The sequence below is a fragment of the Tyto alba genome, unplaced genomic scaffold (genome assembly GCF_018691265.1).
Source record: "Tyto alba isolate M040663 unplaced genomic scaffold, T.alba_DEE_v4.0 Super-Scaffold_16, whole genome shotgun sequence".
Lineage (NCBI taxonomy): Eukaryota > Metazoa > Chordata > Aves > Strigiformes > Tytonidae > Tyto > Tyto alba.
In genome coordinates this window covers 14,231,485-14,303,573 of record NW_024881278.1, presented here as the reverse complement: position 1 = coordinate 14,303,573, position 72,089 = coordinate 14,231,485, and the positions used below count along the sequence as shown (strand labels likewise).

Here is a 72,089-nt window from a genome sequence, read left to right as displayed (position 1 = left end):
AGCTCTGGGGAACACACTGAGGAATCCAAAGGACACGCACAGCAGTAGTAGAGCAGCTATACAACCCTCCCTATGCCCCTGGCATGCCCGACCCAACAGGGCCAGAGAAAGTCTCATCTTTCTTATAGAAGATTAGGAGGCTTCTCTCCTGACAATATGTCAAACCATCATTCATTTGAAATGGCAATTTCTCAAGTCAACTAAACTCTACACTTAAGCAGCAACCACTAGCAGACCAAACTCAAGTAGTGAGTATGGTTACACGAACAAGTCAAGCTATGGACCTACGGTGCTTTAGGCATTCTGCAGTAAAGGCCCACACATACACAGATATACACATGTACTTCACTCATGGCACAAAGTAGTTCACCCAGAACACAGAGGAAGTCCGGCTCCCACTTACTGCAAGCTCAGGCCTCACTGCTGCATGCCATGAAACCACAACACACTGCCAGTGTTCTGTCAGCCCGGAAAGGGAAACCCCCGCACGCCTAATGTCAGCTCTCCTTGACAGAGCCTACTTTGTTTAGATGCCCACAAAGCTGAGATCCATTGAGGGAAATTCAGTTGAATACTCCAGAAAACCAGTACTTAAAACACTAATGACTCTCCCTGTGCTACAGGTAATTAACTGTACGCTTGAAGACCACCGTTTGCGTCAGCATGCAAACACAATGGAAAGATAAAACTATAACTGGTAATGAAAAGCAGGTAACAGAGGCTTATGTCGCTATGTGGCACTGTACCACTGACATGAATTGATATAAAACTGCAAATTTGGACTCAAGGGAGTTGAAGAAATAGACTTAAGAGACTGTTTCATGCAAGATACTATTACTCCTATGTAACTTCAGATTTTTTTCCACCAAAAGAAACATGGCACAACATGCTGCAGCTTCCACTCCAACTTCACCTACTGCACTCGCTCTAAACACCTAATTCCCATGGGATAGCATTCAGTAGTCATCCAAAAGCCAGAAAACGGTTAGCGAAGTGTGAATTTTCATCTCATAGCTTTTAAAAGCTGAAGTCACATATGTTAATGCTATTCATTTGCAAAGTTTTAATGAGCGAGACCAAAACTGCAAAGTGCGATAACTGAACCACTGCCTGCAGATCCCTGTACACTCTTACGCTCCTAATCCTTCTCTCCTGAAGACGTTCGGCACCAACAGAAGAGTTACCAACTGGCCCTTCCAATTAAACATGATCAAAGCTCAACTTCACATCAAACGTAGATACGTTGTAGGGGTTTTCATGTTCTTGAAAACAACCACCTCCTTACGTTAGGAATCACAATCATGCCATCAAATAGCCCTCAAAAAAAAAAAAAAAAAAAAAGACGAGGTCAAACAATTAATTTAGAACGACGTATTGCTGAGGTTGAAGGCACATTCCTGTTAGGATAATATGAAATAACTTGGAGCAGTCAAACAAAATGAGAGTACTTAACATACCAGGAGAGCTTTTAGATACCAAAATTATATGGTCTGTATACTATCCACTCAGATGTGATGCACTGCAAATCACTTTAGACAGTGCATGAACCCTTTGGGGACTGTCATATACCGAAGGTTGGGTGCAATGCTACTTCAGTGACAGGATGTGGAAAACCATAAAGGCAGGTTGATACTGGAAGAGATATGCAAGCTACCCCCTCCTACCGCAGGACACTGCTTACAACTTAAACAAGTTACGTTCGCTGGCATCGCCTGTACCAGCTCGACAAGCAGAATAAGTCCTCAGACACACTTCTCTGCCAGCTGCCCCAGGGCACACAATTACTGACAGTCCAAGAAACAAAGAAACATACCCATTTCAGTAACATGACTGTGTTCTCCACCGTACACCAGATCCAGCACACCAGAGCAGCTTCGAAGGCTCTTGCTTCTCACAGAAAAATGGACTGGAACACTGTTAACCATCTATTTGCTATGCCTCTGCTATTCTGAAAAGCTTTCTTCACAAGCCATTATGGATGCTAAAAAAAGCTAGCACACATCTCCTGCACAGCCCAAGGCCTGACAGTTGGAGTGACCCAGGGTCAAGCATTTTAGATCTGCTTCTGTCTTTATCGGAGACAGAATAAAGTAGCTTTTGAGTCTCTTTAATATCCTAGCCTAGTTTCAGTTATGTTTTTCACATTGTTTATATGCACTCCCGCCCTGTCTTGTCTTTGAGCAATTCTGTTACATGCAATATGCCACCACAGACAAGTGTCAGCAGTCATTGTAATACGCAAATATGAAGTATTTTGATCAGAGGTGACTTTTCCACGAAGAAAGTACATCATGAGTTACAACCAGACAACTCAGTCTGCGCACTGAAGCAGAAAAGGAAGCTGCTTAACTAGCGGTTGCTGCTCACCCTTTGACCTTGCACAGGGACCCCCCTTTGGCATCCTGACCTGAGCGCCTTCCCTCCCAGTCAGCACAGCTAGTGCAGATACCATCGTACTCCCAAGCAAGCACTGCCCCGAGTCACTTGTTTGTTCCATGGTAGCTGTGAGTAGGCAATATCAGACACTGAGGCACGGCTATCAACTAGCTTTAAGAAAACCAAAGTTTTTCAAAGACATCCCTCCCAGTCTCCAAATCAGTATAGTTTTTAGAAGAATGATCAGAAACAAGATCTCAGCATTGACCTATTAACATGGGTTAACCTGCAGATCCCTCATACATTGCTTCTTGAAGTAAAGGAGGAACCTGTATTTGTTCTTTAGCATCCACAAGGCTGCTAAACAAGGATGCCCGCTCCCACAGTTGTTTTGACAGTGGATGCAAGAAAATCATTTGGAATTGAGACCAATTATTTTTGGAGCCACACAGATATAGAACAAACTGGCAGAATCAGTAACCCAAGTATTACAAGCTCCTGTAACTCACTATCACATCTATAAATAAAAATCCTTGTGTTATGCCACTTTCAGCAAAAAAACCTACAGATACAGGCAATAACTTCATGTGACTTAATCCAGCCGTAAGGATAGAGGAACAAGGCCTTCATTTGGAACGTCTGACAGCTCCATACAATGCGGAAAATTTTCCTCTTATGAGCAAAACCATGCATTACATGAAATTGCAGAATGTTTTAAAAAGAGCAGCAGTAAGTTGAAACATGCTGAAATCAAGCTTTTAATAAAAGGAAGGCAACAAAACCCCCACTGTTGAGACAACACAACACACGGAACTGGAACCTAGACACAAGTAATGCTCCCTTGACTTTTCACCATGCAAGAAATAAAGAGAGAACATAAATTATGTTAAAATGAGATATAATAGACATAGATTAGCAATAATACAGATACGCTCATTCACAGTGTGTAATTTTTACACTGTAAATACAGGCTCCAGAACATTAAACCCAACACAAAATAAGACCACAGTTGACTGAGACAAGGAATTTGCTACTGAAGAGACATTTCTTTCTGCATCATACTTCAAGAACAGACACTCATCAAGCCAAAAGAGAACTCTTTCAAGCAGCTTGTTTTACAAAAAGGAGGAAAAGACAGAAGTTACAACACTTCCACAACCCGATACTCGGCTGCAGCAGCTTCTGACACAGAGGAAAAAAGAAAAAAAAGAAAAATGAAAAAAAAAAAAAATCAGACCCTTATGATTCTCACAGCCTATAAAAAAATATGTCTTAGCATGCTAACAAAAAAATTGCCTTGTGGAAGGGAATCAGAACAGGACCAAAGAACAAGGGCTCAAGAAAACTGCTTAGAGACTTACATGCTCCTAACAACTCTGAGGGTGCAGGTCAGCCAAAGTGAAGAAAACAGACAACTCTGTCCTTCCAGCACAGCTCCCACCTGCCGGCACGCCTGCCCTCTGACGAGGCAGCTTCCCTGCAGCGTCACCCAACAACTGCCCACCACAAGACAGACCTTTCCTAGCACAGAGCTGTTTTTTCCCTAGCACAGGCACGTCGCTGGACTCCCCGCTCCGTGTCCCACGCCTGGCAGCCGCCGGCGCAGCGAGGTGCTCAAACGCTGTAGCGCGACGTAACGCTACAGCGAGCGCGGCCCTTCCTCCAAACCCAGGCAGCCCATTTCCTCCTCGTGAGGAAAGCAACCGTGGCAAGGGACCGCCGGCTTCCTGCAGACCCAAACCTGGCTGGAGGGGTTCCCAAAACGAATGCCCCGGGTATTTCGTGGCTCCCTCGCACAGCTGCCAGCTGGAGCCCGGACCGCACACCAGGCTGGAAGTTTACATCCTGCCGAGACGGGGCATCTCGCACCAGCAGCCGGGCTGTCAGCAGGCTCGATGACACTCAGAGAGCGCGCTCTTCGCCGACGTTTTTCTTCGTATAACGCAAACGAGGTTTTGTGGTTTTTTGTTTTTTTTTTTTGTGCTCCGTTTTACGGTGCAAACCCTCGGAAACGCCTTCCCGTCCCCGCCGAGCGGGCACACCGCGGCCCGGGGCACCCGCCCGGCTCTCCTCCCGGCCCCCCCCCGCCTCGGCTCACCGCCCGCAGCGGGCAAAGCGCACCCGCACCCTCCGGGACGCGGCCCTCGGCCCCGAAGGACCGGCGCCCCGGCCTCCGGGGGCTGCGGGGCTCCGCCTGCGCCCCGGTCCCGCCGCGGGGGCCACGTCACCGGGCGGGCTCACCTTTGAAGAAGCGCAGCGCCAGACCATATAGCTCCTCCAGCGCGAAGCCCCAGCGCCGCTCCGGGCTCAGCGCCGCCGCCGCCGCCGCCGCCTCCTCCGCCTCGCCGCCGGCCTCCGCCTGGCCCGGGTAACCGGGGCCCGCTCGGCTCCGCCCCGCCGCGGGCTCCCCCTGCCCCGGCCGCGCTTCGCAGGGCGGCACCTCGGCGTTGGGGCTCAGCGTCAGCCCGTCTACCGAGACCTCGAGCCGGTCCGAGCTCAGCACCGCCGCCATCCTCCCTCCTCCTGCTCCGCGGCTGCGGCGGCCACGTCCCGACTTCCGCTCCCCTCCGACCCGGAACTTCCGGCCCCGCCCGCAACGGCCGCCCGCCCCCTGCCCGCCCCGGCGCGGGGCCTGCGGGTGGGCTCGCCCGGAGCGAGGGGAGCGCGGCCCCGGGGGCTGCCCGCCCCCTCCTCGGGCAGCATCGCTGCCTCCGCCGGCACCGCTTGGGCTGCCCGGCCCTGCCGCCGCCCCCGAGGGGTTCCGTTAGGGTTTACAGCTCTGTAGCTGCTTTGTTGGTTGTTTTGTAAAAGGGAATAATGACGTTTCAGTGTCACACCTTGGAAGCCGTTTGCCCCCGCTGGAAGGTAGTGTGGGGTCTGCCGCTGACCTGGCTTGCTCTGCTCTTGGGCAGCGTGCTTCAGGCCTCACGCAGGAAAGGGGAAAAATGAGCCAAATTAAAAAAAAAAAAAATCAATTACTTCATTCCCTTGTGACCACGAAACCCCGTTCACGATAATACTACCGCCATGCGCTGTGCAAGGTGGGAGAGTCACACACGGCTAAGCAGGTTTATTCCCCGTGCAAGTGATCCTTCCCGCCGGATTTCGGGAAAGGCCGCGCTGGTGTGAGGTGCTTTTGGCCGTGTTTCTCACCCAAACCGAGACGGGGGCTGCAGGCCTGGGCAGCAGCAGGTCCCTCTGTGGTGGTTGATGAAGCCGGTGCAAAGGAAGAGAACCGCCCAGCTCTGCAACCTCCCGAAGCTTTGAATTAAAGTACTTACAGTTAGTATTTCTGGAGAGAGTGAATGCTACGCAGGGCTCTGTTCACTACAAGCGGGGCAGAATTTGGTTCAGATGATGAGTCAACTAAGCTTCAAAAGAAATTTTACAGCCAATTGGAAATCCTTTGTACCTTTTTCACAAGCGCTTTGGTTTTGTTTTGGTTTTTGGTTTTTTTTTTTTTTTGATTGAGGATCATAACGCCATATTGTTTGCTTTTTCCTGCCAAAGACTGCAGAACAAGGGCATACCATCCTCTTTTGACAGTTGGAGCTCTCCAGGGCATGCAGTTCTCCATACTGACTACTTGGTGCTATCTCATGGGCCAGACTAACAGCAGAACAGAAGATTTTATCTCCTCATGCAAGCCTGCACCCTGCTTTACAAGTCTCACTTCAGAATCAGATCCAACTTCACTTTAAGATTTGTTAGTTCATTTATAAACCCACTCAAAACATCTGCTTTCAAAGTTTTGATCTGACACATTTCCTGCTTGACCTGAGGAGTTTGTGCTTCATAAATATTTTCTTATGGCATCAGTTCTACAGCTTGATCCATACTGATATTAATCTTAAAGTTCCTGCTTTAAGAAATGCTAAATTCTTTATCCTGAAATGCATTCTTAGAGTAAAAGAAACTGAAGTTCTGACTGATCCCTACTGGATTTGGTAAGTTTCACGTAAATGAAAGGAAATACTTCATTTTATGTACTAGCAAAACTAGAGATGTTTCTGCTTTATGGTAGGAGACTGGCCTGAAACCAGACGCCCCTTCATTTGCCTATATGTTTGGAGGCCAAACTAAACCCGAGATGCTCCACAAGCATCTTGCTTGACAAGCTGATTTTGGGAATAATTCCAGAAAAGTGCTTTGTCTCCTGACAGGCTCTTTCCCGTAGCAAACGTTTGGTCCGTTTAGCAAATGTGAGACTATTCCTCTCTTCTCATGCCAGCTTTGCTTTGCCATGCAACAGGCATGCGAGCTGGCGCCAGCGGAGCAGGTTTCTCCGTGAAGTGCAGCGTAGTCTCCTGGAGAGGTCCCAGCTGGGGAGTCGAAGCAAGACGTCGCTGGTAGTGCCGTGCCCAGCCGAGGCAGTGCCACAGCCTGGTTTGCCTCCCTTCAAGGCTCCCTTAGTGGCTCTCTGCCCCTAGCACTGCTGTCTGGTGAGCATGGAATGGGCATGTTACATCGACATCCCTCTGTTTCATGGTGCTTCCAAGTTGGATTCATAAATACAAATTTATTTATAAGTAATAAATAGCTTGCTGTTACACTGCGGTGTCAGTAAATGTTGTGATGTGCAACCGGTGGGCAAGCTGAGTGCATGATCAGGTATAGGAAGGGGAATAGCTGTGGGAGCTGCTTCAGCTGAGGGTCTTGTCCTTGACCCTGCCTGAACTTATGGCCATGGGCCCCCAGATCCTCACCTGCACCCCAACCCGCCGGCTGGCACTCCCAGCCCCCTTGGCTCCCCAGCCCTCGGGGAGCAGCCAGCCCTGGCTGTCCCTTGGCATGCAGCCACTGTGACTTCTGACACCTTCAGTGAATTGCTCATAAATCCTGTAAATGAAGACACATTTCCCGAATTATTATGACAAAGAGTTCCCGATAGTTTATGTATTTGAGAAAATCCTTAGCTTAATTCACAGATAAGATGCAAATGCTAAGTTCAGCCAGTAAATTATTCATTTATTTCTTGCAGCAGCTGGTTCTGCATGGGAAAAGAAAGAAGAAATACAAGTCTCGGAGAGATAGTTTAGTCCAGCAACAGTGCCCTCCACTAAGCAGTGTTGACCTAAAAACTTTATATTGAATAAAGCAATTGTTTAATTCAAGCTGGTGAATGTTTAACAGTTTAAAATACCAACCTACTCCTGGCAGTTATACAGTGAAGCATTAAAACGTTCACGGAGCACAGGTCTCACTTAAACAAATAGCTCTTCTACTCTTCCTGGTGTTCGCAGGTACCAGACCGTTGGCCCTTCCTCCCAGGCACCCATGGGTGAAAGCCGTGTGCTTCCTGCGGAGGGGGCTGTCCTTTGGAGGAGTTCCACTTGTGCAGTGGTGGCTAACAGGGGAAGGAGCCCCGCTTTGTAAGATGTGGCCTGATATGGTGTTTGCTAGAGCAACAGCTGCTAAATATTTGATTATCTCAAATGAACATCTTGGAGCAGCTGGGTCTGGCACTGTGCTGTGGGCTCAGAAATGCAAATCACTCACTACGAAAATACTGTTATCAGATTCTCAGGATTGGCTATGTTAAATAAACTGGGTGTGGACATCACTCCCAGCCCTAGTGTTACCGTGCCAGAGCTCCTGTAGCTGGGAGAGAGGAGGGCGAACTGCCTGGAAGGAAAGGCTACGTGTATCTCCAAGAGGGTGACCGGGTTAATGGAAGAATTAAAGTCCCCAAGGTTTGGCAATTGAATTGCATTTGCGAGTAGTCACGGGATTTACCTTCTTCCAGAACATGACAGTTCTTTTCCTCTTTTTACTGTCCTAATTTTGCATTCATGAGAGTTGTCCTAGCTGGAACAGACCAGGACCAGAAGGAAGAACATGTTTAAATTCTTTTAAATTACAAGCTTTCTCTTTGACTGACTGTCTTTCCTTAAAGGATGGATACAAGTTGTTTGGTTAGGAGCCGATCTTGCACTGTAAAGCCACCCATGGAGGCACTATTACAGGGTAGTAGACTCCCAACTCCACTACCAACATGAAGAAAGACAAATTTGGTTTGTGCTTATGTCTCTACATTGGTCTGTCTGATATAATCTAGACTAAAAAGTAGATGTAAATATTTTTGTTTTCCTCTTATAGTTCTCTTGACCACAGTCATTTTATAGAAATTGATTTTTATTTCTTTTGTAAGCCTGTCGGAAAATAACTTTGTCTCAGGAGCTACAGTGAAGCTGCCAGTGTTGCCTGTTTTGGTGACCACTCAACCTCATCTACCACCAAGCTGCTTTTTTGTGGCTACTTACTGTTTTTCCTGAAGTTTAGGAGCCCAGGGTGACCCTGCTATACATGTGACAGACAGCAGATCTTCTCAGTAACTCTTCAGACGTTCAGGACACATTAAACCCAAGGATCACACTCCAACCACTTGTGCATGCGCAGTGGATTGGGCTTGGACCTACTGGGATTGGCAGATCTGGGACAACGAAACGTGTAACAGCACCACAGGAGTCGTTGAGAGAAAATTCTCTTAAGTCATTTAAGTCTGTCCTTTTTCATTACTACTTGTTCATTCAAATGTCATATGTCTGTGGAGAAAAATAAGCCAACTCAAGATTTTGTGTTTCTGCTTTTCAGTTAAGCAAAAGAGTACTTTGAATCTACTTCTGCAAGACTTCCACCATGGTCTCCTATGGATTGAATAGTTTCAGTTTTTCTAAGAACTAATGAAAGCTCCAAAAACAGAGAGAGAGGAAAAAAAAAAAAAATTAGAGAATGGTAATTTTCCAAGTAGAAATGTGTACACAATTTCCTAGTAGAAAGCTGTATGCAATTAGGGTCGATGCTTGAAAATAACTACAATTCCATTTTCTTTTTCCTTTAAGAGGTCTCTTTTAAAGCATGGTCTAATCTTGCCTGGCACCCAAGAGCAAACAGTGCCATGTGCTTCACGTCCCGTCGGACAACTCTGCAAGACGGCAGTACAGTTGCAATTTTGAAAATGCCTGGCGGTCCCTTCTGGGACCTCCCCACAGCAGGGTGGATAATAGTTGTCTCTGCTTTGAAGCTAACACTGTTCATGGCACTGCTGCCTTGCATTTATGTAGTAATTTATGGTGACATTCACACTGACTTCTCTAAATTATTACACATGGTGCAGAATAACAGTTAATGGGATGTAGGGTCTGGCAATGTCTTTTTAGCCATGTCAGCAAACACTGCTGAAATCAGGCTTGTTGACAGAGTGCTAGAGTGACTCCTGATGAAACATACACGTGCTAAAGTCCATCTTCACTAAATATTCCCATTTTGACAGACAGCAAACATCCCACAGCGTGGATGCGGTTATACCAGCCACACGTAATCATAAAAGAACCGTTCAGCCTAATAAAATAACTGATACCAGTTTAATTATCTTATGCTGATACGATTGCATCTACACCAGCGTAACTGTGTAAACAATCACACCTTTTGCAGACACACGAGCTGAGAAGAGTAGTACAGCGCTGTTACCAAGAAGTCTTTGCTAAACAAGATATGGCTGGGAATTTGAGCACTTCCTGAATTTAACCAACTCCTCTAACAAAGTGATTTTACGGAAGAGAGAACATGGAAATTGATGCAATTAGCAATTGCATTCTTGGCTATCTGCCCAGAAAAAAACTGTGAATCAACAGCCAGATGAATGATTTCCATCCACGTAAATTCAGAGCACCTACAGCTGGTCTTTTAAAACACCTCCAGAAGGGAGTGGTGTCTCTGGGTCAGGGTCTGGCCCCAACTAGCACGTGTCCCCAAAGGGGACAGGGCTGGCACACCTCTGCCCCTGACCTCTGATGTTCCAGACACATCCTCCTCCGTGCTGTGCTACATACCAGCTTCTTCCCTCCTGCATCCTTGCCTTTGGCTTTATGTTCAAATGAACCTTTGGGCCTCCAAGCTGCCCAATGGCACGGGAACCGATAGGCAACGAGGGGATTTCTTTGCCAAACAGTTTGCTGACCCTCCTGCCTGTCTTGTGGGAAGAGCAGGGCTACGTCTGCAATACGTGGCACTCTTCATGTCACTCCTTCCATTCAGCAAACGGAAGGATAACATACCTCCCTAAAGCATGTGTTAAACCTGTCCCTCATCATCCAATTATCAGATGCACTCTTTTTAATGGAGAGCGTGCAGCTGGCTCCCATCTGCTCAGCTGTGGCTCACTTTTTTATGTTGTTGTTTGGGTTTTTTTCTCCTGCTTTGGGTTAAGTTGAGAATGAGGTTTCATGAAATGGCTGCTGTCAGAAAGAGCCACCCTCATCCGCTCCCAGCCACACACCACACACTCCCATCAGTGCCCTTGTTTGCCAGCTCCTACTGGCTCATCAGACCTCTCAGCAATCCCCTTCACCTTATCAAGCAGGCAGAAAACTTACTCGCTTTCCTGGATGCGTTCTCTGCTGGCTCAGAGAGCAGGCCTGGTTCGCCCAGCGGCCAGGAAAGCACTGGCGGCAGCAGGAACGCGCTGCCGGGAGCAGGGAAGGGAGGATGGCAGCAGGTTGTCCTTTCTCGGGCAGATTGCAGTTAGAGCCATGAGCTAGTGCCAAATTGCAGTGGTTGCGCTCCACTGCTGCTCCCAGCTGTGCTCTCCTGCCCTTTCCCTTGCACCGAGTCTAGCGATGGAGTGGCTTCAGGGCGAGTTGATTCAGCTGGCTGATCTGGCTGAAAACTACTCGGTTTTATGGCACGGTTAGTTTGCCATTGTTATCAGCCAGATGAACAGATTTGCCCTGTGGCCACACAGCCATTAGATGCAATATAAGGAAAGCAACGCAAACAGGAAACGTGGACAGCAACTAGCGTGTAGGCCAGCTCAGCTGCAATACCAAACTGCACCCTAAGAAGTAGCTACACCAATCCAGCCACCCCGCTGTTACCGGAATAGTCAGATCACTAGACAGTTTGCTTCCCTACCTGCACTCTTCTGCTCTAATGAACATCTCAGTGCAGGAGGTGTATTTTTATCTCCCTTATTCCATGTGAGTAGAATTGCACTCCAGCAGGCAATTTCAACCTCCTCTGATTTGTGGACTGCTAGTGGAGAGGCAGATCCTGCACAGCAGGCCTAAATCTATTGACTTCCATTCCTTTGTGGCTTCTGTGGACCCTGGAAGTTGTTCACAGTGGCAACAACTGTAGACTGAAATCTACTCCACAGCAGAACTACTGAGAATCACACAGGTTCCATCAGACCGTCAATAGTGTTTTGACATAACTGTCTTCTCTTGTTTGTTTGTTTGTTTGTTTGTTTTTTCTCATCAAGGATAATAAAATCAGAGCAGATTACGGTGTGCGAGGATGGTGAACAAAGATGGAAACTTTGAGCTAAACCCTCCTCACTCCAGTTTCCTAATGGACAGCATAGGACAAATTACTGAGATGGGACTTCCCGTTCTCTTTATCTGTGAGTAGGCTGCCTTCAGAGGAGATAGGTAGCAACATCCTTTCTTACAGAAGTAATGCCAGATCCTTTGGTGCAAGACAGAGTCACAAATCTAAGTTTGTGTATGGGCTGCACTAGTAACTGTGCCTTTTCCTGGCATGCAGATGTTCCTCTTGGACAGACTGTGGCTCCTCTCCCCATTGCTGTAGAAGGCTGTGTTTTGGGATGATGGGGTTTCAGTGGTAATACTAGCTCGTAGTGAAATGCAGCCTCTTTCCTTTTATCGCACGCCCTCTGTCTCTCTTTTTAAACTGGCTTTATTCCCAGATCTGGTTCACAGCCCAGCCCCATAAACAATTGAGTCAGTACAATTGTCAGGGTGAAGGGCTGCAAGGAGAGGAGTGTGAATGAGGGCGATGGCAAAGGGAGTGGCAGGCAGGATCTCCTTTAGATGCCAAACCCTCATTTTTCACCAAGCCAGAGTTCAAGACTGGCACATTTAGTACATCCATAATCTGACCCAGCACCTCTGGTTTAAAATGTCTACAGTTTATTTACACACCTTCTGGTCCATGTCTTGCTGACGCTTGAGAGGAATTGCTGCTGAACAGGTCATATGTTTTTCTTCTTTAATACAGGGAGATGTGAATCCTCTTCCTTTCACATGCTTTGTTGCAAGATAGTGAAATCTTTGCATGAGAAGGGGAATAACATACTAGCATATAATTTAAAGTAGTCATGGAGTCATCCACTGGGGACCTCATCATGTATCTCATGTAAAACTGGGTCCAGGCATGCAAGAGAGTTTCATCAGGGAAAAAGAGGGCAAGAAGTAGAAAAGAAGTTCTCAAAGGAAATGCTTAACTGAGGTGATTACATCTCACCAGCCAGATTTCTGAACCATATTCCCAGGAGACAAATATCTGAATGCCTGATTCAGTGGCGATGCGCTCCTGCACACCAGTCCTAAAATAGCAGAGGTTAACAACACTCAAAATGTCAGCACTAGGCTCCTGAGATAAAACACTATTATGATGAAAGGAGCAATTCTCTCATTTCCTTCCGTCTGCAGAATCTGTATAAGCTGGCCTCCACTTAAGGAGCCTCACCAGTGCAATTATGTGAGTTAAGAGCTGGGTCTTTTGCTGACATAGTTATGCTGATAAAAGCCCTCGTTTAGATGTAGCTATAGAGACATAGGCGGGAAGAGTGTGTCTTTAACCTCACTGAGACACTCACAGCAAAAAAAAGTCTCTCTAGTACAGAGAAGCCCTTAGGCTCAAAAATATGTGAATATAATATCCCCTTTTGTGTGTTACTGTTATTACAGGCCTCGATAGAGTGCCCATCATTGCAATTGTTGAGTAGCCTCAACAATTATAGAACAGCAAAAGAACAATATTTTCCAGCTAGAGAATAGGTTCTGATATCAGCTGACATTTCTTTCAAATCAAAACCTGAGGATTCAGATCAAAACCTGGGGAAGAATATTCCTTGCCAGATGGAGTCCCAAACATCACTGGTAGTGTGCCCAACACCTCCCAGTAACCTGTTAGCCACGGCAGACAGCTGGTTCTTGCTAATCCTCTCTATTCAAAAAGAGGGCAGTAGCAATCTTTGCTGGTTGAACCTTACTGCTGTGGTGGTCAGAGGGTGTTCGTTCTGACCCCCTCACTACATTTTGCATGCAAAATGTAATTATCTCACTGTTGATTGCTTTAGGAGAATAATACAGTCCCCAGGCTTTAGTGGTCATGTCAGGAAGGGGCTGGTCCTCATTAGGACTCCCAAATCCCACAAAAATAAGTAAGAGCATCCAGTATGACTGGTTTGATGAAAATAATACTTACTTGAGGCAAGTCATTTAAGGCACTACAAAATATTCTAATAATTTTTATCTTTTTAAGGGTCACCTATGAATCAGGAGAAAAATCCTTCAGAAAGACTGGAAAGTCCTGGAGATCCAAAGAACAAAATTTCTCTAACCACAAGTGAAAGAAACAAGATGTCAGCTTTAGCATCATGTTTGTTACAAAAGGATCCAAGCTTTCAATTAATTTTCTTTTTTGAAAGAGCTTATTTTCATCAAGTGGTAAAATATATTAGAGGGAAACATCTGTTTTGAAAGAAAAATTCTTTTTTTTTGTTTTTTCCCCCAGTGACACATTGCAAGATCTTGCCTTCTAATGCCTTGCAGGAGTTAGTTTGATGATTCCTTCTGACACCCTAAAGCTCCAAGACTCTACAAAGAGCTAGTGAAAGGATTAAATAAATTACTTGGTCACTGTGGAAAATCATAGACAGGGAGTCAGAACACCGGGAGCCTCAGGTTTCTATGGCTATTGTACAAGTCAGACAGTTTCATCTTGTCACCCATGTAGGATTGCAGTACTATTTTCTTTTCTTCTTTGAACAAATGGGCTCATGGCCAATGATTTACCGGTCTCACTTCTAGAAGTGTGGAAGGCACTTAGTTGTCGCAAAGCTTCAGACAAAGGTAGACAAAAGCTTTGCAAAAAGCCTCAGCTGTCCCTATTTAGAACGGAGGCTGCTCAGTGTCTAAAGAACAGAGCTCTTAGTTATCGAGGGATATAGTAAAATCCTAAATAATCTGCAGACTATTAAAGGACAAATAAAGGCTCTGGCTGGGAAGTTATTGAATGTTCAATGTATTCCAGTATCCTGTTTCTTAGGTGCCATTAAAAACCCCTAAATTCCACAGCAACTCAGCTCCCCCTGTGATACCATTATGTACACATGGCTGGACACAAAAAATGTGCCAGCTCTTACCTGACAGCATACTGCTACACGCTGTAGCATGTAAATCCATCTCTGTCTCTTGGCAGAAGTCACCCTTCCTCAGCATCACTTTATTTAAACAACCACACGGTGCGCGTCTCCGTGTGTGTTTGTGCACAGAAGCTCCCCCAGCCAGCTCCTCGCCTTGCCCACTCTGGGCAAGGAGCCCACCGCACGGCGCCCGGCCGAAGCCGGGGAGCCCCAGGGGTTCCCGGGGAGCCCCAGGGTTTTCCAGGGAGCCAGCACGGAAGGATGAGCCTGCACCCGCGGATCCGTGCCCCGGCACCCAGGCTGCTTCCTGGCTCCTTCCCGAGCTTCCCCCGTGGCCAAAGGCCACTTGCTTTCATTTCTGGGTGCCGCCGGTGCCCCCAGGGGTGACACATCCCTGCCTGGGAGCCGGGTGCAGCCGCTGCTCGGGCACACGCGGCCCGGCCCAGCCCGCGGCGGGCGCGTTTCCATCCCAGCGGCTTTGTCTGACGCCGAATCGTTCCTCACGTCGCCTGACTGTCCCGACACCTTTGGTAACAGCCGTGTTTGGCAGCCGACCGTTTCCTCGCAGACCGGCGAGCTCACCGCTGCTCCAAACCTGTGTCAGAGAAGTTTACGCGTCCCGTAGGAACAGACTGTTCTTCACCCGCACTGCAAAGGCCCCATGAGCACCACAGCCCAAACAAGATCAGCCCGTGACACTGCAGCCGCCTCACCCTGCTCAGCCTCGTCGAGGCTGTGACCTGGAGCTTGGGCTGAGGCGCTTGGCTCCGCGGGGCGGGAGGCTGCTGTCCCCCAGCCTGGCCGGTCCCCACGACAGACCCCACCGAGTCAGGGCTCAGCTCAGCGGGACTTCGAGCAACCACTGCAACAAAGTGGGCACTCCTGAGATTTTTTCTGAAACTTTTCCTTGTCCTTTTTACGTAGCTGTTGCTTCCCAGACTCATATTGCTCGAGCTGTCTCATTTGGTTGCAAAAAATGTAATTGGATGGACCCCTGGTAATGTCAGCTCACTGGACAGCAGGCCCAGTGACTAAAGGGAAGGGACGGGAAGGGGGAAAGCAGAACCAGAACATCCAGGCTCCCCTTCTTGCTCTGCCACTCGCTGGCTTTCCTATAACTGTGGGCAGGTCGCTCAACCTTCCCGTTTCAGTAAAACAGAGATACATCCCTGGAAAATGTATCGAGGCCCCCAGCAGAAAGAAGTCCAAAAAGTGAAATGTGGGGATCACTCCTAAATGTCTATTGTTCAGATTTTAGAAAATAATTGGCCTTACTACAGCATCCACAGTTTCAGGGCTGTCCTTAGCAGAGACCCAGCTGTTAGTATTATTAATTATTATTAGCTACGCCTATCTCCAGTAGTGTGACAGTGTGTACAGCTAGCACAATTCCACAGTCATTCACTTCTCTCTGTTCACTCTAGATTAATACATCACTTTTTCTTAAACAGTCCTGCTTTTATGGGAGATTTTGGCCTGGTTAGTGTGTTTTCAAATATATGTTGCCACATGCAGTTAAGGATAAAAGTAGGTTTCATATGTTGGATAATATATTGCTGGACTTGCCCCATTGCAAGAGCTCAGATTATGACTGTATGTGAAAAGCATCCAGCAAAACTGCCCAAAGGAAAGGTTTGCTCTGGTGTCACTATGTAGGGACCGCTGGTAGCACATAGTCAAGTGGTAGGTAAGAGTCAGGCTACATTGCAAAGCCGGATAAAATTACCTTTCTGTTAACAAACTGTGTAAAATTACCCGGTTTGTCTAACCTTGAATTCCTCCAGGTTTCTGGGGAGTTTATGTCCCAGATTCCTTGAACTATATAACAAGATGATTGCTATAATATTTTATTTTGGTGTGTGCACATGAAGTAGGGCGGACTGGTAATACACCAGAGACCATGTAGAGCAGCAGCTGTTACACTTTCAAAGAGCATTACTGAGCTTTTTATAGTTGGCTGCAGTTGACATCATGGCTAAATAGAGTCTCGTTCTAAAATGTATTCCACCCAGCCTCTGCAACCTTAAAGCCATGACTTGCTGGGAGGAGAGATGGTCACAGGAAGCAACGCAATACCAGCACGAAGTAAAAGCCTGGGGATGTGTCGTCTGCTTTTTCCTGCATCCATTTAGAAATGCTCTTGAAAGACTTCTTGAGGAGGAGCAGCTACCTCTGGAGAAGAATGACAGGGTGAAACCTCTCATCTCAGGACCTAGCTTTCAAAAATGGCCCAGGTCAGAGGTGACTGACAGCTGTTGTGACCCAGCGAGTAGGTAGCTCTTGTAGGTCCTCACAGATGACTGTCCAGGCCAGAGGCTAAGAGCTTTTACACTGTTACCACTGGTGCCACCGTGATGCTGCTGGAACCTGCATTTACAGCTGTGCAGTAAAAACCACTGGTGAGGAGCATCACACTCCCAAACCCCTTTATGGACCAGACCAGCATCTTCCAGAGCTTCTAGGAGAGTGCTCTGCACCATACTCACTATTCAGAAAATAATGAAGCTGAATTTCAGGGAAGCTTATCCAGAACTTGAGGGTATTGAGGATAATGGTCCCTGAGAATGACATCTGCTGAAGCACAGACTTCCTGAACAAAACCTCTGCAGTGCTTTACATCCTTGCAGCATGGCACACCACTGCCCTGAGGATCTTCTGCAGTAGCACGAGGGGAGAAAGAACAGTTTGGGAACAAGTCCCGTAAACCTGAGGATGGGGACTCACCACACCGATTCAGAGCAACTCCTGCCCATACTCTGCAATCTCTGTAGCTAGCACAAGGGGATTAGGGACTAAGGAAAAAGTTTGGGCTATGACAGCCTCCATACTGTTCCGTGGACTCACCTGGGCTGCTATAGCACTTTGAAAGCCACATACTTCCCCTGCCTGCTACAGAGCTACGGGATGAGCTACATGATGTGCTTCTTCCCTATGCCTGCCTGGCATTTCCGTCCAGCTAGCAATGATGCCAGCCTGTGGAGCTGAAATCACACATACTAATCAAGTATTTTCCCCCAAAATATCCAAATGGTTGTCCAGGTTTCTCCCAGGCTCCCTTTTCTCTTTCCATCATCACATCTGTCAGCTGACAACAGACATGATGATACAAGAATCGGAGCAGCCGCTGTTACTGCTGTATGTAACTGGTTCTCTTCCATGTGAGATATTCAGAAGACACTTTTGGTTCAATTTCTTTCAAGGGTGCTGCTCAGGGGACTGCCCGTGTGATACAAGACATGCAAACCAGGGTACAATAAAATAGGGGAGGCTGAAACCCTGCTGAATAAAGGTTTAGTGCACAGGTTTCACTAGTGCTGACTGTATGAGGTCTAGTCCCAAAACCTTCTAAATTCACCCTGTGCTTGCGTGTGTCTGAATACCGCTATATTGCTGAACATACTCCATGGGAATGGCCTGGGTCTCCTGAGGTACCTTTCACAGCTTTAAATGCACTGCACCTCTCCTCTGAGTCTGTGAATGAAGATCATTTGTTTTTCAGCTACGGTTTCTTCTGAGATCCTAAAAGACCTCGTGGGGAAATGTCAACGATGTCTTACTCTTTCCCTGACCTGCTTTGTTTCATCTTGCAAGGACCAGGGACCCACCACTGTGGCAAGAAGTCCATTTAAAAGGCCAAGCCAGGGACATCTAGCCCTCCTTCACCAGGAAAGGCTGCAAGATGTGAGGAGAAGGTGCATCACCAGTCTGAGAGCCTTCCCCGGGGGTTGGTTAGATGGCGTGCCAAAAAAGTTATGAGTTACCAGTACAGCCCCTTTCACAATCTGTCACTGTTTACTGTCTCAAGGGTGTGATGGCACACAATTTGGCCCTAAAACTGCATGGACACAAGTCTCCTCTGTGCTGGAAAATGCATCATCCTCATAGCCAAGTGCATCGGCACGTACCCAGCACAGCATCCAGGAAGGATCAACACTGCCTTCCCCCTTCCAAAATGCCAAATGAGTTTCTGCTTAAACATGTGACACCGGCAACCACGGGAGTCCTCTCCAGCCTCACCCCAAGGTTGTTGCTGCCCTCCTTACGCTGTGCTCCCCCCTGGCACTACAGGAGTAGTGCGACACACCGTCTCCTCACCAAGGCACGCGTAGTCCGTGTACTTCACGCAGGGCAACTGAGAGCGATGCCACAGCATTCCCACAACGCTGCCAGTGCTGCCCTCTGCTCTTCTGCACTGTAATAAAACCACAGTTCTAACAGCAAAATCTCTGTTTTAACAAGCACTGCTTATTTTCTTCAAGAAGGAGGTGGAAAACAACACTTTGCTATATAGCAACAGCCATGCTAGGAGTATTTTGCTAATGTAGTCCACCAATAAATAGGCCTAACGGAGGCATTTCCTCACCAAACAAGTGCCAGCCAAAGCAGGTACATCCCTTGCTTACTTCTGCTGCACCTTACAGAGACGCTGCTAGCAAAGATATTTTCCACTTAGCTTTCCCTTTCCTAGCCATACCATGCTCAATGGTCAATTCCCAAATGGCCCAAACTTCATCCAGCAAAAAAAAATCTGCAAATATCTAAACTATGACTATTCTGCAAGTGTTCCAGAAAGCACTTTATGACTCCTTTTTTTCATGATTCATGATTTCTACATGCCTACATGGAGAAAGGCAGCAACCCGGACCCACAGATGCAGAGAGGATTTCACAGGTGTGGCTCTCCTTTTGGTGTGAAGAAAAAGTAAATCAGACTTTCCTACTGTGTGATGTGGTCCATGGGTTCTGTATCTGCTGAAAACACTGGCAAGAGTTTGAGAAATGACCCAGGGAAATGTAGACAGAGAAAAGACGTCAGGCAGGCCTTCTGCAGCTCTTCTTGCACATGCATTTTACATTGTCCTAAGTAAAATTCCCATCTGAAACCGGCTTTTCTGCTTTGGTCAGCCAAAGGAGTCTGGCAAAGCTGCATTGCTGCGAGATTAGATAAAGGTCTGGGGAGGAGGAAGCAGGCACCCATCCTGCTCTGGAACAGGGATCTTCTAGGAACAGCCTTGTGTGTGTCTGCCAGCGTGCTGTGCACCTTCCCGTCAGCAACGGGGCTGCAGGCAAGTTACAGCGGCATTTGATGTATGTGTTTGGACAGCCCAGGCTGGGCTATGCACCGTCAATGGCAACTTGCTGCTGTGGAAAGCTGAAATGCAAAGACCTGTTTGGGATGGAGGTCAGTGCTCACACACACTCTGGATACTTTGTTGGGATGAGGAAAGAGCGTAACATACCGGGGGTTTGCTTGTGTGGGCACCTGTGTGGCTCTTCGCATCTCACAGCTTGAAATTATCCTGGTCCCTCGAGCAGGAGCCTGCTCCACGCAGTCAGTGGAAAGATCACCATTTGTCTGAAGAGATGCAAAATGAAGCTCTGTGGGCAGGGAGGATCAGCCTTCAGTCTGTCAGGATTTTCAGTGTCAGCAGGTTTCTTGTTTCCCCTGGACTGCTCTGTACATGCCAGGACTCCTGTTGCCTTACCTGATAAGAAATACAAAACACTGAGGAAGGACAGTTCAACCAAGAGAGATTAATCAAAGGAAACTCCTCATCTTCTCACTCCTGTCCTTTGAAGACCCCAAATTTTTTTATCCTGGCAAGATCAGAGAGAAATAGAGCCTTTTTCAAATGACAGAAAACCATGAATGCTGCTATGCTGGCACTGACCAAGACACACATGATGTAAACCACCCAGGTGATGTTGTGATCGACGTGATATTGTGCTCACTTTTGCAATTTCCAGCCATGGTCCTGAAGACTTTGTCTACAGTCATGCTTCAGGCATTGACACTGAGCCTGAGGGTGGTGACAGAAGAGGATAGCAGCAGTGGAACTGCAAATAGAAACCTACACTATGACGCTGCTGCACCCTTTTTTGATCACTCAGCCTTGCAGGAAACTCTCGTCACTCCTTTATCCCTTCTCTTGCCTCAGAGACCTTAAGACAGCCTCCCAGATGTGAAGATATGACAGCAAAAGAGGAAAAACATGGTCTCATAAAGATAAGGGGGATGGCCAAGATGGCAGTAGAGAGCTGCTGCAATCACTGCCGCCTGGAGTCACTCTCGGTCTGGGATTGCAGTTGTCTCATTTGGAGTAATAAATGTATTTGCTCTTTGGCATGTGTCCAGCAGCATGGAGAAACTTCCAGGGGGTGGGGAAGAAAAGCTGTCAAGGAGAAAAGTCTTAAATCCCCCAAGTAATATGTGTAAGACAAGCTTGGTCAAATGCAAAAGAGAGGGGAAGGAATCAAGGGGACTAAAAGATAATGGAGGAAGAGATAAAAGTACCAATAAAAGGAAAGAGAGGAAGACTTTAGACAACAAAGGAGAGGATTAGACTAAGGAGGTGACAAGGGTGTGCCCTTGACAAACGGGGGCCAAAGTCAAATAGAAAAATAACCCAGCCAGAAATAAAAGCAGGGGAGCTAAGCTTGAATAATGGGGGAAGAAAACCAGCTGTCACATAAAATGGGGCGCAAGAACAAGAGGCATTTTGAAGGTTTGGGGCAAGGGCCGCCTGATCAGGGCAGCCCGGGGTGGGGGGGGGGGCACCAGTCCTGGGTGGAGGGCAGGGACACGTGCCCCAGGGAGTGTGTTTGCAGAGAGGAGTGAGGCAACATGCGGGATGGTATCAGACAGCTTATCTGGGATGGCTGAGGCAGGAGGATGGGATGGTGGGGGAGGAAGATGGAGACACTCTTCTATGCAAATGCATGGAGCTTCTGTGTGAGTCAGACACCAAAAAACTCTGCTGTGGGCTTACAAAAATCAGGATAACCCACAGAAATATTGCCTACTGGGTTCATTGCGTGGTATTTTCTTTCTTTTTCTTTTCTTCAGTGTGATTTTAAATAGCAAAGAAATATGAGTCAATTCGTGCATGGAAGAGAAATACTTCATCAAATGGCAGAATAACTGCTGCACTCCCCATCTATGAGCACCCAAAACTGCTGATTTAATGATCAACTGCAAATCCCCAACTCAGGTGGAATTTCCCACCTTCCAGCTACATGTTAAAGCTGAAAATCTTCCAAACTGCACAGAAGCCTGAATATCATCTTTGAAATGAAACATCCCAGTAAAAAATGCTAGAGCAAACCAAAATGGTTTTGTTACAAATGCCATGATACATGAGAGACCAATAGTCCCTTGTCTCCAAAACTAAGCAGAAAAGATGGGAAACATTTAGAATGAATGGTAAGTCTGAAGCTAGAACACTGGCCTTGGCATGTGCCTGAGCAGCAGCAGGGAAGCACAGGGAAGTCAGCTGAAGAAATCTCCAGTCAGTACCACTCAGAGAGGGAAGGCTTGCGGGGTTTAATAACACCAGGGGCAGAAAAAGATAGTGGATCCGTGTTCATATTGTAACAGGCATCCAACTTTACTGGCAAAGTTCTGGTTCTATGTATTGCTTTCTGGTTTTGAGCCACTGGAGCAAAATTTGCTTCACATTTGGATCCTTTTCTCAATAACCGTGACACATAAGCTTCAATACATAAAAAGAAAAGTTAAATTCTCATAAAAATCTATTCATTTTAGCAGCTCATGCAATCAGACAGATACCAAACACTGCAAGACAGAAACAGAGAATCTTGTGACTGTTATTTGCTAAGTCAGGATAGAAGAAAGGCCTCACCACGTGCAGGGGATGATGATAAGGGTTTAGGAGTCTGCCAAGAAAATGTACAAAACAATGCCTTAACACTGCTTGCTAAGGCCAAGGAGCCTGAAAAAGGATGAGGGGACTGTCTGGAGCTTTTCTTTCTGTTGTGCACTGCTTTGAAAAGAGGATGTGGCCTCTCTGCTATATATCACCCTGCCTTCCCCTGCCAGCCCTGCTGTGTATGTGTATTCTGGCTGCACCCTGGAAGGCTGCCTCCCCTCAGTAGGTGCTGTATAAGAAGGAGGTAAATAGGGTCCTGTCTTTTTCCTTAGCTCTTCTGTTCTTATCTTTTTCTTTGTGGGTTTATTTTGTGTGTGTGTGTGTGTGTGTGTGTTCATCTGTAGAGATAGAGGTGTTTTCCTTTGCTTGTACAGTGAATTAACTAAACATTACTGCAAGTTCAGATAACCCAGTAATTTTATATATACAACCACATGCACCAACAGTTGTTATAAAATTCTTCATTAAGGAAAACATCTCTAAGAATGGGGTATGACCTTGTTCAGTGCATGCAAGTAAGCAAAGCAACACAATGAGCTCTATTAAATAGAGGCTTTAGGTTCTTTCACAGTACCACGTGCTATAAAATCAGAGAGGGCACAGAGATAAATTGCAATAAGGAATTGTCTAAGCCTAGGCCTTGCTGCCACAGCAATCTCTGTGGCACTGCCTACTCGCTGCAGAAGCTACAGTGAGGGTCACGTACACACATGCTGCCATTCTCAGGGTATCTCAAAACTCAAAGGTGGGCTGAGGTTTAACAGCACCTAAATTCAACACTAAATAGCCCTGCCCTTTCAACCAGCCTCTCCTACCTCGAGGTAGCTTCCTCCCTATTGCCCTCTTTCCCTCTTTCCCCACCACCATTTGCTCGTATCTCCCTCCTGCTCCCAAATCCTCGATCTTCCTCTCCCCCCAAAGGTAGGGAGCCAGCTGCCAGCCATCAGACACACTCTGCTCTTGCCCTGTTGCTATGTCTGGGTCCCCTCTGAACCTGGGCATCTCGCCCCAAATCTGTTCCTGTTGGCATTTAGCAACTGCAGCCCCTTGATCTTTTCATATGCATTTGTTAGGTTCTTACGCCTCCCCCACGGCCGCTTTCTTCAAGGCTTACTGTGTGTCTGAAGCTCTTATCAACTCCTCAGAACAGAATACACGAATGCCACCACCAGGTCTTGAAGTCATGTCTCACACCTCTCAGGAAATGGCTTACCCCACCAAGTCACATCCCCCTCCTAAGCACAGGGCTGAAGTCACAAGATACTATTAGTTCCTTGTTGCCAAAACCAAAGAGAGACAGCAGTTTAATTTTCAAAGGAAAATAGATCATGCATATATAGATGTAATCCTAGCCAAGGAAGATGGTCATCTTTCAGGGTGAACACAACCGCTTGTCACATCGCTTTTGTTTTAACCCCGTGGAAGACCTGTGCATGCAGCTGTTGGGCAAGACCAGCCCTTACTTTGTGATCTGAATTAGTTGGTGGCACTGCAGCTGGGCTGGGCTGCACGAGCAGTGCCCTGCGTTGGGCACTGATGTCCCCGGGCTCTGACATCGTTCTGGTTCTCCACTGCGATGGGCTGCATCACGTTTTTGTTACCTGCAGGTACAAAAGCCCTGCAAGGGGTTCAGCCCAGCCCCCCTGGTCACTGTTTGGGACGCTGCAGCCGCACCGCTGTGGGTCACACTGTCAGCCACACGTCAGGGACAGCACCGCTCCTCTCCCTTTCACTCTCCAGCCCCAGTGCTCAGGCGCCCACTGCCAACTGGGACAGCCTGGGGACAGCCTGGAGCGCGGCCGAGTCACGCTTCTGACCTTGTAGTAAGACACTGGATTCACCTCACTGTCTCACAGGTGGAGGCGAGCCCGCAGGTCAGAGACATATACAGCCATTTCCCATTTTACAGATGGGGAAGCTGAGGCACAGGACTCAGCATTTTGCCTAGGACCACACAAGACACCAGAGAAGAAGCTGTGATTGCGACAGCAGCATCCTCGACCTGCGGCGCTTTTCAAACGAGTCACGGCACTGATCACACCCACCATGGGTGTGCGGTGGGAACGGCACAGCCCGCAGCGTGAGCGTGGCACCGTCCATCCTTCCCAGAGGCAGAAGGAACCCTCTGCACCCAATACGCTTCCTGGGCTGACCAGGAAGGCAAAACCCCTTTTCTGTGTAGAGTGCTGGTCCCTGTCCTCGGGGAGGCTGGGATCTGTTCTGGGACTCCCCTGGGAGCAGAGGATGATGTGCAGGGTGAGGCGGTGAGGAGCTGCCCAGCACCCTGCTGGGGCTCTGGCGAGAAGGAGCTCTCAGCGTCACACCTGAACATCCACGATGGACAGGCAGCTCAGGTCTCTCAAGAACATGCTTCAAGACACCTGCAAACTATGCCAAAGTGAGGACCTTCTCAAGCTCTTCCTTGTTATAGCCTCATGGGCTAAAACCACAAACAGTATGAAATGACAACTTTAAATTAAAAACATGCCGTCACCGTGAGATCTCAGAACTCCACCTAAAAGCCTGGATGTGCCTCAATAAATAGAGCTTGGTGTATGTACACTGGGAAGACCTGATAAACCTCTAAAAGCATTCGGAGGCTGAAAAGAGCGTTGTCACAGTGACTAGAATCAATCAGAAGGAAATTAAGCATTCATCTAAAGATTTCCTCCTAGGCAGAATTAAAAAAAACCCTCAGAACCTAAGCCTAGTGTGCATTAATGATTTTTGCTATTGGGGCCCTGCTAGAGGAACTGGAAATTATATGGCATTTTCTTGATAGCAGAAGCTCTGGAACAAATGTAGTTATATATGCAACCATAAAAATGTGTCTGGCCTACAATTAATTTTATTTGTGAGATAGTTATACAGGCATTGCTTCTTCATTATAATTTAAACTTAAGCTAAGTCTTAACAGCAAAAATGTGTTTGTTTTTTCTTAAAGTTTAAGTTAATTATGTCAGGTTTGTGTGACCTCTCAGTTGCTTTTTTTGCTCAGTCTCCTAATATAAGCGTTTGAACCCATTGGCCAGTTTCAGTTAAAACGGATATAGAAATTAAGATCTCCAAGATACCAAGTCTTTGCAAGTTTAGTCAGGGAGACAAGAGACTGCTAAATTTGCACTACTAAAAGCTTCGATCTTGGGTTTAGACACCAGAGAATTCATGTCAAAGGCAGCCACCAAAAAGAAAAAAAAAATAATGAGCTTTGCTGGAAAGCAAAAATCCTGTGCAAGAGCTGTCTCCCTGCAGAGTCCTCGAAGGAACAAAGTGATGTGACAAGCCAGAGGGGTTTGAACACAGCAAATCCTGTGCTAGTGGTTACAAACCACTGCATGGCAAACCCCACTGTGTCTCATTCCCTCCAGGACGGAGCAGCAGCACTGCTCCTGTGTGTTAGTTATCTACAGGGGCGTGTTTGTTTTGGCAGCAAAGGCACGACTGAATGTCACACTGCCGCCTACTCTTGCCGTGCGTTCTGGGATGCCTCCCAAGCTCCAGCTCCTCAAGTCACGTAAGGCTGGATCTTAATCTGCATGTTTAAAAGATGACTTTGTGGCCCTCAACAGCCTGAGAGAGACGCCACAGCTTGATGTGCAAAAGGCTGAAGAGCCAACGGGCCAGCAAACCTGGTGCACGCACCTCAGTGTGCTTTTTGTCCAGTGTGCTTTTGTCCCGGCACGGACAAAAGCATAAGGAGTTTCTCTTTTGATAAATACGGTGAAGAACAACGTAATCAGCCTCTGAAGCAGGCTCTCATCTCTGCTATCTACACAAGATAGTCTGTTCTTCCCTTAGATATAGTGATCTCCATTTTAGCCATCCTAATTTCAAAAAGCAAGCCGCTTCTGGACACACAGTCATAGCTTCTGCGTCTTGAGGGAAGAAGTAAAAATCCCCCTCTGTGCCTAGACAGGACACAAATAAAAGCAAGTATACAGAACAGGAAGGGATGAAAGTAGGAATGTCTTCCTAAATGCTGCCAGCGTCTGCCCAGGTATCACTCCATGCAGATGCTGGCACCTACAAGGCACTGGAAACCTCCTCATCAGACTGCAAGGGGCACAGCAGGATGCAAAACTTCTTGTCAGGAAAAGGAAACTGCCGAATCCAGACACAGTGCTTTTTTTTTTTTTTTTTTTTCCCTTGCTGCAGGAGGCACGCTGCAGTTCCTCACAGGCATCGCTTTTAGCACATCGGTGGGATGACACTCTGTGGGAGCTGCGGAGAGGTGTGCCAACGTTGGGAGGGGAGAGAACTGGCAGAAGAAAGCAAAGAGCTGTCTTTCATGCCATCCTGCTTGCTTGGGAGGAGGCAAAAGCCTCCTACGCTGATCTCCACCTAACAGCACACTCCTTTACAATTAGAGCGCTGTCCCCCTTGCCTTTCTTCAATCTCAGATCCCTTTCAAACCAAGCCAACAGAGGAGGGTGGCCACCAGGTTCCCACAGAGGAAATTAGTGTGTAATGCTTTGAGCCACGGGAAAGGGAATATATGATTCCTGGGCTCCGGTCTTGCTCCAGAATTGCTCTGCTTTCACCCCCAGCACGTACCACTGGTACACACAGGAGGACTCATCCCCAGGTAGATCAACGTGCTGGTGTGAGCCAGCCAGCCCAGGAAAGGAAACTGAGGCAGAGAGAGTGGAAGGAAGCTGAGGTCAGCACCAAAGGCGTGCAGGCAGGCAGCGCAGCCTACGGCTGCCTCAGCCTCTCGTGGGCAAACTGCAGGAACGTCTGCCAGCAGATGCAATCCTCTGCAGACGGGCAATCCGGCGACTGAGCGCGAGCCCCGTAGCCTGGGGCCGGTGCGTGGAATTCTGGGCTGCACTGAGGGCACTGACCATTTTGCCCACACGATTCGGTGCCGGCGGCACAGGTGTACCTAGCCTGTTTTACAGAGCTGCAAAACACGGGCTTCCCATTCCGTATCGCTGAACTAGCGGTCGAACTGCACTCATGCACAAGATCTACTGCAGCAAAGTTTAGTACGTAGAAGTAATTTTTCTTCCCCTGGAACGAAGTGGACTTTTCTTTTTTATGGTCTATAAATGTTATATCTGTGTCACTCAATGAAAACTTTCAGGCCCGGGGAAGGTCTCCATTCATTTCCTCCACAGGGGAAGCATGTTAGCTGCTGTTACAAGAGAGCTATTGGAACACCTCTTGCACCATAAAGTGCAAGGGAACTGAGAGGTCTTTTAGCCCGAAGGATGTCACAGCAGTCAGAGATCAAAGAGCCAGCCCATTTCCAGATTTATGAGTTGGGAATAGGTCTATTAGCTCCCAGCACTCGATCTTTCCTGAGTATGTATTCAATATACATTGATAAAAGTAGTCATCTTAATGGGAAGTCTGACACTGAAAACCACCACGCTCCTGGGCCGTCTGCCTCAGTTTTGTCCTCTTCTAGCTCAGCATCAGACCCAGGAGGCGGCAGTCCTAGAAACACCCCCAGATGGGATCCCCTCAATCCCCTCCTGCTCCACCTGGCAGTGCCCCCTCGCTGGTACAGCTGTCCCAGGGGCTGCTGGTGACCCACGGGCGGGGAATCCTGGAGCTGGGTAAAAAAACCCCAACAAACCTGCTGCTACAGTACAGTTAATTTAACTTGGATTAGTTCCCTGATCACACTGTGGACTCACACACGGCTTAGCAACCCACTCAGCTGAAGGGAAAGCAGCAGGATGGGGGGGAACAGTGAGGGGCCTAGGATGCCAGCAGCTACTTGGGCCTGGGCTGCTGAAAGAAAACCACATGTACATGGGTGAAAAAACACATTTCCCTGAAAAAGCTGCTCGCTCTGTCTGGCGTACTTAATGCATCTTAACCAAAACCTGGAAACTGAAGTCAGTATCTCTATAAGGGCATAATTCAAAGCAGGATTAAATCTTTCAGAAACCTAAAGGATGTCACATCTCCACTCTGCATTACACAGGAAAGAAACTTCTGCTTGTGCTTTTCAGCAAGTGTTATTTGATGTAAAATATTCATCATGTAAACGTAATATGGAGTAACCCCCTTTTGGTGCCCCCTGTGGTATTTTCTAAATCTGCAGAGTAACTCAACTCTCCCCAAGTCTTTTGTTAAAAACCTAAAATAATGCTGTCCATGCTTTCAGGATCACCACTCACCTGTGCCCTTCCTTACCACCATTACCCAGCTAATTGAGAATGCTCTACAAGTCTCATGTTTCTGACCGCCGTCAGCAGACTACACGCCACAATTTCGGGAACAAATGACCTAGAAACTTCATTAACAGAAGCACCCGGATCACTGCACGTGTAAAAGCACAAAGGTACAAACGCTTTAGGAATAAACCTTTAAAAAATGGGCTTTTAACCACTGAAACTCTGCTCTTTCGGACAAAGTCACTTTTCATAGGAGACAGCCCTGTGGCGGCCGGGCGCAGCCCGTTGCACGGGCAAGGCCTCAGCAGGAATCTCTCTCCGGTTATCGCAGAAGCGCCTGGGCTGGGCGAGCGGGAGCACGGAGGCGTTAGCGAGTGGGTGGAAAAGGCGAGGACACCAGCCTCTGCCTCTGCCCGGTCTGAGCTCTCCAGGTGCGTTTAACTTTCATCTTAAAAAAGAAGAGAGATGTCTCTGCAGCAGCAGGCACAGCGGGCGGCGGAACGCCGGGCGCGCAGCTCGCAATGTGCTGCGCACGGAGCAGCCGCCGCCACGGGAAGGGAGAACTTTTGTTTACGTTGAGTCTCGCGCCACGCGGGAATCCTTCGCGCCAAAGCAGGCAGCTGCTGGAAAACACCCACCCCCGCACCCAACCCCTGTAACCACCGCACCAGCCCAGATGTTGTATCAGAAATCACCCAGCTGTGGGAACGGGCCCTACCCGGGGTGCCGACCCCCCAGCACCCTGCTGTTTTGCCCACAGAAGGCGGACGCAAAGCCCGCTCTGTGTTTGGGGCAGGGGGGCGAGGGCCGCCACCCACCCCCTCGGACACGCGTGGGGTTACGGTGCCCCGGCCGCCGCTGAGCCACCCCCGGGGGGCTGAGGCCGCTCAGGGCGGGCACCCCACCCGCAAACCCGGGGTGCGGGGCCAGGCGGCTCGGCGGGAGGGGGGCCCGGAGCCCCGCGCCCCCGCCTCCCTCCGAACCCCCGCCCCCGCCGAGCCCCCTCCCCGGCTATAAAGGGCGTTGGGACGGCCGGGGCCCCCCTCCTGGCCCGCTGCCATGGCCGCGCTGCGCTTCGGGGAGCCCCCGGCCGAGCCGCCCGCCTTCCCCGCGGGCAGGTGGGCGGGGGGCGGCGGGCCCGGCCCGGCCTCGCCCGCCCTCAGGGCGCTTCCCCCGGCGGCGGGCCGGGCCGGGGGGGCGGCGGAGCCGGCGGAGGGGGCGCCGGCCGCCTCGCAGCGTCGGAAGCGGACCAGCTTCACGGCGGCGCAGCTGGAAACGCTGGAGCTGGTCTTCCAGGACACCATGTACCCCGACATCTACCTGCGGGAGAAGCTGGCCGACGCCACGCAGATCCCCGAGTCCCGCATCCAGGTGAGGGGCGCCGGCAGCGCCGCCCCAACCCCGGGGTCGCCCCCCCCCCCCCCCCCCCCCCCCCAACCGCCCTCTCTCGTCCCCAGGTCTGGTTCCAGAACCGGCGCGCCAAGTCCCGCCGCCAGCGGGGACCTCCCCGCCCCGGCCCCGCCGCCGAGCCGCCGCCGGGCTACCCGCGGCCCCCCCGCTTCGCCGCCCTGCGCGCCCCGGAGCCGCCCCGCTACGCCCTCCCCGGCGTGGCCCAGCTCGTCCAGACCGAGGAGGAGGGGTCGGCGCCCTACGAGTGGCCGCCGGTCGCCGCCTTTCCCCCCGGACCCGGCTTCGAGGGTTTCCCGCCCAGCCAGCCCGGGGGGGCGGCGGCCGCACCCTTGGCGGGGCCGCCCCCGGTTCCCTGCCCGCCGGGTCGCGGTTTCTGCGGGCAGTACTCGCCCGTCTCGGACGCCGAGGACACCAGCGGCTACTCGGAGTCGGGCTCGGAGTGGGAGGAGAACGCCCTCGGCGCCTTGCGGGCCCTCTGAGCGCCGCCCGGGGGGGGTTAAAACTGGAACCCCCCGGCCTTGGGGCCAAAAGTCCTCCCCCGCCAGACCGGGTCCGGGGGGGGACGCGGCTCAGAGGGGGAGAGGCCCCCTACCCCAAACCTCACCCCTGCTCCGCGACTGTTGCACTTTATCCGGTAGTAACTGATTTTACCTATTTATTTAAGAAAGGTAGGGGATACTCCATCAGCTGAGGGCATTTTTTTTACACTGTATTTAAAGATTGCCATTAACGTTTTGTATGTCTATTTAACCTTCTTTAGCCAAAAAGCTAACCAAATCCACTGTGTTTTGGGGGTGGGGGCTGGTCTTAGAAGAGTGGGATGGTCTGTCAGGATTTTTTGACTGAGGGAAAGAGAAAAAAAAAAAAAATAAAAGTTTACATTTTTGCTCTACTTGTGCTTTTACGTGGGGCAGGGACAGGGTTTCTTACCTTGACCTCCATGGGACAGAGAGCAGAGGTGGTAGAAATGCCGGCTGCAGGTTCTCTTCCCAGGGCCGAGAGCCTCGGCTGCAGTTCAGGTGAAAGAGACCTGAGGGGGCTGAAGCACAGGTCACAAAAACTGCCTTAAAGCATCTTGGTCAGATTTGCTTTAGAGCTGCTCTAAACCACCACCCACATCCCTGAACGACAATGCAAATTTATGGCCCAAGTAATGCAAAACACTAACCCTCAAATCATTGCCTTGCTCAGACAAAAGCCTCAACTCTGCCACTTAAGCCAAGGTTATTGTTAAACTACAGAAAAGGAGTAGTATTTTGTGAAGACTGTAAAGGTGCTTTAGCCTTGATTTTGAATACTAGGGACTACGCTGAAGCTGTTTACATGATGGGTAGTGGGCTGGATGGCTCTGCACTAACAACACTAGGAGTAACAGAAGCCTCTCCTGTAATTCAGCCAATTTATTAAGGAAGTATATATTACTATGTATGTATTTTGAGGATAAGGCCAATTCTTCCTGCCTATAAAGCTGTACTTCAGAGCCTTGCAGAGCATGTTTTAAGAGTCCAGTTGTGGAAGAGCACCAGAATGCTGTGAGGCTCTAACGGTTTGGAAGCACAGGAAAAGTGACCCTTGTACTGATGGCAGAAATACCCTATATTGGGAATCATGCCCCACAGAATAAGTTTACCAATGAACTAAATCCTTCAGTGTCACCTCATAATGTACCTGTGCCTGCAAAATCTGGAACAGCTGAACTGTGGTTGAACTGCAAGCTTGTAAGGCTATGTGGCATCGCGGGAGTGCCTATCAATGTTCTCCCTCCAAAAAAAAAAACCAGAGCTGGCCTTGAAACAAACATGAAGCAAAACCCAACCAAACAGAACAAGACACCATCTGTCCCAAGTGGACTTGGGTGCCTGAGGAGCTGTTACGTTAGGGGTCAGGAAGACTCCAGAACAGGAGACAGAATGAGACGATCATTTCTTGGGGACACAGGATGAATTCAAGGTTTTTTTGACTGCAAGAAACCAAGCTTAAATTTTTCTGCTCTTGCAGACGTAATTTACAGTAGTTGTAGTGAGTTCTTGAGATTCCTACTGTGCTTAGGCCACATTCAGCAGAAACAGTCATATTTATTACTGTATTTCACCAAAACTCAGCAACATAACTCCGACCCAACACACCAGTAACGGAGGGGAAAAGCAGCCTCTTGAAGAGAAGCAGTGTGTATATTCACATTGCCTAGGGGTGTTGGCCAAATGACATGTGAAAGTACATGGATACTTCTATAACAGATTATGTATCTTCCTATTACATGGCAATGATTAAAAAACCCACTTCAACACAGAACATGTTGGAAAGAGCACATTTAGGAATCCACATGAAAACCCATGCTACCTACGGAACCAGAGTTAAGATTGGAGTGTGGTGGCTAGTGCCATGTATTCTGCGTCCAGCAAGCAATGAGTCTGTCATGAAAAGCAGGTTCCCAAATCCTCTTTGCTGAATACCATTCCTGGAAGCAGTATCTACCAGCGTCTACAACTTCTCCCTCCCTCAGTTTGGGGCACTTGCTATCAACAGGGCACCCTCAGCCTCCGTCACTGCCCAATGTTTCGTGTTATCAGCAAGTCCTGTTCCACAACAGCGTTGACACATACACTGAATGTGTGTGCCCGGGAGCAAGCAGAGCCCTGGCAGGGCAGTAATGGGTAACGTAGTTGCAAAGCAATTGCAGGGACTATTACAATGTTCTATTGCATTATGAGAGGTTAATTTTACTGAGTTACCCACAGAAATTTGTGCTTAGCATTATTTTGTAATATCCCTTGTAAAATTCCCAAATACCTTTTAAAACAGTTACTCACCTTGTCCTCATAAACATTTCATTTTCAGCGATTAAATTAACTTCTCTTAAAAAAATGACCCGAGACCATCTGCAAAGAAGTTTGCATTTTTGTGAAATATATCAACTCTCATAGGTCAATTTATTCAGAGTTACAAATTTCAGAATAAAAGATTTATGCATTTCTCTTAATTAACAGAACAAGTTTAGCTAAATATAAACTCTGCACTAAAGTTTTGCAGTGGCACAATACCAACACAGAATACAGAAGCATCTTTAAACTATACAAAATTTTAAAATTGAAAATAATCCTGTTTACATATTCTTTATACATTAACATATAAAAGACCTCATTTAATGAGGCATCTAAAAGAATCAAAAACATCTCTACAAGCTATCTCTGAAAATTCATATCTGGAAACCATTACACAGAAGCTTTACAAGACTATTTAAACAAACCAATACACACTTTTTACAAGATTAACATTCCAAAAGGTACTCATTAGGCAGGTTTTCACTTTTTATTTTTGCAGTTTACCTCACTGGTTATCTTCAGTTATAAAAATCTTCATATTTATATATGTTGGGTATTGTTGGATAACCAGTAATCTAATTTAAAAGTTGTGCAAAACAAACAAAAATTTGGAAAAACAGTATGTTTAACCAGTCATTTATATAAAATACCAACTAAAGCACTTCTTTTGCCCCATGCGAAGGGAAAAAGCCATAACTACCAATCTCTTTCTGGAAAGTTACCAGTTACATTTTACATATTCCTTCATCAGACTCCTTCTATAAGTTATGATAAATTAACAGTTCCAACAAGACACTGACTGATCGATAGACCTGCCCAACATCCTCAAGTTTACAGCTTCTGTTTGTTGTCCGTATCCTGCTGCTGCTTCTTTAGATGAGGAACACGCAGCCTGCGGTGCCACCACGCTACCCGAAGGCTGAAGTGGCAGCTCTCAGTACCTACAGAGCAGCGGAGCTTTACATAACAAAGACCTGACATGTGGCTACTCATTCGAGCCACTTCCTCTTCATCACTTCTAACATACCAGGAGAGCCAACAGCAAAAGGTGTGCAGAATGAATCTGAACTTTTAAAAACTAAGTTCAAATTATATGAAAGTATGTTTTCAAGTTTATTATAATAAATGCAATTACTAAGAGATTACCAGTTAGCAAAACTACCGTATGTGAATAACAAATGGAGAAATCTAATGTAACGCTGGCCAGTAATGCTGGTTTTCTTAAGAAGCAGATACAACATATTTAAGAGTCCTTTCTGAGAGGTTTTCTTTTCCCTTATCTTCTGGCAGTTAGGGTATTTGGTGAAGCCTATAGAAAGGAAGAGGATTTTCCAGAACTACTTGCTGTACACTTGAAAGAAAATTTTCAGTCTCTGTTGGTGTTATTAGCTGCAAAAGCATGTAAATTTCCCATCTGGCTCAGACCACTCTGAATATGTGCAACATGGATCTCAACATTATTCTGAAAACAACTGTAGGAAGAAAAGAAGAAGAATAAGAAAAAAAATAAAGCGTTAATCCCCATATATAAGAGTTGTGTCTGAATATTTCTATAGTGAAAGCCAAGGTACGAACACAGTCAATACAAAAATTCAGATGAATCACAATAGTACACGGTAATGCACCTTGATAGAGACATATGTGAAAATAGCATTTGCATAAAAAGCTGCATGAAATCAGGAGTAACAGACTTGGGTACTTTAAAGAAGACTTTAACTTGAGCGGAATTAATGAAATAAAAATATTATGAAGGGATGCTAAATTGCTCCAAAAAAGTATGGTGAAATGGAAACATCACCTTCTTCTCAGTATCAACCTTTAGTTGAAACCATTCCAATGTGGAATTTGCAATGTTGATTATAGAGAAGTTTCACTAATGTTTGGTTTTATTTTTGTTTTTACTAATGAAAAATGTTTTAAAACAGCATTTCTCAATAATTATTTTTAAAATCAAAAGGCCATCCTACTATCTTTGCAAATTAAAAAAAAAATATTCTTGTTGCAGCCTCCCATTGTTATGTAGCAATACGAGTATGGAGAATATAAGGAAACACTGAGCATTTAGGCATATTTTCTAAATGATATAATTTAGCAGCATTATAATGATAAAAAAATCCTAGTCAAATTACTGGAGGCTGCAGTATACTCCAGACAAGTATCACCACTTCTTGCTATTTTTATAATGCTCCCTCAGGCACCTGCTTGTGACAACTGTTGAAAAATGGCCCATCTAGACTGGATGGGCCTTTGATCTGGTGCAATATGGCTGTTCTTCTGTTTCTTGGTTTAAAATATTGCTAATGGAAGCTGGTTAGAAGCTATAATTGTCTCATATGCCAGCTTTTGATATTTACAGAAAAGAGGTTGAGTAACTGTGCAAAAAGAATACTGAAATACTGTTCTGTGGCTTAAAGAACTTATATTTACTAGTGGGTTTTCAAAGTCTGAAAATGTTCTAAAATAAATGCATTGTCATAAATGACTGAAGAGCAAGAAAGTCTAGTTGTTGCTGCATCAATTTAGCACTTTTTTTTCCTCCCCCCCCCCTTTTTTTTTTTAAATCAGGTTACTTCACTGATAGGTTCAAACAGAAAACTGCTAATTTTACGCTCCCTTTAAGAAGACCCCTTTTAAATGGGACCATTCATATAAGTAAAAGTCACCAGATTAAAACCCTTAATTATAATCAATGTTCACCTCTAAAATACAGTAAGAATGGCTTGCTGGCACAAAATGTGTAATTAAGAATTAAATATTCAAAAAGTAATACCTGATATTTGAGGAGTCTATTGAATTCTTAATGTCATTTAATGAATCTGTTAGTGATTTAAATTCAAAGGAATTCAGATCACCTCCTTCTGCTAGACACTGTAGGAGAAGAAAACAAAGAATGTTCTCACAGTTCAGCACAAAAACTGACAGAGCTTTAATACTACGTATTTTATAGGAGAAATTATTTTTTGCAAACATATTACCTTAATTTGCAGTAATATTGCTGTCAGTCTAGATATAAGATCAGTTAAATTTTCACTCTCAACACAAAGCTGTCCTGTTGTTGAGGAATTTGCTTGCCTGACGATCTCCTGTGCCTCCTCTTCACACCTACGCCTCAGATCTGTGGGTTGGTCGGCAGGCTGGAGGCCTTGGTCAGGAGCAAGCTGCGCAGATACAATGAAGAGAAATTAAGAATAAAGATCTCCTTTGCCTTTGGTGTAAGTGTGAAATGACAAATGATTTCAAAGAGAGTTCACAAGTATGTAGTACACAGTATTTTTAATTCACATATGTTTATTTCAAAACTGGCCACTGGCATCAGCAAGAGTGTCTGCATTCTGGTAAAAGAAACAGAGACAGACAGAGGCAGAGAGATAAGGAATCCAATACAGCTGCTACTAGTTTCATTTCAAAGCGACTCCTCTCCTACATCCTATTCCCAGGATTTTTTTTTTTTTTTTTGTACTTAGGTTAAACAAAACCAACAAGTACATATAGATTCCAACAAAATCTTACCTCATAACAATACTGCTGAACTTTATGCAATACTTTATTTAAGTCTTTGTTTAGTTGTTCTAGATCTAGAACAATAGTTGCGTATCTCCTCTGAAACTCAATGCCTATTGGCATAGAATAGGATTTCTGTGGAAAAGAGAAAGCACATTAAAATTAATTCAATACTGTACATTTATATCTTTTGAACTCATCAAAAGGAATTTTCACTTGGAAAATAATACTGAAATATTTGAAATCTCAGTGTTTAGGAGAAAAACGTTAACGTACAAAATATTGAAATATAGTATCACTATTTAAAACTCCAAGTGACAACTGTGTAGTAACTACCATGCTTTTAGTCTCTTCATAAAGTGCTGTGATAACCTGTGGTGGTAGATGCTAGGAAGAAAACTGTGGTGTGACCAGCTTATTTCTTCAGCAGTTGGGTATGGCTTCTCTCTACTGTATGAACAGAAAATTATCCTGTCAGTAGAAGAGTATAGCACAATATGGCCACAACCACCCCTGCTGCAGGATGGGAGGCACAGTTGTCTACTAAATGAGTGGTCACTTGAGGATGACGCAGTGCAACCTACCTTCTGTTACAGCTAACTACTCTGCCAAAATACAAAGTTACTAGAGCTTATATTTGGTAACATAAGTATTTTGGGTAAGCACAATTTTCCATAAAAAGTAAATACCAGAATACAGTACTTTTTCCTTACACTGTTTTCAGAATGTGTCTCCTCGCTGTTTAGGGGATATTTATGAAATTGAAACAAAACATACAATATATTATAAAATTTTGTCCACGAATGGCCTCTTGCAAGATAAGCTGAATGTACTTCCACTCCTTCTCAGGCACAGGTGTGAGATGTAGGTACCTCGTACAGTCAAACCTATAGCTATGGATTTTACACCACGAGTTAAAGCAAACTGCAAAGTCAAGAGCCTTCTTCAGGAGGATCCAGGACAAAAACTCAGAATCATGGTTTCAGTTGTCAGTTCGGTTCAAAGTTCCCCATTAATCACCGAAATGATCTCCAGGGATTTACAAGTCTGAATACCAATTTAATAGGGCTTTAAACTAACACCGTAACTCCAGAATTCACCTAAGAGCAAACTGGAAACCAGCATAAATTTGACATACTCCCTGCAGCTCTGGAACATAATCACGGAAAAAATTTTAACTTTCAGACCTTTTTCAATGACCAGCCCCTGGAGAGCAGACTGGGCTACTCCAGGTTAGCTGTGAAAGCTGCAGACAACTGTGAATCCTCCATCAGAGAGAAAAGGCTGAGGACATAATATGCTAGTGACAACGAAAGAAATATTTTTCCGCACTGGCACTATTTCTGATTGGGGACTGATCCCAAGATCTGGAAACACTGACAAACAGCTGAACTGGCAGACAGAAGACGGACGGTTTTCAGAAGATGGAAGCCAATAACATCTCTGTCACTGAGCACCTACATCTTTCTCTGGAACAACCAGCATCACCTTTACCTTGTCTTGATCACAGGTCAAGTGAAAAAATGAACTAGCCATCCCTTTAATTGAATTCATTTATTCAAATGGTTATCAGAAAAGTGTTTAATGTTTTATGTAAATGGTAACTTGTTTATAGCCTGCAACCAAGACTTGTATAGTGATGTTAAGATGCTTAACTATAAGCTGTCCTTTCAGAAAAATAAAATAGAAAATGTGCAATTGTATATATTAATAGCTCCTCTGAAGGCATCCCCTGCCTCATGTAAATTTGTTATTATTGCCAGATAATAATAGACTACATTCAGTACCAGTTCTGATTTTGTGCAGTTCCGTTTATTTCTATATTGGATCAGTCATTTAAAAAAAAAAGTCTCCATAAAAGGATTGCTTTAAACCAAATGGTGTTACTCTAACAATTATTCAATCACAATTGTATGAATTATTATCAAAATCTGACAATTAAACTATACTTGAATGAACTCAGAGGATTCTGTTTCATTCATGTTCAGGTATACTCTTGATGTTCAAGTGGATTGGTACCAGAAAAAGATTCTTGTTCAAAGGAAATACATTTTAAAGGAAAAACAATGTATACTCAGCAGCACAAACATAAATGGAATTGCCAGGGGACAAAGATGATTATAAAACAGCCTAAGAATATGGCCCAATAGAAAGGTATCACATCCTCTATTTTTATCAGGACAGCCTTGAATAGTAATGGTTGCTTTATAATTGCTGGTTTACAAAGGAAACAGTGCAAGGGAAGACTTTCAAAAGTATCTCAAAGTCCTTATCTAGTCTAAAATGGAACTAAAATATATCAAATTTAATATTTGTTTCTAGATCTCCTTCTTCCCTGTTGCTTTTTGCTCTTTCAATTTTGTGGAATATCAAGGAAAATAACAATACAGTTAATTTATGACTTAGTAGCTGTTAATATCTGGATCCTTGTTAGAGGGAGACTATTGTCATTCCTGTAGATTTCCATATCTATGGAAAAGTACTAATCTCAGTAAAAACAAAAAGTTTTTTAGTTTAGGAAGAGCTAGTAATTTTTCAGTATCAGAATTACAGGTTTCAGTGCTATGTTTTAATCTTTCTTCTTTTTGCTTCTATTTTAATTATTAATATGCAGAATTAAAAGAAAACCTTTGATGCACAGGAAAAAATAATGTAGCAACTGAAATGATAACAAGGTTTCGAAGAGCAGCATCACAGCACAAAAGAAAATTATAAAGACATAGGGATGGGGCAGTAGGAAGCAGAGTAACAGAATGAACATGTGCACATGATCACTGGAGGAACAAAGAGGGAAATCTTGCCACAATAAATTAAATCCTTCAACATTAAAATATTTTACATGGAAAACCCCCCCAGGTTTTTGACATCAAGGAATAAAAAGGAGTCCTCTTCCTCTCCAGAAACCTTTAGCCTTCTGTCTGTACATTGTAGAGTCAACTGTCTGAAGAATGGATGCTAGCAGAAAGTTGAGACTGATAGCTTTCCACTCTCAAGTTGATTGATAGCCATGGGTGGTAGAAAAGCCATTCTTATAATTCTAATTTACCGACTGATGAGTAGATAAAGCCTAGCAAGAAAAAAATATTCTGCTGCTGCTAATTATGCTGTAGCTGGTCTGGTATTCTAATTTTAAATGCCAGTCAGAGGCACTCAGAGCTTTATACTAAAAACCTCTGAACAGAGTTCCTGTTTTAGCCAGAGAGGTAAGTAAGTACCTACCATCCACAAACTATAATTAAGATGAATATCTTACCATATAAACTTGTACCCAAGATTCTCAAAGTACATAGCATTTCTTTACTTTACTCGTCAAATGACATATGCTAATCCTGATGCTAACATTAATCAGTTTCCAAAGCATAATGCTTTCAAAAGAGAATCATATTTGAAACAATTGACCTCTCCAACTTGTCTTTAAATAAAAATGAAAGAACTCACATTATAGAAAGTGATAAAATACTGATTTTTATCTAGACTAGTTCTAACTGTATCTATTTGCACTAGCTGTTAAAGTGTATCCTGTTTTAAGAACTGAAAAGAGAACATTCTCACCAGCTTCTCTGCTTCTGTATTCATCTCTCTCAATTGTTTGATGTGTTCCTTCTTGATCATAAGGATTTTCGATAACCTGGTCTAAAACAAAGGAACTATTTTTAGAATGAATAGGTCCTTAAGCAGTTTTGAAATGCCATAGAAATTCAAGACAACAAAACGTGTGTCTCCTTCATAATTTTAAAATACATTTCTCAGTTGTTCATCAAGTTAAGATGCAGAAATAAAAATTAATTAAACGATGGATTTTCCAGAGATTTTTTAAAGCATTTTCAAGTGCCCTAGATTGGAGAATGATAAAATCCATCAGCTGAAATTCCCTACAGGAAGACTAATATCATTCATGGCCAGCTAGAGGCTGAAGAATCAAGAGTCTTCTTTTTTTTGCAGCCTGAAGGAAAGCGAGGGGTGTCACCACCATGTACTACAATTAGTATCACTCACCTTACCATACCTTTTTTCACACAGTTCTCAGCTTGTTCTCAGCTGTGCCCTCGACTGAGCACCAGCCTTTTGTGTACACTCCTGCAGTAAAACCTGGTATAGAGATTGGATCTATTTTATACAGAACAACTCTGGGCTTTCCATTTCCCTCTTTCGTAATGGGAATACCCTGTTTCTGCTGCCCCTGGGACCTCGCAGGCTGAAATGGAAATCACTGGGAGTGCTCTCACCACACACATCACTCCTAAAACTATTCATAATCTACAGGGCGCTGAGAGAAATCCTAGCTCCACTATAACCAGCAACAGTTTTATTACTGGTGTAAACAGAGCCAAGATTTCAGGTTTTATAAATTTCAAAGGGGTTAACTGCATCCTAGTAATGGAACATGGGACTGGGAGAAATAGGAATTCCTAGCTCAACGTACATCTGGTTATATACAATCCCCTTTGTTGATTTTCAAGTTCAGTCTCTATGCAGCCAGGTTTCTTGCCCTCACAAATCCTAATGAAGGATTGTTCCAGGACCTCTTTCAGCTAATTATGAATATTCTTTGAATTTCCATGTTAAATGCATTTTTGTTTACTTCATAGTAATCTGTTCTGCCAAAGCTGTTTTTTCAGCTAAATATAGGCTCTCCCTCCTTGTATTTACCCCTGTTTATTCAGAGACAGTAAAAGCATCCTTCTCCACTCTCACTAGACTAATCAAAACCCAAGCTTTTCCAGTCTCCTCCTATAAAAGACTCTTGATCTCCTAAACTTTTGTGGCCCTTTCTGTATCTTTTTCTCATTCACTGTAATTTTTCCTGAATGTGAGCAACAGGAAGCCTGTACCAGTATTCCAAATGACAGACCTGTAAAACGGCATCAATACTTATCTCTTTCTACCACAGATTCTTTGCCAGATGCATTTTACCAGCAGGTGGCAAGCCATGGTCAGATGCACAGAGGAAACACTGCATAGGTTATCACTCTTTCAATCCTAGATGCTAATTTCTGTCCTTGTGCTGTCCCCCAATGCCTGTGCTGAGCCAACCCTTGCATTTTTGCAGCTAGATGAAGAACCCAGTCAGGGAACTGATAATGACAAAGCAATAATTTCAGACAGGGCAAGGAAAAAAAAGTTTTAAAATTGTTACTTGTGAGCTGGATTATCTCTCTGATCTAGTTTCTAACTCACCACACACATGCTCATGTTGGCAAAAAAACACCTGGGAGAAAGGAAAGCACTGTACACCACCTGCCACTGCTGCCAAGAAGTTACTTGTCAAGCTCTGCTGTCGTCAGCATCCAGCAACTGCCTAACACATCTCAGTTGTCCTCCTTCATGAAGCTGGTGAGTCCCCAGCTTAATGCAGAATACATTATTTGTCCTCAAAACTTGCAAGGCATTTGATACTTAACTTCTGCTTTGATGTCCAGACATATTTGAGGATGCAGGGCTCTAGTTCTCCAGTTTATGAGCTTGGATTTTATATTATATTCATCTTATTCTCAGACATACTCCAGTGATCAAGACAATCTGATTCTTTTGAGAAGAAACTCTGACCTCTCACTGTATCTGTGATGTCCACCAACGTTCTCTCATTGCTGTATTTTATTAAATAGACTTCCATTTTTATTTGTGGGTATCATCAGTGAATGCTTTAACTCAGTTCAGCCTTATTTTCTTTGAGAAATTCTTGCCTAACAGCTCTATTTTCCGCATAACTCATCCTGTTTACTGTTACAATTTACAGTTCTCATTAAATTGGAAACAAGTTTTTTGTACAATGCCTTTCCACATCAAAAGAAATGGAAGAACAATTCAACCAGTATGTTTAGATTTGTACTTTAGATTTAATTTTTAAGTCAATATTTATAAGAACACAAGCATTTCAAAGTAAAGTGCGCAATAACTTACTACAGAATATTTTCAAAATTTTAATAGTCATAAAATTGTAAAAAATCTAGTACACATTTTCAGATTTTTCCTCCTGCATTTAAATTGAGGAGATCACCCTTTTTTCGACAGCCATCAGGAAGACACCAATTCACTTTTCTGCAGGTGCTGCATTAACACACTCCCTCTTCTGGACATGCAGCAAGCCTGCAGACAGACCGGTTGGTCTGGGTTGCTCCCTTCCCCATCCAATTTTTTTGCCAAAAACAAAACAGAGGGAGGGGGAAGGGAAAAAAAAGGCTGTACTTTAGTGGTTGGAAAAACGTCCTCCGAATTTTAATACTGACTAGAATGTAAGTATGTAATCTATCGATTTTTACCAGCAGTTTAGCCTGTGAAATATTTAAGGATACATTACATATTGCATATGCAAGCATGAAACTTTTTTTTTTTTAATTTATTATTTGTTTGCTGTTGACTTTATTCGTAATATAATAATGTTAATATTCAAGCCATTCTTATCCTAATATGCATATGTATCCCAAGCACAAATACAGGCTGTAGTGGATTGTGAACAGCCCTGCGGAGAAGGACTTGGGGGTGTTAGCGGGTGAAAAACTGTGGGCCCGCAATGTGCACTCACAGCCCAATTAGAACGAGGGCTTTGACCTTTTTACTCTACCAGTGTATAAGAACAGCTAGAACATCTTTAACATGTCACCTTTAACAAAAATACATCCGGTCTAGTGAATGCAGTGCAGTCAATAATCAGTATTCACCAGGTTTACATATTCCACAACACCAAATTTCAGTACCATCCTTAAACTTCTAATAAAAAAGTTGATGCTTAAAAATGATGCACAATTCTGCAATAAATGCTTTAAGCCTTGTGATTTTTTTATCAGAAACCTGGATAAAGTATTAAGTTGCTCCCAAATGCCAAAAATCTGTGGCTTGATTTTGTTCAAAATCTTTCGACAATCTTCAAGCAAAAATACAGATTAATGTGGTATCTTTGCAAAATGCCACCATTTGTAATGCAAGCAAGAGGCCTATACTTTTAAAACTCAGATTTCCATATAACGAGTAATAATACACCACCAAACATGACCGAGAAATCATACATTTTCACAATTAAAATACAGAAACAATATCATAAACATATCAGCTTGGCACACTAAATAGTTTTAAAGCTCAGTACGCCTTAGTTACCCAGTTCTATCGATCACACTCTGACTCAAGAGGATAGCTGCAGATACAGTTTAGCAGCATAAACAAAGACCGTACCTTTTGTGTATTTCAATTTTTAACATAATTATTCTTATAGAAACTACATCAATTTTAAATTCCTTAGCTAATCTAGATGCAAAGACACCTTTTTCAAAATTAGCTTCACACAGTAAGTTTCCCCTAAAAAACGGAATAGATCATTCTGTTAGATAAAATTCATTATGTTGGATGTCCAAAATATTATTGTCCTCTGAGCTACAGACACAATTTGATTCTTTTGACCAATTACATACACTTTAAAATTTAGGAAGCGTTTAGTAATATTATTTCCCAGTTCTTAATATTTTAAACACAGATCATTCCAAAATCCTTTAGCATGTTCAAAACCGTTTTCATTTTCAATCACAGATCTTAAGCTAAGACAATATGACCAATTAGATTCTTCCATCATCCTGAAGAGTAACTTGCTTAGATGAGTTTTGATATTCAGTGAATCTCAGCTTCCTAACATTATTTGTCTGTGCTTTTCTGAACTGGTGTACAAAAACCACTGAGGAATTACTTCATGAAGATGAAGACAAAAAATAGTTTTCTTATCTATAACATGTATGTTTGCTTTCAGGGAAGAGTGCTTCTTTTCTTCTCCAAAAGGGCAGGATATAACATAGAATATAATATTATACAATATATGCTAATGCATATGTGCAAATGTTACTAAGTATGTTTTAAATAAAATTTTAAAAGTCAGTACAAAGTTTGCAGGTAGAAATAATATATTTTTTAGATCAAGAGGTAGAGCTGGGAAAAATAAGACACACTTTTGGAGACATAAGTCCCTCCTGCAGTCTAAAGAGCAACATAATTCAAAGCTTATGAACACATAAGAAAATGGGGGTGGTGGAATAAAACCAAGTATTATTAACAACTTTTCAAAAGTTAATGTGAATATCATCATATCTGTCATAAATCAACAGAAAGTCATCTAACTGCAGAAGAATTACAGAATAAACACAAAAGGACAATACACAACAAAATTAAGAGTTGCAGTCAACACTTACCACCTGAATGAGGAATTCTACTGGAAAGCCTCCTAGTGTTTCACTATCTGTGCCTGAAATTTTGTTCTTCCACGAAGATTGTCCTAATAAAGGATCACTGTCCTATACAAGCAAGAACAATTAGTTTAATAGCTTATTTTTAGAGGGATTTGCTAAAATTTTTATCTTGCTGAATATCCTCAGAAAATTTATCTCAAAAACTGTTTAAGGTAACAACTTCAACTTGTCTCAGAAAATATTTCAATAATTAATAGTATATGAAAAAACTTACTGTAATTGGAGACTGGAGTGAAGGTGTGTAATGCAATCGGGGAGGGGTCATAAAGAACCTCGAAGGCCGTTGTTTCTGTCCAAAGGCAGCGATCGGCATGGTTTCATGAGGCTCATTACTCTGCAAGACAAGAAAAGGAACGATATACTTCAGATGTCAGATTAGTTTTACACACCTTTTGGAATACCTACATTATTTCTGGAATCTGGACTAGCCATGCCCATCCATGCTCCAACCCAACAATGTTAAAAGATTAACATTTTGCTTTTGGGCTAGCAGGAGCTTCAAAATCATATGCCATTGCTGGAGTTTTCAAAGTGTTACGGCATCACATCAAATAAAACCTGCAAGAATATTTCCAAAATGCTATTGGCAAGTTGCAGACAAATCATGACTGAACAGGAGTTGAGCAGAGGCTCCAAACTCAGATCACGACAGAGACTAGACAAATTACGGACCCTTAACAGATTCAGCACTACACAAGATACAAAAGAACATGGGTCCTCTGAAAAGCTTGCAGTCTAGGTCAGGCTGTTTGGCAGGAACAATTCCTGGAGCTCATAAATTAGCACAAAAAGCTATGAACTAGGAAATAATCCCAAACTGTTTGATCGAAGCAACATCCGCATTGGTAGCTTCATTACCATAAGAAACTTCAAAATGAGGTTCAACCAACCACAGGCCTTTCCAGACTTTAGCAAATTACAAAAGGTCAGGTCTTCTGGAACATTTTCTGCAAATTCTGCCAGCATCCCATAGCAGAATTTTCTTTGGGATCTTACATAACTCATTATCTTTCTTCATATTAAACTCAGGCTATTATAATAACCTGTAACAGTAGGACTAGTAAATTATTCCAGACTGAGCCATTATGTTTTTATCATAAAGAGTTATTCTGCTTTATAAAACCATAAACAGTAGAAGCTCATTCACCTGGAATTTCCCATGCATCTGTTGTTCTTGTTTCTACTTTATGACAATACCACCTGAATGTATTATTTTGAATTTTCTTCTTTTTGATTAAAGAATACAAGTGTAGATTTTAAAATTTTACTTTATTTTTTTATTTCAGCTATTTAAGAATGTGTCATTAATACTTACAAGAACTTCATAATCTGGGACTGTGTGTGTTCCAAGACCTGCCCTGTCAAATGTCACTCTGTATGTAGCATTAAGAGTGTCTACAGCGTCTATTTGTCCAGTGAATAGTCCATCATGGACACCTCGCAAACGTGCTTTAAAAAAAAAAAAAAAAAAGAGAATATAACAAAAAAACCTAACATTATAATGCACGACACCATTGAGAAAAATAAACAATACATCTTTTGCAAGTAACCCTTTATATGTATATTTTAAACCCACAGATTAAATGAAAAAAGAAGGAAAAAAAGAGTAAACCCAGAAAAAGTATTGTATGTAATAGAAACGCTACCCAAATTTTTGTCAAATTTATCTTTGCAAGTCAAGTATTTACCAAATCTAATCATTAGCACTACACACGTCTATATAAAACACTATTTAATGCCCAATACCTTCTGACAGGCAGATTTTGCAGGCAAAAGTCAATTTCTGGATGATTATGCATACCATTTCCCTTTGATCACTTCCACCGATGTCCGTATATTTAGTGAAAGACAATGAGGATCACAGCTCAAGGATACAGCTCTAGGAGAGCTAGGAGAAGTGCTGTGCATGCCTGCTCTTCAGCAAGAATTAAGGGCAGTGTTGCTGAAGAATGCAAAAAGCAATGAACAGTAGTGGCTTGAGTGGGAGATAACATGCTTAAGTGAAAAGCATCTGGATCACAAGTAGACAGGATGGAGAAATCCACGTTTTCATAAAATTAGACAAAACTCGTGGAATGTTTTTAACAATATTCCTTCCTCAGTTATGTGCAAGTTTTTTCAGTAAGGCAATGTCATGTTTAGTACGCCCGGCTAATTATACTGCATTATCAATTGTACATTTATACAAACAGGTAGTTTTGTATTTATGGAAACATAAAGCTCAAATTTTATATTAGGTCAAGATTTTAAACTTTCAAGCAGTACTCAGCAATTTGCATGTAAGCGTCTCTCCAAGATTTGTTAGGCATACTGGACATTAAAAAAAAACTTAAAGAAGTCTACAATTCGAACAGCAGAAATAATAAACCATACTAGTTTGTACCTCAAAACCACATCACTGTTTAAAAAAATATTAGTTAATCCTCACAAGCACCTTCTCAACAAGCTAACAATAAAAGCATACAATTTTTTGATGTTTCAAATTTATTTTAACTATGTGCATTAATTATATTATAGTTTACTTAAATCTTTGCAAAACACGTGGCTGCTTTCTTGTTTGTTTGTTTTTAAGAAATTACCTGTAACTTTCGTTCCTATTACAAGAGGTAATGGAATTTCTTCTGGAAGATCTTTGAACTGTGAAATATCTGCAACTTTCCGCTGCTGCAAAAGTCTTATTTTCTGCCGTTTCTGTTTTAACGCTGATCTCTCTTCCTCAAAGAATGCAGAGGAACACCTATAATACAATTAGGTAAAATTATAATTAAGTTCAGCACTGAAAACATACATATGTGAATACACATCAAATAAACAGGCATAGTTTACAAATCAGTGAGGGAAAATGAAGAAGCTTGGGGTGAAGTGTTCAAGAGAAAAGGACTTCATTGAGTAGATTTAGATAGTCTTACTCCCCAGAAATATCACTGCCAAAATAACAGTTTGCTTAAAAATAATACTCAGGAATGCTAGCTGTTACATTATTATATCAGAAGAGTACAACTTTTTAGGACTTTTTCTGCTTATAGGGATCCACCTGGTGTCACAAAGCAGCTAAAGCAGGTCCCACATCCAGTCTGCTCTGAGTAACAGTTCAGTGCACGTAAGGAGGACTTGCTGTGAGGTCCCTGGCTGCCGTCACTTACTGACACATAGTAGATCCCTTTCACATGTGTTCATTAGCTCAAACTAACCTGGTATGAAAGGGCACCTGATTCAGAACATAAAAGGGCACTTCTCTGTCACATCTCCTTGCATCTGTGCAGACTGCAACTATTCCACAAAATCTTTATTATGCAGATGAATTGTTCTGAGATTGATCACAGTAAAAGTACAAACTTGTCTGAACTTGCAGTCCCCTCCCCCATTTTTTTGGAGGGGGGTGTGTGTGTATCTTAAAATGTAATCTAAAAGATGGAAGATGTACTCATATGGCCCTTGGTTTTATTAATTTTCACTTTTAACCTACTGAATAGGCATAACGCATGAGGGAAATACCGAAAGCATAAAGACATTAAGAACTCTATCCTATCACTTATTCCTTAAAAAAAGTTTTATCATTGTTGTGTCAATGAAAGATGTCATTTAAGAAAGGAGTACAGATGCCATTGTAGGTCTGCTTAGTTGCAGAAGCAGTTATTTATCAAATAATTTACTAACTTTGTTAATTGCTTTACTGCAGTCAAATGCAATTTAAACATTTTCTGTGGAACTCATACAGTTATATATTGATTACTGATCAGTAAAAAGTTCTATTTTATGAAGTTATTTTAGAAGACACTGACAATTTTGCCACCGGTTCGCCCTTCTACACTGCAAATTATTTTCTGTTTTAAATCCCTTCACAATCTTCCTCAGTTACTTTATCTCTCACTCAATACTGAGCAGTCTGCTCCTATTTCCAAATCTGCTTCTACTACTCTCTTACTATACGCTGAAATAAATATTCTTATGTTTTCTTCTGTATACCCCTTGCTCAGAGAGTTCCACAAAGCCATTTCATTATTTTCCAAAATTTCTCTTTCTCACAGTGGGTATGAGAAGAACACAAGAACTAAGCTGCCAGGATGCTGAGACCACTTTCTTTCACACTGACCAGCAGTTTCACACTTGTTTGTCTATACAGACATCATTTGCCCTTTATCTTATATATGGTTTCTGAGTTATATGGGGCACAGACCACCTGTTCCGTCTAGTGCATACAGTGTTAACACAATGAGATCTTAGTCCTAAGCAAGACATTAAAAAAAAAAAAAAAAAAAAAAAAAGGAAGAATGAACAGGAATTAACCGAATCACTGAATCTGTGATGTACATGCAGTAATGCACTGCTCTGATGGTTCCTTTACTGGGCGTTCCAATCACTATCACTGCAAAAATCGTCATTAGTCTTGGTGTAGTCTAGAAACAGTGTTGTAGACTGAGCAACTGTAGGTGCGTGTCCCACTCACCAGTTTACCACTGAAGAGCAGAATGTGTTTACCTGGAGTTCTGTATTGCCTAATGATCCTCATTAGGAATTCAAAATATCTGGAAAGTGATATGGCAGAGAGAGAGTGATGGTGGTTGGGAGACTTATGCAAAGCTTATTTGGATATTTTCATTTAAAGACGCTATTTGCTTCGTATTTACTAGTTGGGAGGAACAAGTGTGAAATAATGCTTGCCATGGTCTGTGAATATGAAGTAGCAAAATGCAGGTCAGAGCTTTTCAATTCCATTGAGGAGAACAGAGTGACTAATCACAGCAAGACCAAAAAAAAAAAAAACAAACCACCCCAAAAAACCCCAAACAAACCACCTTTAATATTAGTCCTAATCATGTGCAGGGTCTTGCATCAGGAACATCTGATATAGTCTGATATTCTTTGACCCACACTCTTAGAAATACAAATTCAAATGCTGATATACTAATCACTGACCTTGGAAGGTCCCTACAACAGCAGCTACTGTTTTATTGCTAGATCAGGTGTTCTTAAAAAGTCTCTGTTCCAAATGCTGTAGGCCATGGATGTAGAAAGTAAAGTATTTGCAACATATTTCTGGCTTGTGTTAAAGGAAATCTCCAACCCCACACCCCCCAAATGAATTTGATAAAGATTATCCCATCTTCATGCCATTCCTATGAAAAAAGGAAGATTATAACTATGGCACAGATCACATTGCAACCTCATTAGTTTTCTGTAGAGACTTTTTAAGAGATTGAACATTTTTCTCAGTTTCTACCTCGGTCATGAGAATTTGAGCTAAGAGAGGAATCATCACTATCATATAGTGGCAGGACAAGCATATCTGAGCTTAATTCATATCCATTGCTATTTCACAACCCCAATTAAGTTTATACAGAGTACACAAGACTAACTATTACCTCTTCCTTTTCCTGGAGCATATCTTTCCCCAGAGTCTACTGGAATCTTACAAGCTTTGCAGGCTCCCATGAAGAATACTGTTGTGCCAATCAACCACACTGTTGATGGTGTGATAGGACATTTAAAGTAGCAGCAGACATAAGAAAATATTACAATATATTTAAAACAAAATTAAAAAAAAAAAAGAGACGACAACCACGTGCACAGCTATCACACAGAGACACTATTATCCTCTGCCATCAACACTGTGGATGTGAAGTGTCTTATTTTTTTTCTTCCCTCATGGGGAGATGTTAAGCACTGACATGGTATTTAGCTTACTTGTTTACGATGAGGACAGACAGAAGAAATTTCTAACAGAATAGTAACATTTAATAACTTCGCTCTAGAGGTAGATGAAAATTACCTTGAAAAAGCATTCAAATGTTTTAGAAGAATTCAAAATATTTTCAAGCTAAGGCAAAAGACCACTCTGGACATTTTGAAAAGGACTACCAATAAATGTTTTTTTAAAAATTATTGAAGAAATTAAAATCAAACACGAATCCTTATTTTATGTTGATAAAAAGCAAGAACTTGTAAAGTTTTGGTTAACAGACAAAACAAGACTCTATATCCAGTCAAATACTTGTACTTCAGAATTCAGATAAAACAACTTCCTGCCCATTTAGACCCGCGGTTCCTTAGGCATGAGTCTCTCTTATAACTTAACAACAAACCCAAAACCAAGAACAGTCCCCTCTTCCTTCCCACTACCCTTTTCATCCTCCATCCCCTCCAAAAAAAAAAAAAAAAAAAAAAAAAAAAAGGAAGTTTTATCAACAGTCCAACAGACTGCTGAATGAGGCAAGCTGATCTTTTATAGTGGTACCCACTTCTGGCAAAAGTCAAATGAGTAAGCGATGCTTTAACCTCCAAATACACAATTCCCATCTCAGTGGGAAGCATGATGATATAGGAACAAAAAGCTATCTCAGTTAAGCTCAAATGATATGAACATCTTTCCAAAAGGAACTATTTTTAAGCTGGCTCTGCTGCCTTCCCTTGACTGGCAATTTTTAGTTCTATAAGGTTGTTTATAGGTACAAGAGATGAAATAGCCTCCGTCATACAAAATATAATCTGACTCGGTAGAGTGATCTATGAAATGGATTCAGTGCTTTAGTGTTTGTATTTTCATAAATAAACCAGACTTTTACTTCTGCAACACTACTTATACATTTTTTTCCTGATCTTACACAATGACAGGATGGTTGAGTTTGGGAGGGATGTCTGGGGGTCATCTGCTTCAACACCTCCAGCAGAGTCACCTACAGGAAGCTTTCTGGGACCATGTCTGGATGGCCTTTGAGTATCTCTAAGGATAGAGATTCTACCACCTCTCTGGACAACCTGTGCCAGTGCTCAGTCACCCTTACAGTAAAGAGAAGCATTTCCTCATGTTAAGACTGAGTCTCCTGTGTCCACTGCCTCTTGTCCTATCTCCACACAACACCAAAAAAAGCCTGTCCTTGTCTTCCCTATGATTTCCCTTCAGATATTTATACACAGAGATGAGATCCTCCCTGGGCCTTGTCTTCTCTAGGCTTGTATAGGTTCTTTTATAGGTTCACCGAACTGAATCAGTGAGCTTAAGAATTAAGAATTCTAAATTAGAGAAAAAACTATGCCCTTCATTAAATTCTGGCTTCTTCTCTACAATGTACAGTATTTTTTAGGTGATTTTCTCCTCGCTGTTTCAGCAGCCAAGCCAGGAAATGTTGAGAATCTATAAAATGATTTTAAAAAAATAATAAAATAAATGAGATGAAAATGTCCACTTTTTTCCCCATGAAGAGCTAGTTACAGCCAGAAAAAAAACTTAGTGAAAAATTGGACTTTCTTCCATGCTAAGAAGCACTGCAACACAGAAGATACAACAATTTCAGCATACCTTAGTTTGGACACGCAGTTATCTAGAGTGGGAAGATAACATTTCAAGTATAGGCCCATGAGAACTACATGAACTAAACACACACATACAAGGAACATGGTTTGTGCTGAGAGAACACCTTTTCAACAAAATGTTTCTCTAGTCTCAGTTATTATTTTGCTTTACTACCTATATGCAAAATTATTTTAGAAGGAACAATTCCAGTAACGTAAGACTACATGTAGTTATTAGTTGTAAAGTAAGTAAGAAAGGGGGAAAAAAAAAAAAGTTACCTCCGAGGCTTTCCCATTAGTCGTCTGATTTTCCCCCACTCTACTCTTGTCAATTTTCTGGTTTTCAAATTTGGAAAAGATTCTTTCAGGCATACACAGAAATCATTATCTCCTTCAAATAGTGGTCTGTTGAAACAAAATTGGTCCTCTGTTAACTACACTTAGTAAACTTTTGTCATGAGATTCCAAAAACCACCCATCATAAGAAATACACTGAAAACAAAAAGTATCAATTAGTCATATAAATAAGACACTCCTATTCAGAGGACAAATTTAACCTGAAATAAATTTAACTGAAAACAAAGATAGAAAGTTTCCAGGACTGTTGTTCTATTTGAGCCTTACTATCAGTGATGTTTAAAAATGTTCTTCTCTCTTGTTACTGCAGGGAAACTAGTATTCCATCCTGCTTTGTAATGTATATAAAGGCACCAAATGAAACTTCAGCAAAGCCAGTGCAATGTCACAAGGATACTGCAACACACTGAAGGAAACCATAAAAATAATGGTGAAGTATTGAGAATAAAGGAAGGGACAATGTGATATTGAGAGATAGACAAACAGTACCTTTTTCATAAATTCATTCAATTATAACCCAGATTCTCAGAGTGTTCCAAAATACATTAAATTGAGCCAACTTATCATTCTCTACAGCTATATAGATGAGACTTTTATTGTATTGTACCATGAGTCCATGATGAAGCTGAGGATCAGTATTACAGAAGTAACAGTTCAGAGAACCTACCTACACAACACATGAATTTCTCTTTGCTGCTATGACCTGTTTGTATCTCTGTTTTATGACTGTCTTTTACTCTGTAGTACCTCATCCTTCTTGGGCTGAAGAGACAAGGGAGCAGCAATGGATATGCCCATCTAATAGCAGGTTAATCATTAAGGACTATGTGCAACTGAAATAGATCTCACCTGGTGAGAACAAAAGAATAACTACATCCTAGTAAAAGCCACTTTTCTCCACTCTCTGCAGGGTGCTGGAGTTTAGAGGGGAATATCCCCAAGCACAGAACAAAGATCTTGGAAGCAACACCACTTTCAAGTGAGCTTGTGGGGTAACAGGAGAGAGGAAAGGTGCATGGAGCTAAGGAGACTCGGGCAAGAATGGAAGAGAGTATTTTTGCAATAGAAGGATATGCAGCTGTGACATGAAGTGAAAAGGAAACCACAAAGAATGATCAATGAGGCTCAGGAAACACACAAGGAAGTGTATAAGAGTTTTATTTTATCCAGGTTTACTGTTGCTAATGTTAAAATCTCTGTGTAAAGAACAACCATTTCTGATTTCCTGGTGAATAAGAATCTGTATTTGATTGGTTTTACTATCACTTGTCCGTAAGCAGGCAAATTGTAAACCCACAGCATCCATAGGATTGGAAGCTCTGGGAAATGGTGTAAGCAAGCTACAGCTGCATCTGGTTCTGAGGGCCTATGATCACAAACAGTAGTAAGTAGCTCTCTGGAAGTCTCTGTGTGTCAGAAGTCAATGGGATTTTACAGAAAACATTCATTTGCAGGAGCATAGACAGAATCCAACTGAAACAGCTTCAATAATCTAATAACCACAGATTATAGTTGTAGAGATAAAAATATTTCAAAAACTTATAGTAGACATTACATTTAAATTGATGATTTTAATTTCAGATGAGACAATTCAATTAAAATATTTTGAGACTTGTACAGTGAGCCATATTTTGTCAGTTGACAGCTCTATGCTTTAATGAGAAACTTAAAACAGTTCAAGTCTAGATCATAGCACTCAAAATAACATACATCAAAGTTGTTCTTCTAGAGAAATGTAGTTTCTTAGTACGCCACGTTATAATATCTTAACATCATCATACCTTACTAGCATTACAAGCATACATTGTTAACTACCAAAGAGGTTTTCATAATTACCTGCTGAACTCAAATTCTAGTCTACTGATAGAACTAAAGTTCCACAGACAATTATTTGAGAATAAACTAAAAGTTCTTGGACTGTTGTAAAAATTGTAATTACAAATGTCACATATTAAAATTACTACTAGGAATGAGTAGGGTTTGTGTTCCTTGTTTTATTTTTTTCAAATAAGGGGAAAAAAAAAGCATGTAAAGACTACTTCTTTCAAAGGAATTAAATTCTACAGATAATGAATTCAAAACTAAGATGGACACATAATTTTTCTACTTTTGCTGAACATATCCTAAAACGTTTTCCTGTTGCTATGACTGCCTTCTCAGTCAAGGAAAACAGCCACAGCAATTGTGATTAAAATAGGAAGGAAAAACAGTAATTATTTTGTTATGAATAAATTCTGGAAAAGAATGCTTGTTAACTCTGAAGCCATTCTTTAGAGTATTAAATACTAGTGTTTCATCTATTAGTCAATCGTGCAGATTTTAAGATTCCATTCATCAATAATGATTTTTACGTTTTACAACTTTCAGTTTTTCATGATTAGGGACTAGATTAAAATGGTTCTTTTAAACTATTCACACCACCTTGCTAGTGTCATTAAGAGAACAAGTACCAAAGACTCTGAGGCACAAATTGCAGAAACAGTCTAGGAGACAGATTAGGACGTCCAAGGAAGACACCAATACTGAGACAACAGCTGAATAGTCACAACCCCGAGCTCGTTAGTGATCACAATAAAAACAGGATGGTGGAGAAGAAATATCCAGTCAGCATTTACATCTTTTAGGGAAGCAGCACCTTATGAAGCCGTCCCCTTCCCATGTCCTGTGTGTAACACTGATCCAAGGGTTCAGAGAAGTCTAAGTGTACTGATAACTTCACGCTTAAGATGATAAAAACACTATGAAAAAGATCTTGTATCTGTCAGAGGCAGAGGTAATAAAAAGAAAATTATTTCCATGAAGGAAGGCTTTCCATAGAAGACTACCCAAGGAACTACCCAAGTAGGTTGCTCATTATAAAAAAACAAAACAAAACAAAAAAACCAATGCACCCCTACAAAACAATTAAATAATTTTCAATAACTAATCATTTAAGAATAAACTCTGGAGTATCCTAACCAACATAGGGAAATTTGCAGTTCAATTTCAGAAAATGACTTGTTTCTATACTAATAAGAGATAATTATGTAAAACAAACATACTTATCTATATTTGAATAGAACCATTCGTATATGCACCACTTGTGAGCTTTGGGAAGTTTGAGCAGGTTACGAAGCCGTAAACCAATCTTCTGTGATGCTTTCTTGTCTGGTGTTGGCATTGTTGTATTAAACTTCTATGTAGTAAAAGAAAGGAAACAGTTAAACAGAGTCTAACATTCTTCAATATTCAAATCATTAAACTACATTTTCTTGATAAATATTTGCACATTAATAGTTGTTACATTTTAATAGCACATACTGTTTCATGACAATTTTTTGTTGCAGATCTATAATAATCCTTACTGCGTTATATCAGCAATGCAATCAAACATAACAGATGGCAAACTTTAGCAGGATCAATACAACAAATTATCTTTATACAAAGATCTAACAGAAACATTTTCCAGCACAGAAACTACGTTACTGGTAACAATAGCATGGCACTAAATTACACACAGACTTCAAAAGTTTGAGGCATCACTGAACACTGTCTCAAGTGAGCATACGTGATATTGTGGCTCAGATGCCAGCAACACCAACTGCTTCATTTGCACCAGTGCTTCTATTCTTGCTAACTCCTCTTAAACTGAGGATGAAGCTAGCACAGGAACATAATACAGCCAAAGCTTTGGGTGGAGTGCCTGCTTTTTAGAAAACTGCAAGAGAAACTAGCATGGACATAAGCAATCAAGTTTTAAGTACATTGGAAAGCTATTTCATAATTGCAGAAAAGACACTGTCTTAGATTGCATGCATAATACATAGACCTGCATTTAAACACGACTGTAGAAAAAAAAATCCTGTAATTTTGTTCCAGGGATGTCTGTCTTAACTGAAAGAAAAACTTATTTGCAAAATGTAACAGCTTTTTGATAATAATAGTTTAACTGGGTCCCCATGCCATAATCAGTTGTTATCCTTCCCCAAACACCCAAAAGTACTTTGACCTTTAGTAGCAGCAGTAATAGGATAAAGCATAAGGTAGGCACCTTGCCGGCTTCTGCTGCGCTTAACCACTACCTTCTAGACACAGGTCCCCTTTTTCCCCACTGCAACTCCAGGAAACAAAGCCTAGCAGAACAGCAAGATCAGTGAGCTACAGCAGCTGCAGGCCTTCACAAATGTTTATCTAGCAATTACTGAACCTCCTGAACCAGATATTTAAGTACAAAACCAGACACAGAACATTACCCAGGCCTTTCTACTGTTAAGAAATCATAGCAATGCATAGATAGAAGCGTCATGGTCCTCATCTCTGACAAAATGGACCCAGAAATGACAATTGCTGTCTTCCCCATTCAACACTGCACAGTACAGTTTGGAAGGCAAATAAGACCAGTATTCAAATAGTACTTTTTCAGCGTGGCAAATTCAGGCTCATAAGGTGACGGTACAGACAAGTGATTTAGATGACAAAGGTACTAGAGAGCCAATTCTTCAAGACTAAGAGATGTGACCCTGTTTAACATAGCAAATAAAGGCTGAGAAAAATTACAGCTGTTCTTTCGTGCTGTATCAAGGAGTAGACAGTCAAGTGGAGGAGTAGAAAAACAAGCTGTTTGAATTGGAGGACATTATCATTACAGGATCAAGAAGTTAGACAGCCAGGAATACTTTAAGCTACAAATCCAGAGCAAGTTCCTAACTGTTGAAATACATTAAGCTCTATAGCAGCCTTCTAAATGATGTAGTCCATTCAAGAAACCTAGTCAGTTTTTAACTGAAGCTGAATAAATTTATGCAGACTACAGGATACGACTGTTGGCGGGAACAAGATGGGCAATTAGTCTGGAATCCTTTCTAGCTCTGTATGCTCACGTCCAGGATCAAAAAGAACAAGTAGTCCCATAAACAAACTGAGGAACCCAGTTGTGAGGAACTAAAATATAAATCTGTTTTGAATTGTGGCTTACTCCTAGCAACAGCTTTCCTCACAAGAATATTCATAAACTGATAATGCAACTTGAAAAGCAAATGTATTCTAGTTTTCAACTAACACAGATAGGCTTGTTCCCCTTTTTGGTAAATATATCTGCATACATGTAGGTACCTGTGGAACCATCGCAACCTTCTGATTTCTTTTGGGTGACCTTGTGTTTATTTGTCTGTCATCTTCTTCACAGAAGAGTCGACTCCGTTTTGAATTTCTGAAGGGCTGTATGTATCAAAATTAAGAATGAATTACAAGAAAAAAAAAAATCTGCTTTCTCTGTTCATGCACAGAACTCACAGTGAGAAATGGAATACCTATTCTCTTGCCATATATTGGTTTTAAGGCACGTGCTACACAACAAATAGTGCCTCCTAGCAGTTAGAGATCTAAGGGCTGAGAGAAGAAGGAATTTAAGATTCCATGCTTTCCAAGGCTAACTATAACCCATTACTATACTGCTGGCCCAGTTCCACGGAAGTATTTAGAACCTAACTCCCACTTGTTTCCAGAGGAGTTAGGTGTCTAAACACTTGTGTATCTAAGCTTAAAATAGTCGTTTGCTTTAGTTATAAGCACATCTGTTAAACAGTTTGTTCTGAATTTTGGATCAAAAAAAGTTTATTCAAACAGTGTATTTCTTTTGGTATGTTCTCAGTAAAAACATTAGCTGGATATATTTTTTTTTTGCCAGGAATTCTTATGAGTCTAATAAAGTGCTGTGGGTTTGGGGGTTTCTGTTGTTTTTTTGTTTGTTTGCTTAGTTTTGGTTTGACTTTTAACTCATCGAAAGTGCCTACACTGCAAAATGCTAAGTAGCTGAAGTCTGAAGAAACTAAAGCTTTAATAAGTTATGTAAAAATATCAGAAAAGAGAAGAATTTAGAATTTATACTAACTCAGATTTATTTGTGTGCTAAAATGGTATAGCTCAAAGAGAATTAGAAGGCTGATTGAAAACAAGAAACCATATTGCAAAATGTGTCATGAAAAAGATACTTCCATTAGCTATTCCTCAACATTTTACTCTGACAAAAAAACTTGTGCTTTCAATGAGAACAAGAGTAACCCACCACTGGCTTGTAGTGCTGACAGCAAGCAGCTTTTCCTTCCATGAAGACTTTGTGACCCAGCCACAACTGAAATGCCTCCTTTGCAGAACCCTAAGACTGCACCCTGTAGCATTCCTTGTACTTCAAGCTATTTCCACAGGTGATGAGCAAAGTCAGAACAAATAGATTTCACTTCTTTTAGTATGGATGATGAAAGCACTACAGATTGATGTGGGTACGAAATCTGTAACACCCACAATGTGAAGAATACTGATGACAAAGATAAGCCCTTAACAGGAGTCAGAAACAAAATAAATCAACAATGTGAAATGAAACTTAAATAATAAGCTTTTACACTTAAGAAAGACATTTAATAAGTTTATGACTGATTAAAGTATCTGTTTGAAAAAAGATATTCTCTATTAAATTAGTGATATCAAAAAATCCGTCCGTCCCATGCCATGAGAACAGCTGGAGCTTTCCCAGGCAAACGTGCCTTTCTTACTCTAAATTATATATATTTAATAAATATAACCACACAACTGTATTTAAGTAATGCCAGTGCCCTGTCTGTATGTGCTAGACACTTACGCACATTTAGCACACAGAAGAAAATGTCCCTTCTCTGTAGATGTTACAAAACCAGGAAAAAGAAACACACTGAACAGAGGAACTATATGTTGGTAAAGTAACCAAATGGTGCCCACATCATATTAACATAGTAATTAGTTTATCATATTGTTACAGATGTTGTTTTTCTCTCTTCATCTAGATAGAGTGAGTGCTTTTCTTCACGTCTTCCATTTCATTAAAACTTAAGAACAATATTAAATTTCAATTACAGTGCCTTTATGATCTTTTATAACATCTGTGCCATCCTTGACAAACCATCACCCTAAAGAAGAAAGGTCAGAGCTATTCTAACTTTTGAGCAAGAAAACAAATCCACAATCCTGTTCCAAGAATAAAAACTTACATCACAGAACTCCGGGACTTTTTAAACACAGCATTCTGCCCACAAGATGAAGAGCAAGTTCCTACTGAATATTTGCAATTATATTTTAGTCTTGACATTTGAGATGCTGGTTCCAGAACAACATTTTTCTCCCAAATGTCTATATAGTTCTTCTTGGTTTTATGACACTATAGCAGATGAAAAGCATGTGCAAACACAGGAACACAAATGCTAAAACAATCTAGACAAAATGCAAGAGTTCCTTCAACATTATGCTAAGGCTATGATCTAGATAAGAGAACTGTTTTACAACTCTCAACAGAAGCTGCCAAATTCTATTCCAAGGAACTATCTAAAATGATAAGAATGTTCATTGGTCTGGATTGCAGGTGTCTCACACGAGAATAAAATAACAAGTGTCATAAAGAAGTATCATCCATGTTAGCTAAATAGGTCAGGCATTTTTAGAAAGATTTTTCAACCAACAGCACAACATATCTGCAAAACTTATAGGGTTCAGGGAACTCAAACTTGTACAGAAGACTACTTCACATCCCAGCAGCTTGGGCCACTGCTAACACACCAGTCTCTCTTCTGATCTTTCTCCTAGCTTTCTACAGAACACTGAGCTACACTGAAAGTTCCACTCCTTATTTTTAATACCTACAGCCAACATATCTAAAAATTGACAAAGTTTTCATAAAAATGTTATAGCTAGTGACTTCAGTTCTTTAGCACATGTGATCTAGGTTACTGATAAAGGTTCTTTCTGTGAGAAGATGAGCATTCCTGAGGAACAGCTGGAAACTGTGACACAAACTCCTGCAGGAACTAAGGGCCATCACGAAGTTCTGGTCGCTGTCTGGAACTGCAATTTGTAGACCTTATGTTCTCTAGCATAAACACACAGCAACATATGTGTATATATACCTGTATGAATCCTATAAAAATAAATACCTTCTCTGCTAAGTTTCTTTCTACAGGTAGTAGATGACAGAATAAGCTACATATGACAGATGTCTGTCACATTGCTTAATGCACTACTGGATGCTGCTCAGATATTTTGATTATATGCAGAGTAGGCAAGTGCAACAGCTTTCAAACATAGTGTTTCCCTTCCAATAAACAAACAATTTTCAAAAAATAATGATTTGAATAAAAAACAGATGATAGTTGGCAAGGTGGTTGCAATTACTGTAGAAGGCGGCGGCACCAGAAGAGTGGGGCAGAAAGATCTGCCTAGCAATTGAGACAGTATTTCATATACTGTCCAGGGTGTAGTAAAAAGAGCACACAGTATTACAGATGTAGACAAGCAAGGCACCAGGTACAATATAGCTGGTGGCAAAATCAAACCAAAAAGTCACATAATGCAGTAGAGGAGGTTGAGAAGAGTCAAGAAGAGCTTCAATGGGATATAACGGGGAAAGAAACAACAACGGAACAACTCTCAAAAGAAGAGAGGGAAACAGTCAACCCAAACGCCAGACACACGCTCTTGGAGGATGCAGGTTCATTACCTCTCATCCCCCAACGTCCTGCCCCGTTGCTCTTCAATGTAAGGTCTCCTATGAGACCTCTCAGAATACTACATGACATTTCACTGACATTCCTTTATTTTTATTAAAATCTGCCCCCCCAGAAGGCACAATGATGGAAGTGCATTAAGACATTTTTCCTTCCTTTTCTTTATGCATCAATTCCCAGCCATAATTAGAAGTGAGATATTTCATGAGATAAAACAATTCGTTGATCAGAAATGGTGATTCCTAAAATCAAGGTGGTAGATACAGAACAAACTTTTCACATAGCCGTTGCTTTACAAAAAAGAGAGAAAATTATTATAAGCTGTCTTGAACAAGGTCAGCAATTTAATTTGTTTGATTATTCATTTATAAAATATGTTTTCATCTCATATTCAAACTATGTATACTTCTTGTGAAGAACAGCTTAACATTCAGAAATTATGAAACTATAAACGTCTGTCAAATTTTTTGATCCTTAAATTTGATATACTTTATGGTATTTTACCCATCCTGAAGTTGTCTTTTTATTGCTTCTTACCATTTCCACTGCAGAACCAGCATTCTTGCTTTTCCAAATGGGTGTTTTTTGCAGAGAATTATACTTTTCATTCCACGAACTGGATAAACTTCCCTCTATTGTGAAGAAATCATGTCATTAATATACATATATGTATGTTTTAACATAACTACTATCCAGATGCTAATATATCATCAACTAATATATTTTTGATACTTGCAGCATTTTCATTAGGTTCAACTACAAATAGATTTTATATGTCAATATTTCTATTAAATTGTTCTGAACACTAATTAAAAAAAAAAATGAAAGAGAAACATGAACAAAACATTTTTTACTTCTGACAACATTTAAATTTCTTGAAATCTCATTTGCTGGAATCAGTTACTCCCACTGCCAGGTTGACACACATCTAGACAGCTGTACTGTGGTTGTAACTGATGCCTGGAGAAGGTAAAGTTCTACAAGACTTGGCCTCCTTCTGGTTCTAAAAAATTATTAAATGGGTGCACACAAACAAGTCAATCAAATTTTATTGAAACGAACCTATATTAGTTGTAACATATTCAACAGACCATGTCTTCTTCCTTGTGTAATAAAAGCCTTGTAATATATAAAGAAACTTTATTATTGGGCAGATTATAAGGATTCAAAATTTGTATGAGTGTTCATAAAGACAATTTCAAAGAAAGATATAAGAAACAGATTTTTGATTTAGCCCACAACTTGCTGACAGAAAACACAATGAGACTGAAATTCCTTCCTAATGTACATTTTGTCACATGTACACGGTTTCACTAAGAATCCTTCTCCTATCTCATCCTCAAGAGAGTAAAGATTACCTCAATCTTCTCATCAAACCTGACATCTAGACAGCACTTCAGAAGAAAAAACACATTTTGGGAATTTCACCCAGAATAGCAGTGTCTAAATACACCACAACATATGTAGTTTCAACCACCAAGGATTATTAGTCTATAGAACTAACAAATATCCACAATAAAACCAACCATATTTCAGCAAAAATCCTTTTTCAGTGTTATTTTCTTGAACTTTTTGAAGCCAGAAACTAAGTACACCTGAAAGTCAGATTGGGTACAAGTAAATAACATATTAATTTCTTACCTTTCAAGCTCACAAGTGCTTTTGCTGAAGAACCTGCAATATATGAAAAAGTCCACATAAATCATAAGTTATTTCAAACCATACAGCCTATGCAAAGTCTACTCATTCTTAATTAATTCTTAGGCAGAAAGTGGAATTTAATACTAAATCTTTCACAGCTGAATGAGTGAACCCAGTGCGCTCTCCATGGCATTAAGTATAGCATTATATGTTTATTACCTAATAAATCTTGACAGCATATTCATGTTTTGTTTTCTCCTTTAGTTTCACATCTGCAAAACAGCCTCACATGCAGAGCACTTTTGTCTAACACAGCAAATTCTGAACAAGCTTTATGTTCAAACTACATACTTCCATGCAGCTGCTTGTTTCATTGTTTGATGCAATTGCAAATATATTATACAACTGACAAGGCAACTGTAATGAACACTTTTTTTTTTTAAAATCATTTCTACCAATTCAAAATCCTTCAATGACAAAAATTTCCACGAAAGCAGTAGTTTATGCTCTCTAAGCTTGGTTCACAAGTAGGGAGATGGATAGTTAGTTGCTCATTGGTGGAACCTCCTTATACAGAAAGGAAGCAGATTCAGATATTATAAATGCAGACAGAATCCTTCATTTGCTTTAACTGTTTTAGTTGTGTAATACATCCATCAAAATTTCTGTGCTCCCCATTCCACTGCATCTCTAGACCTCTGCAGTGCTTCTGGGCCAGGAAGGACAAAACTGGGCCTGACTACAGCCTTCATGCTCTGGAATTTTCAAATGTCTCTCTAAGAATGAACTGTTTGAAGTAACTACATTAGTAGCGGGGAAAGATATTTCTGCATGACAATGCTTCTACAGATTTGTGCTTTTCTCTCAATCAACTTTATCCTTCCAGTTATGGTCCAGTATTGCAATCACTCCTTCTTGCATTGCATCCTCTTCTCCCCCACACTTTTCCCACTCCCTCCTTCAGCTTCTCTTTAGAACTACTGTTCCAAGAACACTGCTAACTCCAAAGGTCTGAAAATTGTTTTTCTTGGGGCTGACCTATATCTAGGTCCCAATTCCACTAACTTCACAGTCCCAGAGATCCTTGCCTCTAAGAGGATACATTCCATGGAATATAACAGACCTCAAAAATGAATTATTGTCCCTTTCCAGGGAAAGACAGTATTTCAGTTTGGGGAAGACTGTTGAAGAGATTACAGGTGCAGCAATAAACACCCACCTACCCCTACACCCCTCATTCCTTATTTTTTCATTATATTATTTTGTTTGTTAACATCTTATTATGCCACATATTAAAAAAACAGTTCAATTTAAAAAAGGAAAGAATGTTTCTATTATTTTCAAAAAATGTTTAACAGATGAAATGTAATTAGTTTTGATTCAGTGGTGGCTTAGAGGGCCTCCACCCCTGTATGTCCCAAACTGTTCAAATGTATAACAGCTAACCCATATGGGATTACACATCAAAAACAAGGTGACAAACCTAGGATATACTGTTGCCCTTCTTGCACATTCCTTTTCTGACATATCACCTTTATTGAGTTGGAGACCTAACAGTGACTAGTACAGGAACATGCTTCTATGACGATCTGATTCACAGTGAATTCAGCTCTTGTAACTAAACTGTACATTAAAGGTATCACAGGATTACAGGTTTTTTTAAAAAATTTCATATTAATAATCAGATACTGTACACCATGCTTGCATAAATACATAGCTACCCTGCTATCAACCAAGAATGCTGTCCTGAACAGTAAGAATAGTGAAGAACTAGTGTCCCCTCCAAACTGGCCCAAGGAACGGTGTGAAATGTGCACGGGGATTAATAAGCACATGCAGTTTAAGAAAATGGGGAAGGTACATGTCATTGGGGATGGAGAGGCAGAAGCAGGGTCATCAAGATTGTCAAGTGGAGAAGATGCTGGCTTTCCAGAAAGGATCACTATTCTGAAAGATCTCGGGCACTTTATCTGTAAGACCAAACACAGTAATTTTCCTCTTTTTCTGTCCGTCTTGCTCATATGAATCAAATTCAATCAATTCAGTCAAGAGTAAGTGTGTCAACAATGGAAACAAAACAACTCAGCAAGAGGCAGAAAACTTTTATATGGGGGGTGGTGCCAATCCCGCAACTGAAGTGCCTGCGACCCTTTGCTAACCATCCAACTGAGATGCTTCACCTGTGAGACTGATGATGGGTCAGCAGAGCAGGGCATTAGATGACTGGCATCAGAAACAACAGGTGGAGAAGTCATGGACAGCAGAATGTTACTGCACTTCTTTCTATTACCACTCTGAAACAGCTTCAGTTGCCAAGAACTTTTCCACATGGGATAGTTAATCTTCAACAGATGCATGCTAGAATAAAGCTGCTCATTTGTTTTCACTTAACCTGCAACTAAAGTAACGTAACTGGAAAAGGGCGTCTTTATTTAGGAATACAAGTGCCCAAATAAAAAATTCCAGATCTAGGCGAGTTCAAAGTTAAACTAACCTATCTTAATGTAACAAGTTGCAGACAATTATGAACACCAGTACTTCTGTAGTTTAAAGCATTAGAATACAAGTAGGATACCAAAATGCCAATGGAGTTATCCATAAGCTTAATTTTACCTTAAAGGCAACAATATGATACGTGGGTTTCCTTGTCAAGTTCTTCTATACTGATTTTAGGGGCTACCTGCAACAACACCAAACTTCAAGGAATACAGTACATTTCCCTACTGTTTCCATTTAGGTTGGTAGTACTGTACATACTACCAGAGCCACAAAACCAGAAACTAGGATGATCTTCTAAGCAACATGTTACAGTAAAAAACAACCAACATTTAATACAGATAAAAGCATTTCAGAAACTATAAAAATTGCAAAGTGATTCAAGATAGATTAAGTTTATTAAAACTATCCAAAATTTTAGTTAAAATAATTATTAGATAATATCCTAGCCTCGCATTAAATCCCAGTAATTTGGTACACTCCTGTTCTGAATAACAAATATATAAACATAGACAGTCTTTTTAACCAGCATCTTAATTATAAACATAGAGATTAAAGTAGAATACACACACGTGCTTGAACATAAATAACTATTATGACTATGACACAGATTCCATTTCTACAAACATAATTTAAAAACCAAATGGGTGGAAAGGAAGAAATAAGGCCTATGCATCATTTAGGGTATTACAACCAAATTTTTACTTCCAGCTCCTCCAGGTTCAGAGGATCACAGAGGTGACTTTATTAATACTCAGAGTAAAAAAACCTCAACCGCAGAAGGAAGTACAGCCAGCTCACCACAGCAGCGGCTCAGGAATTAGATGATCTGCTCTCAGGAGCCTACACTGGCATGCTACTCTGGTGCAAACTGTATGACTGGTTTAGTCTTGTCTTCGTATCCTATTGAGTATTGCTTTGCATATGATGTTAGCAAATTAATTACTTGAACACAGTGTTCACACTTGACTAAATTTGAAAAATTAGATGAGGATTCAGAACAGAGCTAGGAGAAAGATTTGAAGATCTAAAAACATGCTTTATTGTGAGAAAGTCAAGACACTCCAATCTTGTTCTTCTCAAAGAAGGTCAAGATCTGCACTGATCACAAGTATCTACAAAGGAAGATAATTCAGACAGTAAATAGCTCTGCAGCCTTTTTTTACAAGGAAAGGCATAACTAGACCTATTTGTCAGAAAATGACATCAGATAAGTTCAGGTTAGCAATGAATGCAAAGTTTAGTTGATTTTATGTAACTGTACTAAGAAAGGGCATGTCGAGCTCCCTATAGTTCAAAATCTTCAAACCGAATTTACATCTATTTTTAAAAGAGAAGACAGTAGCTAAAAAGGAGGCATTGGATTGATGTACAGAAATTCCAAACACAAGTACCTTAGCATGCTTAATGAAGGATGTAAGACAATCACAGTGGCCTTTTCTGGCCCTAAAAAAAAAATATCTGTAAAATATGTGCACCACAGATGTGCAGTAAAAATAACTGTCTGCTAGATTACGAGACATTTAATAGTATAATAACAGGAAGCTCATTAGTAACTAAGAGTCAGGAATAAGTGTATTTATGTGTTTTGTAACACTTGTAAGAAGTGATTTTCAGGAAGTTCATGTAAAACCAAATAAAAAAAAAAAAAAATCAACATTAAAATAACCTCAAGTCCACCAAATCTAGCACAATAAAGACCCTGATGTTTCCACGCTAGGGTAGCTAGAAACCTGACCGGTTTCAGCGGCTGCCGGTGCAGGGTCTGGCGGACGGACAGCTCCCCGAGTCCTGAACCACCGCTCCCCGGGCACAGCTGCCGGGAATCGGTCCTCCAGCCCCAGCTTCCTTCTCCCTGCACAAGGGAGCACGTACAGAGGATTACCATAGAGAAAACTTAAACCACCTCCCCTAACTGCTCTGCAAGCAGTATGAACAGACTTAGGAAGGAACCCTGATAGTTTGCCCTCCAAAAAGTATTTCTGATGCAGAGGCAAGTTTGAAGCATGGGAGAAAAAGCACGCAAGCTTTTCTCTTTTACAAAAATTTCTCAGGTTTAAGTTTAAAAACAAACATCTATTACTTCCCCTCATCTGAAAATACTGTAAATGAACAAAAGAGGTAGAGTACGACTGCAATTTGATATGGGCAGTTGTGGATGCTCTGATGTATATTTTCAGTACTAACACGAAGCAAAGCAGTTTAAATACAGCTTCTCAACAGCTGATCTTAAATTTTAAACAGGAACACAGACAAGCACATTACACTTGTGAAAGTGTTTTCAGATTTCTTAATAAATTCCTAACAGCTGATTAAAAATTTTAAAAGAAAGGTTACAAGTTACACAGGGATGTTCCATAGCTACTAATTTTACTAATGTGTGGGCACAAAGGGGCATATTTAAACCAACATAGAAAATTCTAGGATCCAGAAGAGCAATTGCGTAATGCAAAACCTTTTCTTTCCAGATCATTACACTATTTTGTCCAAATTCTGCACAGGTAAGCAGTCATTTTAACATTGGTTGCATGACTACTTCAAAAATTTATGTAGATAAACTACATGACTGGCACTAAAAATTCTGTAACAGAAGAAACTCATGGAGAAGAAAGGAAAAACACTAGCCTTTATTGTAGATTGAGTCATTAACCCTCGAGAAATCATTCATCTACACAAGCACGGCACAATCTTGTTTCAGCAAAGGAAGCATCTCAAATGACTGGCCACTGAAAGGATAGCTTATTCAGGAAAGCTTAGGAAGTAAAAAAGCATGCATCAGTGCAAAAAGTGGATTTGGCTAGCTTTTAAGCTCCCCCAGAACTTTGGGCTTGTTGAAGAGGTAAATAAATAAATAAATGAACAACAACTTTTCACTTCAAGCATGAATCAGTATTTCCCTCGTTATGAACCCACTAATAAACTGAGATTTGTGTATTTCCAAGTCCTAATTTAACTACTGGATGGAAGTCAGTTTTCCAGCCAGGTGAACCCTTTTACAGGACTTGTGAAGACGACAACCACAATAGCAAAGCCCTCTTTTTGAAACACTGCATTCTCATGATGGACAATATGCTGATACCATGGTAATATATAATTTTAAAGCTATGCAGCACAAACGATCCCAAAATTATTAGTTGTGGGTACTATTTAGCAGTCATGAAACTAATCTCGAGCCATCTCCTAAGCACTATCATCATCAGAACTATATGAGATTTTTTACCTCAAGTGTCCAGGGCACAGAAGTGCTAGGCTCATGGTCCCCTGGGACTGGAAACAAAAGTGGCAAGAGGTGTGCCATATCACCCCTCCAGCTATCCAAGAACGCGTCTGAGTGGAGCTACTGGCTGTGCAGGGGCAGGGTGCCAGCAAACCACAGCAGAAGTGTTTGGGCTGGGGGTAAAGAAAAGGATTTCTGCATGAATTACTGCCCTTATACTGTGGCCTCCATCCACGGGATTAAAGGCCATGCAGAAAGACCTTTGCTCCCCTTCCCTTCTGCCTGTCCTAAGACGTAAGCTCCCAGAAACAGTACCAGTGATGTCTACCAATATATATTTGGCAATATACTAGTGTTTTTGGTATTTGAACTATAAAAGGTTAACACACTGACACCCATCACTACTACAGTCTGGCTTCACCTGGCACTTGTTGGTGTTTGTCTACACACAACACAGGAATGCTGCACTCCTCAGTGGTGGCCCCTAGTTAACTAAGCATGCTTCCACTTCTATCAAAAATGACATCTCACTCTCACTTTTACAGAGCTGATTCCAGGCATCCTCCTTGTTCAAACTCGCATGCGCTAAGGAACGCACCAAGACACAGCTCTGCCCCTGCTCATCTGTAGAGCTCTGCCTCTACCAGGACTAGGATACTCTTTTAGCCACATCTGCACGTGTCGCCTGTTATCAAAGTCTCACTTCAGCTTTCCTGCATGTACTTTATAACTGAGTAATCTACAATAAGGTTGCTATTACTGGTAGCAAGACACAGGGCAGCATTATGTACGCTACAATACAATCAACTGTTTTCCTCTTCTGAGACAAATAGCCATCTGGTTTGCAGCAGTAAAACTGTCCACCATTTACCTCCACTGCAAAATCACCAGGAGATAAGGCGGGGGGGAGGAATTAATTGACTAAAATTAGTCACTTATCGGGATCAACTCAGTCGTCAGTAGAAGGAAATTCTGTCTCTAAAAAAATAAATCAAATTATTAATATTGGAAGTATTTCTGCAATTGGGACCTTTAATGTTCTGGAATTTTTCAGCTAGAGGATTTACCACAGAACTGTTCTTTCTTCACAGTGCTTTTCTCTGTCCCAAGTTACTATATCCCTATCCCCTGGCAGAAGTAGTAAGAAAAGGCCTCAACTATGAGAAATGCATGTAAACTTACACACTGCCACCTTCTTCAATTTTTAGGTTGTCAGTGTGAACTCTCTTAGTCATTTCAAAAGAACAGAATGTCAGCTTTAGAAAATAATGGAACAATAGTAACTTTAGCAGAGAGAATAAGCATGTATTAGGAGAGACAACTATGTGCATTACATTCATCTCCCACCTGGATTAATGAATATTCACTGCTCAACTGCTTTACAGAACTTACCAGAGGGCAAGTAGGTTCTATCAGAATACTCTGGGACAAATTCCACTCGATCAGTTTTCTAATTTGAAATTGAAACTGCATAGTTCTTGCCACATTGCAAAATTTCATTCTTCTTGTCACTGAGTATGCTGTGTTTATTTACAATTCCTTTTATGTGAAAATTCAGGTAAGGTCTACTACTTTACTATCAGCTTTGATGGAGAAAATTCACAGGGATGATGCATAAACCTGAAAGTCTGTTAGTCATGAACTATTCTAACTTTTTTAGGAGCTTATTTTTATACCACTATGGAAGATTCCAAAAACATTTCTGCAATGCTTACTGTTATTATCCCTTATAAATTAAGTCACAAACTGAAAGCTGCATGAAGTCAGCATTAAGTGAGCCAGGACTAAGTTTACATCCTTATTGTAAGTATAGGACTAGAAATGAAAGAACTGCGCACGGCGATAGTTACAGTGTAATTTGAAAATACCCAGTTCACTAAAATTGGAAAGAATAGAAATGGAAGCACAAGGCAATCAATCTTTGAAACTTTCATATTTCTAGTGGCTCACCAACACTACAGAAAACATGAAGCTCCTTATTTGATGAAAAACCAAAACATTCCCTATTAGAACCAAACTGAGATAAACACAGACCTTAGGGGCAAGGTCAGCACAGCAGAAGCCTATTCCCTTCGCAAGTACAGGCACTGCGTGTCTGCTTCACCTGCCAAGCAGATACCATAACGATGACACTGCTAGCAAGGGCCTGCAGTATAACACAGTCCTAATGAAAACCACATTGCACTCCAGAACCTGTTACAAGCAAAGCAACAGACCTGGAAATTCTTCCTGATGCTACTGTAGGCACTACAAAGGTAGCAGAGTTGAAAAATTTATTTTCCATACTTTACATTAATTTCTTGAAATACGTGGTGCTTCCCTTGGAAGGTGGGCAAGGCAAAAGGAGGAACAGTAACTTAAACACTGTCCATTCTAGTGAAGAGGAAAAGTTGACTTTATAAGCAATAAACTGCTACTAATTATTAATTACAGTTGTCCCAGTTGGTCCATGACTTGTATTAATCAGACTCTAATGCGTCACAGCATACATGACTGAGCTGTAGTATCAGCTGAGTGTCAGTTCTACCCTTAATTTACAACGATCCTTCGTAAATCTGTTCAGTTAACACGACACTGGCTACACAGGCATATTAACCAATTTTTCTCCTGACAGTTGTTGAAGGTGTAACAAAGACCCACACAGAGTAGTCAGAAGCAAGATTTCAACTCTGTCTTGCCTCTCTCTGAGAATCTTCTGATAAAGAAATAGTCGGTATGTTCATGAACTTGCATGAGGATGCACAAAAGAGCATCACCAAAAATGTAAGTCTACCCTGTTGTGTGCACATTTCTTGAAACTACTAAACGCCCTAGTTTTATCTGGGCACGTATTTACAGCTTGTAGGAAGGCATATCAAGATGGTGCATAGATACATTTTACATTGAATAATTTCCTCTTCCGTAACACGCAAATACCTGGTGCGTGAATGCATACATACAGCAACCTGTGTACCTTTTTCATCCACACTTAAGTTTTTATCCAGTCCTTGCGTGCGCCGAAAATGACATCCGCACAAACCCTATGTAGATGTATAGGTCTGTATGTCCGCAAGCAGGTATTTTCACACCGTCTTCCTAAACGACTAGCTTTAATCTACTGTCACACAATACAGGGTCTCTGAGCTCTTCCCTCTGCATTTATCAGTGCCCCCTAGATGCAGTGTGCATGCCCTAGCCGCCCTCCCTGGTCCTTCAGAGGGGCTGACGCTGTACGCAGCACACGTTAGGAATACAGAAGCCCTCCTGCCCCCCTAAAGCGACAGAAGGGACGGGAGCAGGAGGGCTTACCCGCCCCTTCGGCGGGGCAGGACGCTCCTTCCCCCGCACACTGCCCCGCACCCCAGGCACGGCTGTCAGGCGCGCCCCGCACACTCCCGGCCTCCCCTCCCCGCCCGGCCGCCGGTTCCCGCGCCCCCGCCCCGCACCCTGCGCTCCCGGCAGGTGACGCCCGACCAGACCCGCCGCCTCACCCGGGCGGGGCGGGGGGGGGGCCCGGCACCCCCGAGGGCAACGGAGAGGGGGGGGGGGTCGCACCCTCCCGGAGGGCGCTCCTCGCCCGCTGCCCGCCCCGCGCCACCGGCGGGACCGGGGCCTCGCCCGGGAGGGGCGGGGGGGGGGCCGGGCCGGCCCGGTTGCCAGGGAGGAGGCTCGGGTTCCGGCCCCGCACAGCGCCCGCGGCGGGAGAGAGGGAGACGGGCCGGCGGCGGGGCGCGGCGCGGGTGTCCCGCCGAGGCGGGGAGAAGCGGGGGTGAGGGGGCGGCGGTGCCGAGAGGGCGACGGCGGCGGGGGCACGGGTCGCTACTCACTCTCGTCAGGCAGCTGATCGAGCTCCGCCATCTTGAACGAGCCGCGCCGCTTTTTCAAAGGCTGCCTGGCGCGGTGCATTCTGGGGGAGGAGACGGGGCCTTGCGCGAGGCGGCGCTGCCGCGCGGGGAGCGGCGCTCGTGGGGCCCGGCGCGCGGCGGGCGCGTGCGCGGGGCGGGCTAACGGGCGTCCGCCGCCCTCAGGAGCCGCCGGCCGCGGGGACGGGACGGGACGGGACGGGGACGCGCCGTTTGCGGGGAGGAAACCCGATCCGCCTCGGTGCGGGGGAAACAGCGCCTGTGACAGAAACCCTGCACTCCCCTCGGGGGCCTCCTGGGTCCCGGCAGGATGAGAGGAACGGGCGACCGGCGGAAGGTGTGTGTGCAGACTGTCACCGAGTCCAGAGGGTCACCTCAGCGGAGCCGTGCCAACTTAACTGTCTTTAAACAAGCCCTGTAGTATATCTATCTTCCT

General features: G+C 42.6%; 3 protein-coding genes across 4 annotated transcripts in view; 1 reads left to right on the top strand and 2 right to left on the bottom strand.

Moving 5' to 3' along the window:
- Positions 1-4,940, bottom strand: part of ACBD3 (acyl-CoA binding domain containing 3) — a 20,298-nt gene extending 15,358 nt beyond the window's left edge. The window contains exon 1 of the mRNA XM_042789631.1: positions 4,618-4,940. Within this exon, the coding sequence (XP_042645565.1) occupies positions 4,618-4,888 (271 nt within the window). The 5' untranslated portion in view covers positions 4,889-4,940. The remainder of the gene's footprint in view (positions 1-4,617) is intronic.
- Positions 4,941-29,407: 24,467 nt separating this feature from the next.
- MIXL1 (Mix paired-like homeobox) lies at positions 29,408-30,495 on the top strand. The gene is made up of 2 exons (XM_042789738.1): positions 29,408-29,719; positions 29,806-30,495. The coding sequence occupies exons 1-2, from the start codon at positions 29,408-29,410 to the stop codon at positions 30,235-30,237; spliced, it is 744 nt and encodes a 247-aa protein (XP_042645672.1). The 3' UTR covers positions 30,238-30,495.
- A 2,156-nt stretch (positions 30,496-32,651) lies between these two features.
- Positions 32,652-71,696, bottom strand: LIN9 (lin-9 DREAM MuvB core complex component). 2 transcript variants are annotated; one of them, XM_042789851.1, is made up of 15 exons: positions 71,618-71,696; positions 62,099-62,131; positions 60,995-61,089; positions 57,045-57,149; positions 54,995-55,128; positions 51,876-52,001; positions 46,886-47,043; positions 45,622-45,755; positions 44,521-44,640; positions 44,250-44,351; positions 39,634-39,714; positions 36,091-36,216; positions 35,556-35,738; positions 35,351-35,448; positions 32,652-34,052 (listed from the first exon to the last, which is right to left on the bottom strand). In XM_042789851.1, exons 1-15 carry the CDS (start codon positions 71,694-71,696, stop codon positions 33,947-33,949), a joined length of 1,680 nt encoding a protein of 559 aa, XP_042645785.1. In that variant the 3' UTR covers positions 32,652-33,946. The 2 variants fall into 2 exon arrangements, with proteins under 2 accessions (XP_042645785.1, XP_042645786.1); XM_042789852.1 differs by lacking the exon at positions 57,045-57,149.
- Positions 71,697-72,089: the final 393 nt, after the last annotated feature.

Excerpts from the sequence above, each read along its gene's own strand:
- MIXL1 (XM_042789738.1), top strand. The coding sequence starts at position 29,408 with ATGGCCGCGCTGCGCTTCGGGGAGCCCCCGGCCGAGCCGCCCGCCTTC. Across the intron at positions 29,720-29,805 it reads TCCCCGAGTCCCGCATCCAG|GTCTGGTTCCAGAACCGGCG; the intron begins GTGAGGGGCGCC and ends TCTCGTCCCCAG.
- LIN9 (XM_042789851.1), bottom strand. The coding sequence starts at position 71,696 with ATGCACCGCGCCAGGCAGCCTTTGAAAAAGCGGCGCGGCTCGTTCAAG. Across the intron at positions 61,090-62,098 it reads AGCACTTGTGAGCTTGAAAG|AGGGAAGTTTATCCAGTTCG; the intron begins GTAAGAAATTAA and ends TCTTCACAATAG. Across the intron at positions 44,641-45,621 it reads TCCCAGATTATGAAGTTCTT|AGTAATGAGCCTCATGAAAC; the intron begins GTAAGTATTAAT and ends CTTGTCTTGCAG.